Source organism: Chenopodium quinoa, unplaced genomic scaffold (assembly GCF_001683475.1).
Source record: "Chenopodium quinoa cultivar QQ74 unplaced genomic scaffold, ASM168347v1, whole genome shotgun sequence".
Lineage (NCBI taxonomy): Eukaryota > Viridiplantae > Streptophyta > Magnoliopsida > Caryophyllales > Amaranthaceae > Chenopodium > Chenopodium quinoa.
The window spans coordinates 4,563,435-4,628,611 of NW_018745170.1; the positions used below are offsets into that span (position 1 = coordinate 4,563,435).

The window sequence follows — 65,177 nt, forward strand, 5'->3', positions numbered from 1 at the left end:
CGTTAAAAACCCATTTTTGGGAAATCGAAATCCGACCCGACCCAATTTTTTCTAACCCGAAACTGAACTGAACCGAATTTGTGTGAACCGTTACTTACCCGACCCGTTATCAAGCTAAACCGTTACAACCCGAACCGATTACATCTGAACCCGATAGTAACCCGACCCATTTTAAACCGAAAACCGTTTAAACCCGGCAAAAATGCGATAAACCTGAACCGGTCTAACCCGTAACTTGCTGTGATTGAACCATTTATAACCCATAACCCGTTGTGACCGAACCGTTTCCACCCCTTAACCCGTTGAGACCGAACTGTTTACGACCCGTAACCCGTTGAGATCGAACCGTTTACGACCGGTAACCTGCTATGACTGAGTCGTTTACAACTTGTAACCCAATATGTTTATGATTTGATCCTTTTCAACCCACTACTTGATAAACCTAACTTATTTATGACTTAACTTTATTATAACATGACCTGTTCCTACCCATTATCTGACTAACTCGATTCGATAATGATCTGACTTGATTTTAACCCAATATGATTTGGACTGAAACCTACTTTAAATTGTGTAAACCCGTTTTCGAATCAACCAAGTTCAATCCAAACCGATTATGACCTGAACCGATAATGACCGAACCCGATTTCACCCGATCGTTTTGAACCGAAACCCATTTACAAACCGACACAGTTTAACCCAAACTGATTGTGACCCAAACCGATTACAACCCGACCCGATTAGGACTCGAACCGTTTTAAACCGAAACCCACTTTAAACTGACTAAACCCGTTTTCAAACTGGTCCGGTTTAACCCAAACTAATTATGACCCGAACCAACTACAACCCGACCCGATTAGAACTCGACCCGATTAGAAACCAAAATAAATATAAAAAAAAAAAAACCAAACCGAACTGACCCGATGATTTTTAAAACCAACCCGCTAATAATTTCAACCCGTCATAATCCGAAACTGATAAATCCAACCTAAACCCGAACTGTTTACCCGAATTGACACCCCTATAAATTAGTGCTCCAAGTTTAAGACTGAGGAACCACCCCACCAGCTGCAATAGTTTAAATTAGACAAAAAGTTAAAGACTAAAAAATTATAGAACTTCTCCCTCTAATTAGTGATACATCCTTTTGGTACCAATAATTATGGGTTAGGATAATCCCTCTATAATTTATATAGGGCTGAGTATAAAATATCAATTGATAATAAGTAGAGTAATACACCAAAGTTTCATTGTTTGTCTGACACATTAGATGTGTACATTGGCACACTACCGCAAATGGTTTCTAACAACTTTAGGCACTAACCAGTATAATATTATACAAATAGCAGCTTAAGTTTGTCAAATGAGGATTAGTTGAACTTTGACTAAACCAATTATACGTACTCTACTTACGACTCTCAAGGTTTATTAGTATCACACCCCATACTTACATTTTGGAAGGTTGGGGGTCGATGGTGGTGGAGGTGGTGGTGGTTAGGTGACCGGTAGTCCACAATCGGTGATCCGGTGAAGGGGTGGGGGTTGATAGTTGATGGCTATTTATTTTACATGATAAAGAAAAATATAAAAATTATTTGGTGTTAAATGTTATTCTAATTTTATCATCCAAATATAGGTTTGAAATTTTTTTCTACAACTACCCTAAAGATAGGTCATTTGTGAACAACTACCCCTTTTTTTTTTTTTTTTTTTTAGAACTACCCGCAAATTTGAAAACGTTTGGATAGCACTACCCAATAACGTTTTCCGTACAATTAAGACGTTACTGAGGCACACTTTTTTCACTTTTCCCACCTAATTAACTCCCCCCAACTACATTCTCTCCTCCTCTCTCCTCCCTAGTTAATTTTCCCTCCATTCTCACTCAAAAAATTCGAGAGAAGATAAACAAGCAATTGAACGTCAATTCTCAGTAATCCAGGTAATGTTTCACACTTTTCTTTTAATTCATTGTTTGTTGTATTTGTTTACAAGTTTTAATTGAATGCAATTAACATAATTAGGATTTAAATTAGTGATTCAGATTAGGGTTTATGGGTTCAAATAAATTTGGAGGTTTTGATTTCTAGGGTTTGGGGGTTCAATTGAGTTCAGGGTTTTGGTTATTGTGGCTTTGATATTGAATTCAATTGCAATTTAATTACTAATTGGTCAGTGTAATTGGTAGGATGTCTAATTCTTCATCCCACTCTGCTTTGCAATATCATCCAAACAAGTGTAATTGTGGCATTCCACCAGAATTGGAGACATCATGGACTACAACAAACATTAGAAGAAGATTCTTGGCTTGTAAATTCTATGATACTACATCTGGTAGAAGAGGATGCAAAGTTTTCAAATGGATTGATGAAGAAATACTTAAGTGGAAGAGGGTTGTTACTTGATGAAGAAAATTTTTCAAATGGATTGATGCAAGTTTTCATTGATGAAGAAAATTAATTAGGGAGGAGAGAGGAGAGAGGAGAAGAGAAGGTAATTGGGGGGAGTTAATTAGGTGGGAAAAGTGAAAAGTGGGCCATGGACATTTTAATTGGACGGAAAACATTAATGGGTAGTGCTACCCAAACGTTTCATAACTTGCGGGTAATTCTACACAAATAAAAAAAACGGGTAGTTGTTCACAAATGACCCTATCTTTAGGGTAGTTTTAGAAAAACATGAAAATTTTGTCTAGAACTACCCTAAAGATAGGGTCGTTTGTGAACAACTACCCGTATTTTTTTATTTGTTTATAACTACCGGCATGTTTGAAAACGTTTGAGTAGCACTACCCAGTAACGTTTTCCGTCCAATTAAGACGTTACTGGGGCCCACTTTTTTCACTTTTCCAACCTAATTAACTCCCCCCAACTACCTTCTCTCCTCCTCTCTACTCCCTAATTAATTTTTCCTCCATTCTCACTCAAAAAATTCGAGAGAAGATGATCAAGCAATTGAACCCAAATTCTCAGTAATTCAGGTAATGTTTCACACTTTTCTTTTAATTCATTGTTTGTTGTATTTGTTTACAAGTTTTAATTGAATGCAATTAACATAATTAGGGTTTAAATTAGTGATTCGGATTGGGGTTTATGGGTTCAAATAAATTTGGGGGTTTTGATTTCTAGGGTTTGGGGGTTCAATTGAGTTCAGGGTTTCGGTTATTTTGGCTTTGAGCTGAGATTGAATTCAATTGCATTTTAATTACTAATTGGTCATTGTACTTGGTAGGATGTCTAATTCTTCATACCACTCTGTTTTGCAATATCATCCAAACAAGTGCAATTGTGGCATTCCACCAAAATCGGAGACATCATGGACTACAACAAACCTTGGGAGAAGATTCTTATTGGCTTGTAAATTTTATGATGCTGCATCTGGTAGAAGAGGATGCAAATTTTTCAAATGGATTGATGAAAAAATACTTGAGTGGCAGAAGGTTGTTACTTGATGAAGAAAATTTCAAATGGATTGATGCAAGTTTTAATCGATGAAGAAAATTAATTAGGGATGAGAGAGGAGAAAAGAAGGTAATTGGGAGGAGTTAATTAGGTGGGAAAAGTGAAAAAGTGGGCCACGGTAACATCTTAATTGGACGGAAAACGTTAATGGGTAGTGATATCTAAACATTTCATAACTTGCGGGTAGTTCTACACAAATAAAATAAAATAAAATAAAAAAAAATAAAAAAAAAGGGTAGTTATTTATAAATGACCTTATCTTTAGGGTTATTTTAGACAAAATTTCCTGTATATATTAGTTAAACTGTCTAAGTGATTTTATTGATAATTGTATCAACTGGGTACGTACAGAAAAATAGTGGTTTAGTCAATTATATCCAAATCTATAAGTCATATTTTAATGAACACTATATAATAACTAAATTGAGTACAGTTAACACTGTGATGACAGCTAATTAGTGATATTAGTCAAATGCCTAGCTACTATAGTCATACCACGTATACTATTAGTCGTTGTTTAATGGAACATTTGAAGGACTCCATAATTGGATGCAGAACATGCTTCTTGGTACATTTTGCATCTTTTGATAGTTATGCACAAGTTTAATTTATACTCCCTCTATCTCTAAAATTTTGTCTCGGACTATTTTAAGTTTAGTTTACATAAGTACCATTAATTGACAATGAAAGAGGTAGAGAGAGCCAATGAGGTTATAAGTAAGAAAATTTTCCAAAACGGCCGCATGATATGAGACAATTTGAAAATGATATTTATTTTAGTATACATGGGACAATCTTCTAGAGATGATGGAAATATTCTCATTGATAAACATCTTGTGACGTATTGTAATAATTATGAGCTAAAAAAAATTGGTGTCAAAGACAAGATCAGATTTGTGGCTCTTGGTCACATCTAATTAGTTCGTAATTTCTTTAGTAGTCAAATTATTGTAATTATTATTTTGATTTTTTTTAGATAAAGAGAAGGCATGCACCTGACCTGTTGGACTAAAATCTCGCACCATCAACTCAATCACAATCGACTCTGATTAATTAGCAAGGAAGACTCTTTAACAGGTAGAAATAAAAGGTAAGAGAATCATCATCCCCAATTCCCCCAAAGTACTACATTTGCTCTATAATGATCTTAATACTTTTCATTTTGTTATATTAATAAAAATATCTTAACATTTAGCTTTTACTTTAAACTACTATACTATAAATTGTATAATCAATGTCTGGATTTTAACCATCTGCTTAAATTTGATTAAGTTAGTAATTCGGTACGATATCAACAGATATCGTGACAAGAAGATCACGAGTTTACATCTCATCCACCCTTTCGTAGTGTGAAACAAACCTCCCATCTAGGTTGAAAGGTGGTCTTCAATAATTCTAATGGAGGGATAAAAGTTAGGCAAAATTGTCCGAAATAATCCCACATCTGGGGCGTCCGCCCAAAATAATCCCACCTTTGGGTTATTTTTAAATAATCCGACCTTTAATGCCAATCCGCTTTAAATAGTCCTAGGTGACCAATAACCTATTAAATAGGTAAAAAAAAAAAAAAATTGGAGTTTAAAATACACGTGTCACAACGTGATTCATCAAAAATTTAAAATTATATTAATTATTGAATTTAGCAAAATAAAAAATTAAAATTTTAAAAAATAAAATAAAAACCGGCAACCCCCAGCCCCAGCCACCCCTAATACAGCCCCAACCCCATCACTTGAAGCTGCTGCTAACTGGCGGCCGAAATTGTTGAAATCGAGATGGGGAAAGGGGATGGAGTTCGAAATCGGGGCGGGGGAAGGAGAAGGAGGCCGGAATCAAGACGGGGGAAGGGGAGAGTGCTGTAATCAGCACCGAGAAGGGGGAAGGGGTCGGAATTTGGATGGGGGAAGGGGTCTGGAATCGCACTCTCTAGCATGGTTGGTGAGTGGGAGGGGAGGGTGTTGGTGCGACGCTCCAGCGCTGGTGGCTAGGCAGGGAGTCGGGCAAGTGGGGTTGTGCGGCCATGGAAGGTGGTTGGGCTGGTGGGGGTAGTTATTTTAATTAATTAATAAATAACTTTTTTTATTTTATTCTTTAAAAAAAATTGATTTATAATTTTTTTTTAGCAATCAGATGCCGACACGTGTCATGTAACTTGTTATAACAAGGACCATTTAAAGCGGATTGAGTATAAAGGTCGGGTTATTTAAAAATAACCCAAAGGTAAAATTATTTTAGGCAGATACCTCTAAGATGAGATTATTTCGTACAGTTTTTCCTAAAAGTTACATGGGTTGTTGGCCATGCACGTTGGCACAAGCCGGCACATGGTTTCGCAAAATTTACGGAGAATAGTAAAGCGAATCCACCAATATAATAAAATTATGAAAATAGTATGTAGCTTTGTGTCTGTCCAAATTGGATTAGTTGAATTTTGAGTCAACTATATATACATTATTCTACACATAACTCACGCGGTTTATTGACATCACACTCCATATAACTAACATTAGCCCATCCAAAAACAAACAAAACTTAACAAAACAAAGATTTAACGAGTAACAACTATCTTTAATTTTCATCCAAAAAACACAAGAGTATCAACTATATTGTACCCTTCATTTGATGGCGTCTAATGAAGCAAAAGCAAACGCTACTAGCAGCAGCAACAACAACGACAATGAAGTGGTGTACGGGGCTGATGAACTCCTCGAGGCGGCCTTAGAAGGCCGAGCAGATGAAGCTGTGGAAATCCTCACCAAAGATCCGACCCTAATCCAAATTGGGGATGCTGTTGGAGATACAGCATTCCATGTCGCGGCACGAGCCGGACATGAGACTACTATATCGAAGATGATGGAGTTTCTTGACATGAACAACCATGTTAAGATATTGAGGGATGCATTATGCGAAGGGAATGCAGAAGGTGACACGCCCTTGCATTTGGCTCTCAAGAACGGCCATTTAGATGCCGCGACTCTTCTAGCTAGGAATGAGCCGAGTGTCATATACCAATTCAATAATGATGAAAAGACGCCGTTTGATCTAGCGCAACAAGCTGGGTATCAAGATTTGTGTATCCGAATGGAGCGTGTGGGGCGACACAAGCAACTCTTTCTACCTTCTGATATACAATTGGGTCTTGTAAGAATGGGGCTTTCGGATGATGATGATGATGATGATGAAGAAGAAGAAGAAGAAGAGTGGATTAGACTCTTTAAGGCAGCTGCGAGAGGTAAACTAAGCGTGATCGCACAGATCATGGAAGACGACGCTTATCAAGACATAATACGGTACAAGGATAACACGGATTGCACTGCGTTACATATGGCTGCTTATCATGGTCAAACCAAGGCACTAAAGATGATTGATGAATTAATGCAAAGCGAAAATAGTTTTAAGAAATTGTTGCTTGGGGTTGACCGTTACGGTAACACCCCTTTGTACTATGCTGTCGATGGTAACAAAGAGAACACCGCGATTTACATGGTTAAGGTAGCACCAAGGGCCACATACAAAGCCAACAACCAAGGGGAATCGCCGCTGTGCCTTGCTATAGAGAAGGGTTACTTGGATCTGGTTAGGGCCATGACCGGAATGGGTTTAGATCGATCCATCAGAAAGCATCTTCTCAGTCATGCCAAGAACGTTTCTATTGCACATATTGCCCTTGAGAAGAGGAACCTGGGTGAGTTTCAAAAGACCGTTAGCTTTACTAGTTTTTCCTTCGTTTTTTTAAGTGTTAATGATTTTATGGCAATTATTTATTCATATTTATCACTTACAAATCCACTTTGTGGGGTCCAATTTTATTTAATAAATCCCTTACGCTCTATCCCTCTCCTCTAGCAAAAAAGTACCCATATACATGGTTTCTATTTTCACTTTTCCAGCAAAATGGAGGAAGGGAATATGATCTAATACCATCTCACTAGCCTTATTTCTACTTACTATTTCAATTTCTATTGTTTTGCTTGGGGATTGAATTTTTATAGGCATTTTGTTTTTCATTGGAAATAAAATCGTACTTCAAATTTCAATTCCTAAGAAAATGCTAAACTTTTTATATTGTGGATTTTTCAACTACCTAGTTGTTTAAAATATGTACCTTCAACTTTATTTAATTTGTAACAACTAACAACTCTACGTCCGTGTGTACATTTAGCTGTGTTGAAGGCAATCATGGAGGGCCTTCCTGAGCTCATCGACTCACCAAACAATAAAGGATGGAAGCCTCTTTCATATGGAGCGTACAACGGTTGTTACGATGAAATCTGCTACATTGTACAAGAGTTTCCAGAATATGTAATGATAAAAGACAACGATGGTACATATCCTATTCACAAAGCAATTACTGGAGGACATGTTAATGTAGTCGAGAAGCTTATATTGAGTTGCCCTAATGTACTAAATTGTTTTGATAAAAAGCGTAACCTACTTGAATTTGCAACTTATTATAGAAAAACACATGTTGTCTCTTACTTAGGAGGGCTAAATTATTTTAGATGAAATTGAATTTATTATGTGAATCATTCATAGAGATTGTGAAAGTTAAGAATAGATTTATTTTCCCCTACAATAGCGTTATTTTCATACGTAGGACATGTCTTTTTTATTCCCTTTTGTATGTATTCCTTTGGTTAAGATTGTAGGTTTTCATCTTAAAGAAACAATGAATAAATCAGTATAATTTATATTCCGTACGTACAATTAAGCTATGTAATTTTTTTTGTTAATTTTGTCTCTGATCTCTGTTTTAATGTTCTCCCTAGTCTCTGTAAACTCTCTCGCTCTCTTTCTCTTCCCTTGTCGATGACAAATTAGACAGCGAATATCTTATACAACAAAGAGTTACATTCTTGCAATCATTTAACTGCTGCTTTAATTGGATTTTAGGGATTAAAACTTTTATGGTAGATGTGACTTATTAATCGATAATAGAACTTTCTAGTTGTTTTGTTTCAAATTGAACGTTTATTTATTTTTATTTTTTTAGGAAATTAAATTGAACGTTTATAATACCAACTTGTACTAAGATGAAGCTACTCTGAATCAAATTGGTCCTTGTACCAAGAGGTCAAAAAATTTACTATAATAGTGCTCTCCAATTTACTTTTTGGGTACCAAAATGAAGAATCAACTACTACTATGGTGTATACTTGTAACAAAATGAAGCTATTATTAAGTAAGGGCTCCCTTCAACAAAATTATTATTTTGTTTTTGACAGAAGATCAAAATTATTATATTAATAATGAGTTTATCTTATCTAAACTTATTAGCCCTTATGTTATCTAAAGTTATCAACTATAATCTTATTTGTATTTTATCCTATTTGAACTTATTAGCTCTTATATTATCCTATCTGAACTTATTAGCTCTTATATTATCCTATCTGAACTTATTAGCTATAATATCCTCTTATTTTAATTTATTTTATTTGAACTTATTAGCTAGGCATCATATCTTACCTTATATGAATCTGTTTCTTCAATATTCTTTCAACCAAAGCATGAGCTGAATGGAATCAACAAGCTAAACTATCGTAACGAAGATTTTAGTCAATAATCTTTATTTAACACTCACAAACCAATGTTGTTTAGGAGTCTATTTAAACTCATTTGTTACATAAAATATGAAACAATATTGAAATTGATCGCCTTCCTTTTTGACAATGATGTGCATTTCCTGGAAAGACATGTAGATGCCTCATATTTGGTGAAGTGGGCCTATAAATTTTGGTGGTACAAGGAATAACAGTATAACACTAATAAGCAAGTATTGCTATAAATAATTGGCGTATAAAAATTGTCTAGGGAAAAGTAAGTCTATATGTGGAGTAACCAAGTAAGGTGGAATCCCCTTTTTTAAACTCAAGAGTAGCTTATATAGTTCCTGAATATGTGAATTAATTCTCACTCTCTTAAAAGCTTAGAAAAAGGGAAAACATAGAACTAAAAATTAAAAAAAAAACATTGAAAATGAGTTCTCCCAATTGTAATAATATTGGTGTAGTTCAAGGAGTTTCCTCCATGAATAACACCATTCAATCCCTGAGTTCAATATACTGCAACAATCTCTCCCCCACTCGCACAGACGACAGCAACGACAGCGACAGCGACAGCAACAACAGCGACGACAGCAGCCAGTCAGCAAGCCGCAAAGATGTCGCACCAGATTTTACTCCAATTGATGCAACCATGTACAAGCTAATCGTCGAGGGAAAACTCGATGATATGTTAAAATCACAAGTTAGCTTGGAAAAGCTGAAATGTAAGGAATACGAAAACTCTGTGCTGCACATTGCAGCAGGATCAGGTCAGTCTCAGTTAATCACCGAACTTCTGCCATTAACCAAAGACATTATAAGGGAAACTAACAACATGGGTGATCTTGCGTTTCATACTGCGGCGAAAGCAGCACAGTTGGGATCACTCAAAGCACTGATAAAGTGGGATAAGTATGGTCAAATACTTATCCCACTTTATATAGTCTTGCACTCTCACCAGTACCATTCTAAAACTTTAGTCAAATACTCGTTATATGCTCCCACCATTTTACAATTATCTTTCTATTTAGGTAAGTTAACTAAGTGTGCCCAAATCAAATAAGATATAAACTACTCATTGATAGCTACTCATTACCTTGACAACTATTTGGTTATTTGCTAGTTAAAATCTACCTGCTATCGCGAGTTTTGTCAAAAAGGGCTTAAGTAGAGAGGAAAGAAAGTTGGATAGTGATGATAATTTTCAGAGTGGATTGTTATTGTTTAAAGCGAAAAGGATTAAAAAAAAAGACATAAGAGTGGCAAACACTTTTGACCATGTTAACTTTCTTGTAGATTTATTTAATTCCTAATACTGCTGTTATCTACTGATTATTTGGTCAAAAAAATCAGCATGACTCCACTCAATATTCTTAAAAGTAAAACAAGCTACTTTTTCTTTTTAAATACACTCGAGTAATTAGTTTTTTATCCGCAATATAACTCCTGAATTTGAATTTATACAGATATTTTGAAGTTGATACTAGACAATCACAATGAACTAATAAAATTAGTGGAAGATGATGGTCAATCACCACTATCTTATGCAGCATTTAAAGGTCACATTGAAGGTGTTCAATACTTGCTCAACAAATTCCCTAAATTTGCATATGAATGTGACAAAGAAGCCTCCTTTCCAATTCACAAGGCAGCATGTAGTGGTAATGTAGAGGTCATTCAGAAGTTACACATGACCAAAAACTTGCTCAATAAAAAAGGTCAAAGTATTCTTCATTTGGCTGCTAAATATGGAAAGTCCAAACTAGTATTGTATCTCATCAAAATGCCCGAATTGGCTAGACTCATCAACCTTAAAGACGAAGATGGTAATACTCCTTTGCATTTGGCTACCAGAGGCCTCCATCCGAGGGCAGTCTATATTTTGACAAGGGAAAATAGATGCAACACTAAGTTGCAGAACAAGAAAGGGTTAACAGCTCTTGATATTTTTGAGGTCCATGTCGATTCATTTCCCACGTTTGAAGCGGTATGTTATCGATTAACCATTTTTTATATTACTAACATACAGTACGTAGTAGTCATTATTAAAATTACTTCCTTTTTTTCTCTTTACTATTTAGGTAGTCACGTGTACGTGATTTATTCTTGTGTACATTTGATCTTAACATATATGGAGTTAACTTTAACACATCCGAAATATGAAATTAAATCATTACAATAATCGGTATTAACATTAACTTTATCCGGAACTGGTGTGATTATGGAGCTTAGAGTGAACTAACAAACTAATTACTTTGTATCTATTATATTGGGTTGTGATTTTCTAAACAGTCTGATTTGTTGGGCCTAGTTATGTTTTGGATCAACCAAGTACTTTTTTGCCTGGCCTAGCTTATGTTATAATACATCCTATGCATGTTGGACATGGAAAATCAAACTAATTGATAGTGAACCACGTTAGTTTGCATTTTTGTTTAATTTGTTAATGCTGTTATCTTTCTTGTATCCATTTTAACAACACAATTCATTGCACTATAAAATTGCAGAGACTTACTTGGATGGCCTTGAGATATGTGGATGCACCTCGAAGCTCACAATCAATAAGAAAAGGCTGCTACAAGCAACTACAAAGAGTTAGAAAGCAAAAGAACAAAGCAAATAGCGTGAAAGAGTTGGATGGTTTCAAAAAAAGAGTTGACACACACATGCTAGTAGCCACACTAGTAGCTACTGTTACGTTTGCAGCTGGATTCACCCTTCCGGGAGGTTACAACCAGTCCGACAATGACCCGAACATAGGCATGGCTGTCTTGCCGGACAGATGGCCGTTCAAAGCATTTATATTATGCAACACAGCGGCATTATACAGTGCCGTTTTATGTGTGGTGATTCTCATTTGGGCACACTTAGGTGACCTTAAGCTAATCCTGGTATCCCTCAAGTTTGCACTACCCTTGTTGGGTTTCGCATTGGTAATGATGTCATTGGCCTTCATGATGGGTATATTCGTCGTGTTGAGGACAGTACCTTGGCTATCCTATGTGGTTTTATGCATGGGATGTACCTTCTTGTTCGGCGTACTTCTTTTCTTTATTCCACTCTACAACCCATCAAGCATTAAGAATTCTGTGGTGCGGTTTTTCTTTTCCGGCACCTTTCTATTGTTGCTGCTAGTGTGTGAAAAAAGCTCTATTACATATGCCTAGGACGTCGATTTCATGTAAGTAGCACGCAGCTTTCATCCATCAAATTTGAAGACGGATATATAACCTTTTGGTGGAATGTGTGCAGATACTGTAAACTGATCTTTTGTCCATGATATAGTGTTGTAACTCATTCAATTTCTCTCTTTTGAAGATTGAAAAGCTAGAATAACACTGAATCGCCGGTCAAATTTGTGTTGTAGAATTGTAGCTAGAATGACTAATTAATTGCGTAGAATGAGTTAGGAGCTTTTAGGTTGTAGCTCTTCATGATTTCATGTGTAACTTTCAGTGTATCAAATTCTGTACAAGAGTGTACATAACCACATATCAGAAGTTCCAAACAAAACAAAATTTTTAATTTTCATTTGTCATTAATGGTCAGTTGGTCACATATCCCATCATATGATATTTATTTTTTTTTAAAAAAAAAACCATACATTTCTAAATGTAGTTATAATTCATGATTAAATGTCGCTATATATGTTATATATCACTATTGAAAAGATAAGACAGAAATTCATCCTTTTGTATGATCATGTCTTTATCTTTGTTACTCCATAATGAGTTTGGACGACATAACAAATTGTTTAAATTAGAGAAAGTACGCTATAGAAATTTTTTCAGTGATATGTACATTATCGAAAGCAGTAATATGTGCAACATATTTATCATTGCTTGGAGTGGTAGCCCAGTGGTTGGCATTTCCATCTCTTGTGCCCATAATGCGGGTTTGATGATCACCAAGGGCGGGTTGTTTGTGTGGGGGGGATGGGGAGTGGGTGGTAGCATTTCTTCCAATGCTCAAAAATCGGTGGCATCCTTCCTCCAAAGAGTGCGTGTTGGTCTCCCCAAGAGACGGCAGCATCAGAAGTTTCAGTACTGGCACTGATAATGTGGAAGACAATGACAGTGTGCAGCGGCAGCAGCAGCAATGGTGGCAGCATGCAATAGCACCAGCAGCACAGCATTTTCAAGTTCTGTTAGGGCATCACATTTTACAGGAAATGTGCACCTTCAGCTTCCAAAATAGGCCTTGCTCTACGTGCAACTCCACAAATCCAGAGTAAGTTACATATTTCAAAGCACACTAGACAGGTCACTGTTATCTGTTACATCCAGCAGATTTTGCAGCATCTAGAAAATATACATTAAGAGACATTTAAGAGCAAATTAATAAGAGATTCAGAGGTAAAGATTACAGTTTCTTACTACAAGGGATAACTAAAGAGTAAACCCAGTCCACTATTATGATTTTATCAAAGTTCTGAACCTAGGCATCAATATTTTTTGCAGCTGCAGATATTGAAATCCAAATAATTTCTTGGGTACATAAGGCTAAACATGATAGTTACAGTTTCATTTGACTAGAATTAAAACACAAAAGAAATTGATCTTGAGGGATTATGGGTAGAAATCTTGATCCTGATGCAGCTTTTAAATTTTCTAACGCGTCAAAGATGTCATAGGTAGTTATAGCTGAAATAACAGACATAAATGTTCAATAAGATGGGAGATGTCACAACTTAGGGCCTGTTCATTCATCTTATTTTTTCCTATTGCAAAAAATAAGTTTAGATACATTCACAACAAATTAAGTTCAGGGAAAAAAAATTCAGAAAAACACAAAGTCAATGGTAGGAAATTTGACTCTCACCAGAAAATGGAGCTAAGATGTTTATAATACTTTCGTTAATTTCAAGTTTCGAAAAAAAATAAATTCCAATGTTGCTCACAAACCCTACAAAAAACCTGGTACTACAAAACAAATTTGCCTAATATTTCTCAATGTTACTCTGTAGTAAACAGCGCAAGCTCCTAATTACAGAAACATCATATTACATTCAACAAGAAATGCACACTTTCAAGATACACACCGACCAGAAGTAAGAAAGAAAAAAGTCCCCTGTAGACCAGCCTATAACACAAGCTAGCAATCAAGCATACTATCCAGCAGCCCTGCAAGCAACACACAACCCTCTACAACCCCCTACACGTGCTGCCCAAAATGGCATGGACCGATTACTTTTATTTGACCATCAAGGAATCCTATCAAAAGTCGGGATTGCTGGACAAGCATTCAGAGATGTTCATTCGCTGGAAGTTGTCACTAGTAAGTTTATCAAGTCATTGCTCTACTTGGAGATATTAGGAAGTAAATACTAGAATACTGCATGAATTAAATCAGGCATACTATTATTTTAGCATGACATTTATTAAACAAGTGCACAATAAAGCAGGAAAATATTTAAGGCCAATTTTTATAAATGATTTAATGTTTTCATGGGTGCCAAAGGAGATATAGTGAACTGTTCAGCTCAGCAAAACAGAATGCTGACCTATTTAATTTTATGGCATTCTTGGGACACTGGGACAGTCTGGCATCACCACTAGTGCCAGAATCTCTCTAGAGCCAGCTTCCAAAACGGTAAGCATTTCATAGTTTATCTGGCCATTAAATCATAGAGGTCCCTGTAGTCTGAAAAAAATTCCACTCACAGGTGAAATGGATTAGAGTGCTATACTCAGACTTCAATTTATTTACCAAAGAGGAAAGAAACAAGAACAGCCAATACCATCAGATAATTCATTTAATTACTTCCTCCATTTTTTATTAGATGCATTATTTTTTAAAATTGCGGACTCCTAGATAATTTTTGGAGTAGAGAGAGATAGAGAGCAAAAATAAAGAGGGTCATGTGATATGAGAGAGATAGAGAGAATTTATTGACTAAAAGGGAAAGTGATGCATCTAAATTGAAACCTCCATATACCGAAAGTGATGCATCTAATAAAAAACGGAGGAAGTATAATAAAGGCTTCGTTATATTAAGCAGGGCAGGTCTTGCTTATGACTGGAGATCTACCTTAAGTCCCAGAGAACCCCTGCAGACTAGGCAATTTAGCTCTGAAGGAAAGACTCTATACTGCCTTGAAATAGAACATGTGCTGTCTAAATTAAATGATACTTCTGAACCAAATCCAATCAGAAAAATCATATAAAGATTTCCTAAACAGAGTTAATCTATCAGAAATAAAGCACACTAAACTACACAACAACACCAACAAGGCCACAACACATCTCAATCCACTCATGACCTAAAGACAACCAGAGAACATCCGGAGCTCCTTCTTCGCAGTGCCAGAGTCGAGATAGAAGATGGTGTGGGGGTGAGATGAAAGATAGGGAATAGGGTGAAGATGTGTGAGGAGAGATAGAGAAAGGGATGAAAAAATGAGAGAGGCATGGACAATAGATAAAAAGAAAGAGACAGAAAGAAGAGGGAGATAGGGGTGAATTAAAAGAATTAAAAAAAAAAAATAGATTCAAAGGCATTGGTTAGTTTAATACCAGAGTATTTGAGTGTTATTGTTTTGTAAAAAAATAAAAAATAAAAAATAAAAACTTGCAGTTTCAAATGCACCGTTAAAGAATCAGTGCATTTATCACAAGACATTTGACATTTTTTTTCTACTATTGCAACCTCAGTGTGAATGGGGAATGAAAGGGCGATTAATATGAATTTATCATCAGCAAAATGCCAGCATAAACAATCAAAGTATCAAACTCACTGATGATAAATAACCAGAAATACCATATAAAAACATTCAAATGTCACAGTTGGAAATTTTGTCAAAAACCACCTTTTAAATTCCAGTTTTTGCGGAAACCACCATTGAAAAAATATATGGTAATTAACCACCTTCTAAAAAATTTATGTTGTTAAGTAACATCTATGGCCGAAAAACAAATGTTGACCTAAAATCTATCATTGACTGTTCACATGACCTTAAATGACGCTCCCTCTTTCTATCTCCTCTCAAAACTACTCACCAGAATAAATGGAGTGCAAGTGCAAGTGTGCAACCAACCACCACCGCCATCACACAATTCACGTAGAACAGCAACATTACATATTAGAAGATAAAACTATAAGAATACATATATGACATGCACTCATGCAGTGCATTAACATGTGGAAAGGTTTGGCATTGAGGCACGAGACTGAGGGAATGATGACCACCAGGGTACCACAAGGCTGAAGGCTCTTAAGTCGCATAGGGCATGAGTCGCCTATTAAATTGCACCAAGCTTTTATTTTTAATAGAAAATTCTCATTAAAAGAAATTCATTTTCCGTAATATGTCTGATATAGAGATATAGTATTATGATACACAACTATGAAAAGTTCAGTCAATCATAGAATTTATCAAAACGGAATTTCATTTGTTTGTAAAATACTCCATATTCCATATTTTTTAGGTAGGACTACATTTTACAAAAGAAATGTATGCATCGCTCCTAAGCATATGCCTTCACCTCCAGGACCCTATTGCCCGAGGCACTACTGAAAACCCGTGCAAAAGTGTTAAGACACTACAATCATTATATTTTTAATCATCCGATGGCTTAATAAGTGTTCAGCCACAATGGTTTCTGACCAAATCAAAATTCACATGCTTAAACTGGATTTAATGTTGCATAAAAACACACAGTTGACAAAAAACAGCTACACACCTGCAAGACAAACTGCTATCTGTAGTGTGGATACTGACAGATGTAAGAGTTTCACATTGGGCAGGAAGTCACTTAAAAAACGCTTCCGTTATTATGAGCACCAAGATCCAAACACAAACTTATATGCAAATAAGTGAAGGAAAAACAATATGTTTGCAGTTTCTGCAGTAAGTACCTCAGGTGGGTTCTGATTCAGTCAAATCTAAATCCATCTATCCCATGGAAGTAATTAGGTCATGAGAACCCATCATAGAACCAGATGTCAATGAGCTTCTTTTGATATGGACTTTCTTCTCTTAAGGAGCCCCTCAATCAGAGTGAAATAAGTTGTCTTATTTACAGCTACTCCTTTATGGCTAGCCTCTTGATATATGTCCATTGCTTCCCTGTACCGACCTTCCATGCACAGTTCATTTATCCTTTTTGAAAAGTCTTCAGCACATGAGATTGGCTCTGCCGTCACCACATCAGTCTCAACTGATACGACCTTTTCAAGCTGTGAGCATTGATCCTGCAACTTTCCAGATTGAAGCATTGTTTCCCTAAATTTTTCTGCTTCTATTGTTCTCCCTGCACTGGCAAGAGCATTGAAAATGGCATTGTAGGTGTACTTATCTGGTCCTACATTATTTTCCATCATGTCCTCCACAAGGTTTAAAGCATCTTCAAGTCTTCCATCCTTACACAGACTTGTTATCAATGTATTGTAGGTAACTGCATCAACTTCTTTGCCTTTTGAAACCCAAGTATGGAAAAGCTTGATAGCTTTTTCAAGCATCCCATCAGAGCAAAGACCACGCAGAAGAATATTACATGTGTACACATTAGGCTTAAATGCATTCTCCACCATTTTGTTGTGAAACTGAAATGCTTTCTCTACTTTACCCTCCCAGCAGTAACCATGGATGATGGTGTTGTATGTAGTCTCATCTGGGAACAATCCACTCTCCATAAGTTCATTCAACTTTCCGATTGCTTGGTCAGTTTTTCCTGACTTGCAGAACCCAGCAATTAAAGAATTATAAGTGGCAACACTTGGGATGACCCCTTTCTCTTTCATCTCCTCCCAAACCTTTAAAGCCCTCTCCTCCTTTTCATCCTTAAAGTACCCTGTAATCAGAGTACCATAACTCACTTCATCAAGCACATAACCCCGCCTAATGGCACTATTGAGTAGCTCATGCGCCTCATCAAGCCTCTTGTCCTCACAAAGAGTGTGAAGAAACATATTCAATGTAAATATATCCATCTTCAAGCCTTTCCTACCCATCTGACTCATCACCTTAAAAGCTTCTCCAAAGTTCCCCATCTTGCAATATGCATTAATTATAGTATTATAAGTCACACAATCTGGTGAAACTCCACTCTCTTCCATCTCTTTAAGCGCATTCGTTGCCTCTCCAATCTTCTTTTGATCACAAAACCACTTGATAATTATGTTATAAGTAACCACATTCTTCCCCACTCCCTTATCCCTCATTTCATCCAACAACGCAAAAGCCTCGTTAGTATCCCTAAACTTGAGACACCCATTTATCAAAGTATTATATGTAACAACATCCGGCGTCAACTTCAACTTCTCCATCTCATCTCTCTTCCTCAAACCCTCGTCAATCTTCCCATCACTACACAACCCATTAATCAACATATTATAAGTCCAAACATCAGGCAACAAATTATTATGTGTCATCAAATCGATAACCTGTGCCGCCTCCTTCAACCACCCCATCTTACAATACCCATTAATCAAAATATTATAAGTATTCTTATTAGGAATCAACCCTTTATCCTTCATATCAGACAACAATTCTCTAACATCATTCAACCTACCTTTCTTACACAATGCATCCAAAATAGTATTATAAGTAACATTATCAGGAATACAATCAAAATCAGACATAATCCTTAAAACTTCCATAGCATCCTTAAATCGAAATTCCGAACAATACCCATTAATCAAAATATTAAAAGTAACAACATTTGGGGCAACCCGAATTCGAGCCATATCATCAAACAAATCTCTACAACTTGAAATAGAATGAGAAGATGGGTATTTTACCAATGAATTGAGCAAAGTATTGCAAGTGAGGAGCTTAGGCTTGAGCTTGAGACGCTTCATCTTCTTGAAGATTTGAAGGGCAAAATGGGGTTTTCCTGACTGACAGTAGGCGGAGATTGCGGTGTCGAAAAGGGCTTTGGTGGGCGGAGGATGGTGGGAAGAAGGGTGAAGGAGATGGTGGTGAAGAGTGTGTTGAGAATCGGAGGCGATGAAAGTGAGTAAATGGGATTTTGCATCGCTGAATTTGTTGTTTTTGAAGAATAATGGGAGGAGATTGAGGAGGGAGGTGAGAGATGATTTTGGTGCTGGGATTTGGGTTGCCGCCATTGTTGGGAGCTTCAGTGTTTTTTTTTGTTTTTTTTTTTTTTTTGGGTGAAATTAGAAGAGGGTTTGAAATGATAGTGCAAAAAGGTAAAGACGGGACCTAAAATCGAATTTTATGGATTGCAAGTTTTGATTTGGTACCTTTTTTTTTTTTTTTTTACCGAGCTGCCTCCATTTAGATTTTATTCTATTTTGAGCAAATGTCTATGTCGTTTTATTTTGAAATAGTTAAAAAGTCAATTTATTTTTGACAGTTTTTCCTACTTATTTTTGCATTATTTTGCCCCAAACTCTTAGCTATTTCTAGCAACTAGCCTTTGCCTCAAACCTCTCTTTTTGCCCCAAACCTCTGTCCCTTTTGTGAGTGCATGTTATAGTTGCTACCTGTTAGCATCGTAATGATTCATTGTTGTTATTGCTTGTGCAGCTGAGCATGGGCCGGGCCAGGCCAGCCTGCGGGCGGCACGGTAGCGGCTCGACATGGCACGAGTCCGCTAGCGCCACGGCACGGCACAAAGAACGAGGGGTGGGCCGTGAGCCGTGCCGTGAACAAAAAAAATAAAATTCGGCGCGAACCTGACACAAGCCCATAGGCGGCAAGAACTTTTGGCCCGCCAGCACGACCCATAATAGTAAAAATAATTAAAAAAAACTATAAATAATAAAAATAAGAATAATAAAAATAAAAATAATAAAAATAAAAATAATAAAAAGAACCATAATAATATAAAGAACTATAAATAATAAAAATAAAAATAATAAAAATATTAAAATTAATTAATAATAAAATTATTTAATTAATAATAAAAATAATGGGCCTGGCCTACAGCCCGGCCCGCCTAGCACGTGGGCCGTGCCGTGGGCTGGGGTGTGCCATTTGGTGGCCCGCCCCGACATAGCCTGCCATCATCTAGGCCCGGCCCGGCACGGCACGACCCACCTCTTGGCACGGCGAGACACGACCCGCGGCAGCCCGGCACGGCACAATGCCCAACTCTACGTTGTGCTGCTAGTGATTAAAGCTAGCAAAAGATGACTCGTTTCGATAACCTAAACTAAAATAAATAGGTTTTGATTGAGATTTTCTTCCTATTTATGCTATTTGGTCAAACTGAATCCAATCTGAGATTTATTGTTTGATTGAGATCTCGTCTTAACTTGTTTTCCCATCTAACTCAATAATTTTATACGGATTGTGATTATTGGCTTTTATTTTCAAATTTGGGCTAAGCCTAATGACATGTTAGTGAAAATCAAGCGGTGTAGTGAAGCATTTCAGAGTTGTAGTAGGAGGGGGTTTGGGAGCTTGAACAAGAAAATTAAGTTGGCTCAGTAAAAATTAGCTAACATAGATGGTTGTGAGCCAACTTACAAAAATGTGTAGGAGAGGAAGAATGTATGTAAGGAGACTAATGTTTTATTGGGGTTAGAAGAAACAATGTGAAGACAACGATTTTGAGAGTATCAAATTTGAAATAGGGTGATCAAAACACAATTTTTTTTTTTTTTTTAAATGAAGGCCTCTGGTAGACGAAGAAGAAACGCTATTCATGGGATACGGAAGGAGATTGGTGAGTGGAATAATGAGCATGATGAAATTCAGCAGCTACAATTAAGTATTTCATGGGGCTTTTTACATCAATGAACCCAGATTCAATTGATGCAACCTTGGGGGGTAATGGAGAAATTTGGTTTCGAACCTTTTGGATTAATTTGGTGATGAGGTGTGTCTCTTTTGTCTCACATGCGGTTGTGATAAATGGGGAGGCGTCGGAGCAATTTAAGTCTGGGAGGGGTCTTGTTTTAGGGTTTGTTGGGATTCCCTCGGGATACAGATTTTCAATAACATTTGGACGGCCATTGACACCTGCAAAACAACGAATATTTCGTAATCGGAATATTTGCCTGCGACGATTAAGTTAGTAACGGGAAAACGGAGGGTTTTAGAGAGAAAAAGTGGAGAGAAGTTAGAGCAATCAACAATTAATAATGCCTTGAATGCAATGTCTCAATCCACCCCTCCCATCATAAATGATTGGGGTATTTATAGGGGTGGAATGTGTGCCCTCCTAGGGTTATGACCTAGAATGGTGGACGCTGATTAGCTGCGCAATCAGGTGTGGACACTTGTCATTTGGGGGCGCCGTTTTGACGTCTCTCTCGGTTATTGGGCATGATGTGATAGTTGTCTTTTTACCCTTCTGAAGTGTCTTATGACTGCCACGTGTCATATTCTTATTGGGACACGTGTTGCCCATTTATTGGGCCACGTGTCACTTTAGGATTAGACCATGTGGCGGGGTATTTTTACCCTCAACATTTTCCCCTCAGAGGGGGTGACACGACCATCACATGCCGCCTCCTTTGAAATGGCATTCGTACACTTTTCTTCAAATACTTGGTAGGCCATTTTTAATCATAAGGCTAGGCGAACTCTGAGTCCGTCCGGTTTTAGAAAGCACATTTATTAGGACTGGTCGCCTTCAGGCGTCCGCTCCATTTCCAATAGGGTACCCACTTAAGTCTAGTCGGACTTGGCATGCCGCCTATTATCAAGCGGGAACCCTATCTCCCCCTTTTTTCGAGCTTAGCGGTTAAGATTGGTGAGGTGGTCGTTTCTTTTGATGAACCGTCTTAATAACTTTTCGCATTCTTCGCCATTATTGAAGGAGTGGCCTAATAACCATTAGAGCTTCTTCGTTAGATATTTTGAAAAGGAGACGTTTGTTCTTCTTGCGGGAAAAGTGGTTTTACCATTTTACCCCCATAAATTTACCTATATATAGGACTTGTTTGACTTCATGAAAACACTTTGTATTTTTGTGTTTTCTTGAGAAAGTCAGAGTTTTTAGAGAGAGAAAGTGAATTTCTTCATCCGTCTTCAAGAGCTCCGCCGTGCGTTTGAGTTTTCCGTGCGTTTCTTTGAGTTTTCCAATCAACCCTTTATATTGGTGATTTGACCATCAAAATCTTCAAACTTTTATAGTTTTCAATCTTTCAGCTCGGACAAAGGTAACCATCTGTTTTTCCTTTCTTTTACTTTTCATATACTTGTTTAATTTTTAAACACGAGCTGGCAAATGATAGGCTCTAGTCGTATCACCTAATCAAAAGTAATTCCTAAAACCACTAACAAAAATAGATAGGGAAGTAGGGTCGAATCACAGAAAAACAATGTTCTTTTATTCCTAATAAATTTTTATAATCTAAATTATCAAGTAACAAGTATGATTTGTATCAGTTAATCTAAGAGAAATAAGTAAACTAAGAGAATATCAATAAAATAAAAGCTTAGGGCATAGGTTCACTAATAATAATATTCCGAAATGAAGGATACCAATCAATTATCAATGCATAAATTAACCAGATTATAAAGGGCTTTCGGTACGTATTATAACCACAGAATTAACCTGCGGTATTAAATCGCATCTCTTGAATCTTGACTTAACCATGTATAAATCAATCTGCCTATTGAACTAAGCCTTAATACCAATTCTCATCTATCAAATCTCGAATCAATATATTGCATAACTCATACAATTAAACCAACACTAATCTAATTGCATAGCATTATATCAATCAATAGGAAATTAATTCAACACACCAACAATCAATAATAATAAATCTTCCCTTCATATTGTTTACGGATCCCCAAGAATCCTAGAAATAAACTACTCACGCATAATTAAATCTAAAACTAATTAATTAAGCAATTAAACAAAGCATAATAAAAACAATAATATAAATAAACACGAAAACAAAATAATAATAATAATAATAATAATAATAATAATAATAATAAGTATAATAATAATAATAATAATAATAATAAGGGAAATTTGATTTAATAATCCCACATTTGGCCGGTTCGCTGCTAATAATCCCACCTTTTGATTAGTATCTAATAATCCCACCTTTAGGGGGAATTCTCATCTAATGGTCCCTAACCTGTTGGTGACCGGTGTAATGGGTTAATATGCCACGTGTCACTTTGTGATTCGTCGAAATATTTTTTTATATTTCTTTTAAAAAAAAATTAAAAAAGTAATTTTTTTCCCTTTTCCTTCTTCCTTATCGTTTTGAAAACAAAAATAAAAAAATTATTTTTTTTTTCTTACCTCCTGGTGGCGAAGGAATTTTTTTTTTTAAAAAAAAATATATTTTTTTATATTTCTTTTAAAAAATATATATATATTTTTTATATTTCTTGTAAAAAAAAATTTAAAAATTAATTTTTTTTCCCTTTCCTTCTTCCTTATCGTTTTGAAAACAAAAATAAAAAAATTAATTTTTTTCCTTACCACCTGGTGGCCAAGGATTTTTTTTTTTTTTTTTTTTAAATATTTTTTATATTTCTTTTAAAAAAAAATTAAAAAGAAATTTTTTTTCCTTTCCTTCTTCCTTATCGTTTTGAAAACAAAAATAAAAAAATTAATTTTTTTCCTTACCACCTGGTGGCCAAGGATTTTTTTTTTTCTTTTTAAAATATTTTTATATTTCTTTTAAAAAAAAATTTAAAAAGCAATTTTTTTCCCCTTTCCTTCTTCCTTATCGTTTTGAAAACCAAAATAAAAAAATAATATTTTTTCTTACCTCATGGTGGCCAAAAAAAAAAAAAACTTACCCAAACAACAAGTTACTGGTCATAAGGGACCATTAGAAGAGAATACCCCCCAAAGGTGGGATTATTAGCGGCAAACCGGTTAAAGGTGGGATTATTAGAATCAAATTTTCCTAATAATAATAATAATAAATTAATAATAATAATAATAATAATAATAAATAAATAAATAAATAAATAAAACTTAAATGAAAAGTCTAAAAGGAAACAGGACTAAAACTAAAACTAAAACTAATAAGCTAAAAACTACCTCCTTCAACCTACTTAACTCCCTCCTTTTATATAAGAAAAGTCAATGGGCTACAAATTCCACTAGCAATAGAACTAATCTAAATCCTTTATATAATTTAAGAGTTGTTTTTCAATATACAACCACAACACTCCAAACCCCAAATTCTCAAAATCTATGCACTCCTTATTTTTTTTTTTTTTTTTAAATAACCTTTAAATAACTTCCACTTCTAAAAAAAAACCCTTCTCTATAACTTCCACTTCTACTATTTTTCTTTCTAAATATTCATCCTACATATAATCGTATGTATATTCCGTGCGTGTATCCAATTCTCAAATCTTTTATATAATTTAAGAGTCAGTTAACCACATCTTTTCAAAAACCCAATTCTCAAACAAAGCCGTTTCTGAGATTTCGGGGGCCCAAGGGCGAAAGTACAAATCGGGGCCCTACTATATGTTGTTGTTTTTTTTTTTTTTATACATTAATTAATATGAACAGATAATCTTTGTTACAAAAAAAATGTTTTGAACAAATAATCTAGTTTCTACTATAGGTAATTAAAAATTATACTCCCTTAGTTTCATAATGTTAGTCCCATATACTATTTTGGGCGTTTCAAAAAGATCTACTCATATTGAATATGTTCCATTTTTAACTTATTTTTTGGAATTAATTGGTTGTGGATTGATGACATAGCTCCGAGTAAGGAAATTATGCAATTATGACTTATGCTTTCTAAAAAAAAAAATCAAAAAACTTAAATGAGGTAAGCTAATTATAAATTATTTTGTACTTTAATGTTAGATTCCAAATATTCTTCTTTTCTTATTTTATGTGATTGATTCCATATGGGACTATCATATAGAAACAGAGGGAGTAATAAATTAAACTCAATGTAAAAGTAATACTTCTATATACTACTACAACTATATGGTTTGTACGTAAAAAAAGAATGTATAAAAGAAGAGTTATGATCGATTCTCTCTTACAAATGAAATTGATCATTTTTCATAATCTATACTTGTTTTGGGGTTTTCTGATGTCCTGCGGGAGAGCTACAATTCCGAGACTGGAACCGGACGCCTGTACCTGCAAAATAACGGAGACTCCTGAGAGCTCCGCCTCCAACGGTCAAGTTAGTACCTGATTAAGGAGTAATTAATACAGAAATTAAAGTAATAAGGTCTCTCTAGGTGAGAGTATTTAATGTAGGTAATCTGCTTTGCTAGCGAGATCAGCCGGTTATTAGTGTGTTCCGTAATGTTTCTCCTCCGTTCCGTTAATTATTCCGTCCCTTGATTAATGAGGATTAATCGAGTATTTATAGCCTTGGGAAGCGTGCAACTCTCTAGGTTTAAGGTAAACCTAGGGCCGATCGGGCTTCTAGACTGAAATGGGCCTTGATGGCCGGTTGTCCCATTTGGCATGGGTGGACACGTGGCGTGTCTTAAGTGGTCCGTGGAGGACGCGTGGCGGAACCTGGTTGGTCCACTTGTCAAACGGCGCTTGGTGGATAAAAATCCCCTAATCATTTGCCCCTCACAGGTGGCACGCGACTGGTCACGTGTCGCCTGTGACAGGTGTCGCACGGTGACAGGCGACGGCCCGTTACAGGTGTCACCTTGCAGACGGCCGGGAGATCCTCCCGCCCAAATTTGAATTCGGAAGCGACCCTTCGCCTTCTCATTTTGCCTATAAAAGGAAGTGCTGACTTCGGTCATTTTCACATTTGAGAATTTTTGCGAGAACATTCGGACCCCTGAACTTGATCTGACATTTTCGGACTTTTTCTGCCTACCGCCTGTTCTGACAAGCCGACTGACCCGAACTTTCAGGACTTCATCAACTGTCATCCGTTCAGGTAACTCAGTTCTCTTACTCTTAATTTTCTTTTTATTTTTTGAAATGGCACCATGGAAGCACACGACACGCCCTAAGTTAGTGATCAGCCGGTCACCGGGGACGGCTGAATCTAGGACTAGGAGTGCCGCCTGCCCTTTTCTGGACCCATCTTTGCCCTTTATACAAAGTCCGACTGAATCTGTGTCTATGCAGAACGTGATGGCCAGAACAAAAAAGACTGCTAGAATATCAAACTCAGACGGCTCCTCCCAAAGGGTACTCCTTAGCGAAACATCTGACCAGGCGCCAGATGTGGAACGAGGCGACTGTCAAGCTGACAGTTCTGAGAGAGGGACCAAGGTGTTCCCTTCTCATCTAACCGTGGACATGTCTAATTTACCTTCTGCTCCTTCTAAGGGAGAGGAGGCGGGCCCCTCTAGGAGAGGGGAGGCGTCGTCCTCTTCGGACTCGTCAGGGGACGAGTCCGATTCCAGCTCTTCTGACCATAGTTCTTCTGACCATAGTTCTTCTGACTCAGAAGAAAAACATAACCGCCTACAAGAGGCGAGAAGTTCCCATGCAGTGGAGAAGGGGGATAATTGGGCAGAGCCGTCCGCCTCTTACAGAGAGGAAAACACCCCCTACTACTGCAGGGTGCCCCGGGGCCGGATCGCAACCATGCGAGACAACGTGGCGAGCTTTATTGCTAACCACAAAATGGGCCCGGAGTATTTACTGTTTGTGCCGGATCCAGAAGATACTGTCGTCTGGCCGGCTGGTACCAGCTATGGTGACGGCTGTTTTGGCTGCTATGTGGCGGCCATCAAAGCTGGTCTGCGCTTCCCATTACATCCGGCTGTTCAGCGGATTTTAGATGGGTATGATCTGGGGTTATGGCAGTTAGCCCCCAACTCTTGGGTAAACGTACTCGGCTATGTGGCCGGGTGCGAACTGAACGGGGTGGAGCCAAGTTTTGAGGCTTTCGCCCACATGAACTATCTCAGCCGGACCCCTAAGTCGGGAGGTACCGGCTGGTATCAACTAACAAGCCACAGGGGTTACCTCATGACGAGAGGTAAGGCAAACAAATGGAAGGATTGGCGGAACACCTTCCTTATTATCGAGAGTTCAGACACGGAGCTGAACAAACGTTTTAACAAGTGGAACAGGGATCCGCCTCTTCTTGCAGGCGGCCGCAGCATGCCGCCTGTTCCCCCAAAGGCTAAAAGAGAGATCCTAGACAAAGGACTCTTCAAAGTAGAGACTAGGGTGAACTCTACTTCAGGGGTACGAGAGCAAGTACCCCTACACTGCGTCCCGAGCTTCAAGTGGCTCTATGATGAGTACTTCTTGGCCGCCTGTGGCCTCGGCAGTCGGTGCTCTAGAGGTAGCCGGCCTGACGAATACTCTGTTTTTTCACGCCTTGTTTACTTGGGATTTTTACTAACTTTGCTGTTTATTTCTTTCAGCCGACGCCATGAGTAAAATAACAGCATCTAAGACTGCGGCGGCCATGCTGCGGGTTTCGCTAATGAAGCAGTCGTACGCCGACTCCCCCAGCAAGGAGGCACCCTTGGTAAGCTTTGAAAACTCTTCCCCTTTAAGTTGTATTATGCATATACTAACTCTTTTTGTTTTCAGTCTGGCACTCCAAGGGCTTCTTCCTCGCAACAGCCGGACCCCAAGGCCCGGAGAACGACTGTTGCATGCTCTCCTGGGTCTTCCAGGAAAACAGTGGCGGCTGAGAAGCAGCCGGCCACTTCTTCAAAAACCCAGGCGGGGCCGCCTAGATGTATGGACACTTGCTTGTAAAAACTCACTCTTGCTTCCTTCTTGATTAGGTCTAACTTGTTTTTCCTTCTGCTTAATGCAGCCGGCCCCCAGGGACTTGACTTGGTTGAGGTAGCCAAGTCAATGGTTAAAGTAGTTCCTCCCTCTGACAGGGAGGCGGTCAAGGGTGCCGGCACCCTTGACCTCGATGGAATTTCGGGGATCCTAGCTGAGGTATACCCTTTTGAAGTTCCAGGACGCCTGTTAACCCTTTTGATTGGAAATTGACGCCTGTTTTTCTTTGTACTTAGGCCCTGCTCCGAGTCAACAGCCTTCGCAAGCCGATTGATCGGAAAAACAAAGAGGTAAAGGCCGCAAAGGCTATGGCCGCCTCCAGCTGTGATAAAGCAATGTTTCAAATTGCCCAAAATGAAGTACTGACCATTGATCTTCTTTATTATCAGGCGCAGGCGACCGCCGCTGTTCGGGCTCAGCTAGAGGCGGCCCAAAAGAAGGTTGACGAGCTGGAGGGGACCGTCACCAAATTTAAAGCCGAGCTGAAACCCCTTCGCCAGAAAATGCACTCTTACGAAGCCATGGAGAAATCTTTGGCTAACGTAAAAGAACGCCTGGTGAACCAGGAGAAGAGTCTTACCCAAGAGCTCTCGGACAAGGCCGAGCAAGAAAAACAAGAGCTCGTCCGGGAGATGGTGGAAGACTCCGCCCAAATCCAACGCATGACCTGGGAACGACTGTTCCCCAGTGCCGACTTTGCCTCATGGGAAAGAACGTACCGCCAGTGTTCGGAAATATATAATCAACAGATCCTGGCGGCTGCTGAAGAAGAGGCGATGGACGTTGCGTTGGAGGAGGAAGAGCCGGTTGTGGCGCTTGTGCCACTTGGGGGAAAGGCATCAAAAGATGATGCAGCGAAGGCCGAGTCCAGCAAGAAGAGTGCTGACCAGGCGGCTGCTGCTGATACTGAACTGCCCCCTTCTTAAGCTTTAAGTATATTTTTTCTTTTCACGGCCTGCGTGCCGTTTGCTTTGTAATTACCCGGCCAGGGGGCCGGGGTTTTGAATATTTTGCTGGTCTTTTATGGCCGGCTCATTTTAATCAAATTTTTTTGTTTTTGTTCAAATTTGTCTAAGTATTTGAAATTTGCTCACTAGACAGACTGTTGTGTATGGCCGAACGTTAAGACAGGTACAAATAGTAAGTATGCCGCCTATGCCCCTGGACGACTGGTTGTCTGTTTCCAGGATAGATGATCAGTCGGCCATTTAATCAATCGGTATTCGAACTCTTTATTCAATTTGACCAAGTAAATAGAATTACCAAGTAGCCAAGGAATTTAAGTAGGAAAACAAGCGGCGGGTACCGGTTGTTTCCCTTTATTGCCAATGTTGGCCTCTAATTTGTTATTTGTTAACCTAGCAAGAGTATTGGTTGAGAGCCTTTGTTTATTAAAAACAAGTGGACGACTCGTACCTTTTAGGCTCAGTACTAAGTTTGAGTGACTATTAAGTTAACATAGGAGTTACTTAGTCTTCGTCACAATCTTGATTGAGTAGTAAAGGTATCAGGCGGCGTAGGCCGGCTAGACCCCTTGATTCACCAATGTTTGTTGGCTATTTACTCAATAGGTTATCCAGTAGGAATAGGGGTTCGAGTGCCCTTGTTTGTATAAAACAGGCGGACGACTCAAACTTTTTAGGTTCCATACCAAATTTGAAGGAGTGACTATGAGTTAACTTTGGAGTTACTCAGTCTCCGTCACTTTTGTTTGAGAAGTAGAGGTACCAGGCGGCGTAGACCGGCTAGACCCCTTGATTCGCCAATGTTTGTTGGCTATTAACTCAATAGGTACCCCCTGCATTTATCCCAAGTAATACAGGCGGTCATCTGACTCAGATGTCAACTGCTACCACTGGTTTGGTTAGTGATAGAGTTATCCTTGTCTCAAAAACGGCTACGTGGTTGCCCTTTGGGACAGTCGTATAGGTGCCGTGTAATTAGTTTATAGAACAATGTTCCACCCAAAAGGGAGCTGCTCTCTGCGACGAATTTCATCCGAATGGATGCCGCCGGACGCCTGCTATAATGTTGGGACAGGTCGGATTAGTTTTTAAAAGTTAGATCAGTTGACTAGGCGCCTGGTCTGATCATTCGGCCAGTGGCCTTGGTATGTTCTTGGTGAACGTATGTGCTAAGTAAAAGAAGGGTAGCCGCCTGTTAGTTACAGGATCGGCCAGGCCCTAAACTTTTTAGCTAAGTATTGTGAGTAAAATACTCGAGGGAGAGTAGCCGACTGTAATGGAACAGACGGCATGCCCCTGTAAAGATAAAGAGTGAAACTCAATGGAGAGTAGCCGACTGTAAAGGTACAGACGGCATGCCCCTCGTAATACAAAATTGAATAGTAAGTGCCAACTTATTAAGTAGCTCTTTACTTTACATCATTCAAAAGAAATATTTCTTAAGGTTATCTACATTCCAAGTTCGAGGCAACGGTTGTCCGTCTGGTGTTTCCAGACGGTAGGTACCGTCCCTGACTTCCGCATAGATTCGGTAGGGTCCTTCCCAGTTGGGAGTTAGTTTGCCAGACTCGTTAGCCCTACCAACTGCTTCCATTTTTCTAAGTACAAAGTCCCCTACTTTGAGTGGACGCCTGTGCACTTTTTTGTTGTATGATCTAGTCATTCTCAGGCGGTAGATTTCATGGCGCAAAACAGCATTGCCCCTCTTTTCAGGAAGTGAGTCTAATGCCAGGCGCATAGCTTCCCAGTTTGCCTCTTCGTCATATAGCATTACTCGAAGAGTCGGCTCGTAGTGTTCTATTGGAAGAACAGCTTCTGCACCATAAGTTAGGAGGAATGGAGTTTCTCCAGTCGCCCCTTTTTCAGTCGTCCTAATGGCCCAAAGAACATGTGGTAGTTCATCTGCCCATAGGCCGCCTGCTCGTTCAATTTTTTTCTTGAGACCGTCTGAGATGATTTTATTAAAGGCTTCTACCTGGCCGTTTGCTTGTGGACGGCCGACAGATGCAAAGTAATGTCCAATTCCTTGGTCTCCCAACCAGCTTTTGAGAACAGGCGTCTCAAATTGGGGACCATTATCAAAAACCATAGACATGGGAACCCCGAACCGAGTGATGACGTTTTTCCAAATGAATGAAATTACATCTTTCGTCTTGATTCCCTTTACAGCCTCCGCCTCTACCCATTTAGTGAAGTAGTCAACGGCAACAAGTATATACCTTCTGCCGCCTGTAGCAGGCGTATATGGACCCAGAATGTCCATGCCCCACTTAGCAAACGGTAGTGGGCTGTGAATGGTAGTGAGGTCAGTAGCCGGACGGTGAATTAATTTGCCAAACCTTTGGCACTTGTCACATTTTTTCACCATCTCCATTGCATCTGCTTCCAAAGTAGGCCAAAAGTAGCCCTGCCGCCTTGCCCTTTGAGCAAGCATCCTACCACCTATATGGGAAGCACAGAAACCAGAGTGAAGATCATCTAGTATCTCTCGTCCCTTTTCAGGAGTAACACACTTTAAGAAGGGTTGAAGGTGCCCCCTCTTGTGCAGTTCCCCCTGTATCATTTCAAAACAGGAGGCTCGTTTTTTCAGTGATGCCGCCTGTTGAGGATCATCCGGCAGTGTACCGTTTGTCAGATATGCCCTGATTGAATCCATCCAGGTTGAGCTTCTGTCTAGAATTCCAATAGGATTTTCCTCGATGCTTCTCTTCTCCATTACTTCCCAAAACACAGTTCGAGGAGTATCGGAGGAGGCGGATGATGCTAATTTCGAGAGTGCATCTGCCTGGTTGTTTTCTGATCTCGGTACTTGGATCAGATGGAAATCCTCAAGGGAGCCGACTGCTTGTCGGACCGCCTGTAAATATTTGATCATGGCCGGATGTGTTGCTTCGTATTCGCCATTGTACTGACTCACTATCAGTTGTGAATCAGAACAGACGTCTATTTTCCTTGCCCCGGCCGCCTTACACATGCGGATCCCGGCTAGTAAAGCTTCATATTCTGCCTCATTGTTTGAAGCCTGGAAACTGAAGCGTAGAGCATACTCGAACCTGTCGCCCTCTGGAGATTGACATACGACGCCTGCTCCACAACCGTTTGAAGTAGAGCTTCCGTCCACATATACCTTCCAGACTTGGTCTGGAACTTGAGAGTCAGGAGGACGAGTCATCTCTACAATAAAGTCAGCAAAGGCTTGCCCCTTCACTGCTTTTCTAGGCTCGAAAGTAACTTCGAGACTCTGCATTTCTATGGCCCATTTGATCATTCGTCCGGAGGACTCCATGGTGGTAAGGGGCCGTTTGATCGGTTGGTCGGTATACACGACGACTGCATGTGCCAGAAAGTAGGGCTTCAATTTTTTAACAGCCATGAAGAGTGCAAGACCAAATTTCTCCACTAGGGGATACCTCAACTCGGCATTTTTCAGTACGTGACTGACAAAGTAGACCGGAAGTTGACAGCCGTCCCTTTCAGCAAGGAGCACCGCGCTTAACGCATGATCAGAGACGGCCAGGTACATGTAGAGATTTTCTTTGGGCAAAGGGCTGACCAGCCTTGGCAAGGAATGCAAGTGAACCTTTAATTTCTGGAAGGCGGCCTCAGCATCCGGCCCCCATTCAAACCTTGCCTTTTTCTTAATTGCCTGGAAAAAGTATAGGCATTTGTCGCCTGATCGGCTTAGAAATCTTCCCAAGGCCGCCAGACAACCTGTTAACTTCTGAACCTCTCGGACGGTACGAGGCGACTGCATGTCAATGACCGCCTGTACCTTCTCAGGGTTCGCCTCTATTCCTCTCTGGTTGATAAGGAATCCGAGAAATTTCCCAGACTCAACTCCAAATACACATTTCTTGGGATTGAGCATGACATGGTGCCGCCTGAGTGTGGCGAAAGTTTCTCGGAGGTCCGTCAGATGATCTTTCTGAAGTTTAGTCTTAACAATCATATCATCAATGTATGCCTCGACGTTTCTCCCAATCTGATCAAAGAACACTGTGTTTATCATTCGTTGGAATGTAGCCGGGGCATTCTTAAGACCAAACGGCATGACCGTATAACAGTATAATCCCTGATCAGTGACGAAGGCCGTCTTCTCCTGATCTTTCTTCCACAAAGGAATTTGATGAAAACCAGAATAGGCGTCCATAAAACTCATCAAGGCATGGCCGGCTGTTGAGTCGACCAGGTTATCAATTTTGGGCAGAGGGTAACTGTCTTTGGGACACGCCTTGTTCAAGTCTGTGTAGTCTACACACATTCGCCAGGTGCCATTCGGCTTTTTAACAAGTACCACATTTGCAACCCAATCTGGGAAGTAACATTGCCGAATGAACCCTGCATCAAGTAATTTTTTGACTTCGGCGGCGGCCGCCTGACCTCTTTCTTCACCATGGTTCCGCTTCTTTTGCCGTACCGGCTTCTTTTTCGGATCCACAGCGAGTTTGTGTACTGCCAGATCAGGACTAATGCCTGGCATTTCATGGACTTCAAATGCAAAGATGTCCTTGTATTCTTTCAACAGGTTGTGAAAGTCATCACCAAGGTTTCTCAGAGCAGTCGTCCCAACTTTGACTGTTCGGTCAGGGCGGGAGTCGTCTAATATCAGGTCCGTATGCTCACCAGCCGGCTGAGGGCGGAACTCATCCGGCCGGTCCTCTGCCAATGATTGCTATTTTCTTGCCTTTCTGGCGGACTCTGTCTGGGACGCCTTTCTTTTTCTGTCGCCTGTTTCTTGAACAGGCGCACTTTCCTTGACATTGTCAAGGTCTGTTTTTTCTCCACTTGACCCAGTGGCCTTAGCAGTGGGTTTGACATCCGAGAGATAGCACTCTCGGGCCATCCTCTGATCTCCCCTTAGGGAGCCGACTGTTCCATTGTCCCTTTCAAACTTAAGCAGCATAAGTGACGGGATTATAACAGCCTTGGCACTATTCAGGGTTGGGCGACCCAGAATCATGTTGTAGGCAGAGAGTTCCTCTACAACTAGGAATCGGACTACCATGTGTCGTCCTTCCCCTTTTTCGCCCAGGCGGACGGGTAGATCAACTCGTCCCAGTGGGTGGACGACTCCTCCTCCAAACCCTATTAAAGGGTGGGAGGCCGGATGTATGCAGTCCGTCTGATATTTCAGTTTTGACAGACATTTGCTGCTGATGAGATCTGAAGAGCTCCCAGTATCTATGAGGATTCGACCAACTCTCTGGTTGGCCACTTTACATTCAATAACGAGAGGGTCGTCATGCGGCCCCCTTATTCCTCCTAGATCCTCTTCAGTGATGACAATCTCAGGAAATGTATATTTGGACGGTCGTTCTTGGTGAACGGAATTTACATCTAACCGCCTTATATTATCTTTGTTGCCCCTAATAGTGAGGCCGCCTCCTGAGAAGCCGCCTGCAATGGTGTAGACGACTGCATCATCTGTATCGGAACTGTCGGCCTGTTGATTCTTTTTGGCCGACTGCTTTTTTGAGGAAGTATTCCCCGTAGATTTCTCGACATAAGTGTCAAGATCACCTTGATCAGCCAAGCGGTCTAGGTACCGCATGAGACTAATGCAGTCGTTGGTGTGATGACCAATGTCATCATGATAAGCACAGATTTTGTCTTGGTTCCGGTTGCTCGCAGAACCCTTCATGGGGAGCGGTTTCTCAATTGAGAGCCGTCCCTTTATTTCTTTTAGGATAAACTGGTTATCCTTGTTAAACACATACTTTGGGGAGTATGGTTTGAATTCCTTTTTCTTCTTGGCCGGCTGTTTAGAGGAATCAGCCGCCCAGACCCCTTTTCTTTTTTCATCTTTGTTGGACGACTGTTTCTGTCGTCCTTCTCTATTGTCGAACCTCTTCCCGTCCGACTGTTTCATTGTACACAGATCAGTCGCCTGTATATAGGCTTCTGCTTCAATCAAGGCCTCTTGAAGAGTCGCCACCCTTTTTCGAACTAAATCAAATTTGAAGGTAGACCCGTCTTTGAGACCTCTAAAAAAGTCAGTATAAGCTACCTCATCCGGTAACCCTTGAATCTGTATTCTCATCAGGTTGAACCGCCTGATGTAGGAACGAAGCCCCTCCTTTTCACCCTGCTGAATTGTTCCCAAATCAAGGGTCGTTTTCTTCGCAGGGATGTTCATTGCAAAGTTGGAGGCAAATAAGTAAGCAAGCGTCCTGAAACTGTTTACACAACCAGTCGGCAGGTTGCCGAACCATTGCTGTGCAATTCCCTTGAGAGTTGCTGGGAAACACTTGCACCAAGTGGGATCATCCAACCCTTGAAGGTACATCAGGTTGGTGAATGCCATCAGATGGTCTTCCGGGTTAGTAGTGCCATCATAGGCGCCTACTAAAACATTTTTTACTTTGGCTGGCTGAGCGGCTTCAGTAATTTCCTTGGAGAAGGCCGACGGCTGTTCACCAAGTCTAAGCAGCCGTAGCTGCCAGTCCATAGGTTGGACGTTTTTTGCTGCAGGTCCACCAAATGGAGGTGGCTGCATAAAATATTGTTGTTGCGGCACAAATGGCAAATTTGGTACCGCCTGCGCACTATGAAAGCCAGACTGACGGGAGGTGCCGCCTGACTGACTCTCATGGTACGACTGAGTTGGCCTCATCGAGGCATTTCGCAAACTGTCCTGAAAATTTGAAGTAGAAGCCGACTCTGATAATCGGTCACTCTTCTTCTGCTCTAGCAGGTGCCGAGCATCTGTGAACGTTTGCTTTGACCCATCCGCCTGAATATGACGAACCGGTTTCCTATTTCCCGTAGGATAACGGAGTTTTGTGAAATCAAGAGCAGACGGCTCCCGCTTCTTAGATTTAGGATGGGGAGTCGCCTCTCGCCCTTGAACTGGCTTCCTCTTCAGTGAAGTGGAAGGTTTTTTGGCCGCCTGCTCTTTGACTGAAGCAGGCGGTTTTTTGTTGATCAACTCTTGGATCTCTCCCTTGAATCCCCTCATGAAGGTCATGAGTTCGTTCCTTGTGATGGGAGCAGACCCATCAGTCGGCTGTTGCCGAGCAAGCGGTGCGCCTGCTGGCTCGCTTCCTGTTTGAAGATACTCCCGTTCCCTTATTTCAGTATGACGGGTACGGCGGGCCCTTAGGGTCCCGTCTGGAGCTGTATGAGTTTCAACTTCAAATTCACTTTCGGTATCATGGTCCGACTGAACTTGAGGGTCGTCTAGGGGACGCCTCTCTTCTGGGGTCGGTACAGACTTGGATGCCATCTCTGAAGTACTCTCCCCACAGACGGCGCCAAATGTTTTGGGGTTTTCTGATGTCCTGCGGGAGAGCTACAATTCCGAGACTGGAACCGGACGCCTGTACCTGCAAAATAACGGAGACTCCTGAGAGCTCCGCCTCCAACGGTCAAGTTAGTACCTGATTAAGGAGTAATTAATACAGAAATTAAAGTAATAAGGTCTCTCTAGGTGAGAGTATTTAATGTAGGTAATCTGCTTTGCTAGCGAGATCAGCCGGTTATTAGTGTGTTCCGTAATGTTTCTCCTCCGTTCCGTTAATTATTCCGTCCCTTGATTAATGAGGATTAATCGAGTATTTATAGCCTTGGGAAGCGTGCAACTCTCTAGGTTTAAGGTAAACCTAGGGCCGATCGGGCTTCTAGACTGAAATGGGCCTTGATGGCCGGTTGTCCCATTTGGCATGGGTGGACACGTGGCGTGTCTTAAGTGGTCCGTGGAGGACGCGTGGCGGAACCTGGTTGGTCCACTTGTCAAACGGCGCTTGGTGGATAAAAATCCCCTAATCAATACTCATACATAATATTTTATTTTATTTTATTTTTTTAGGAAAATAACCAAAGATATTTTATTATAATAACAAGAATTTAGGCTGCAGTGGTTTATATATATACTACGTATATGGTATTTTTTAAAAAAAAGAAAGGGAAAAAAAAAAAAAGGAAGCATACCGGAGCTAAGGGTAGTCAAACCGCTGACTTATGATTACATTAAGTACTCATAAATTTATCCCAACCACCAAGCTATAGAGATACTCATGTTGATAAATGGATCTCTAAATTTAATACTTCGTATAACTGTACTATTGGACTTGAAGCTAGAAATGAGGCCCTCTCTTTCCGTGGGCCCTGGGCGTGTGCCCCGGCTGCCCGGCTCAATGACGGGCTTGTTATCAAATCTTATGCTTTTTATTTTAGTTTATTTATTTCTTATAACCTCCAATTAAATAACTTTCATTTCTCCGTTTTTTATTTATTTTTGCTTATAACTTCCACATTTCCTATTGTTTTTCGTTCTAAAAATATACATGCTACGTATATACCGTGCGTTAGCACGAATACATTGATCAACACAACCCAAATAGCAAGAAAGAACACTGATCTCGCCGGAGGACATCTCGCCCGATCGGGAATTGGGTCGCCTGTTTGATCTGTCTATTTTATAAAATGATTTTCCCTCGTCCTTTGGTCATATTTAAGAGTATTTTTTGCTTTACGAAGCTTTTTTTATTATTATTAATGTGCGTTTTCCAGTGTTTTCGTAGATTTGATACTTTTTTATAGTCGGGCCTGCTTCCTTCACGCCCAGCAACTCTGATTTCGGACCTTTTCTACTTGGGCCGCCTATAACTTAACCTTTGTCTTATAATCCGTGGCCTCATTACTTGGTCTGTAATTTCCTTCTTCTTAATTAATCTTGGACTTGCAACAAAATTAGTACTCCAAACGCACCGAGCCTTAATCACCGAACCTAATATTATTAGCTCGAGCTTAAGCTTCAAATATACGGTCATAAAATACGATCCAAACTCTAATATCTTCGTATTGGTCTAATAAGATCGAGAATTTCCATAATTCTGCAAATTCCTACAATAATACCAACTCTACAAAAACATTAAAAAAACGTATATTAGTAATAAAAATAGCTCCGTAGAGCTCAAATAAGCACAAAAATGACCATGGGATGGGGGATAAAAAATACTTATAAAATAAACTCATCAGCAAATAAATCGGATTCATCCGTCTCTACTCATAAGGTCGGTTGTTTGCCAGGGTCTAAGGAGTCTTGAGTGGTTGGGGCCGATTCCTCTTCAATTTGGAGCAGCTCCAATTTTAGTTCGTTTCAACTCACCCTCACCAATTCTTCTCTAAGGCCAGAGGGCCATTTGATTAATCCACTCGTTCTGATGCATCCGTGGGACCCAGACGAAGTAGAGGTGAGCAGCGACGCTGGCTCACAAGTGGAAGTGACCGCCTCATCTTCCTCCTTAATGGCCCCAAAGGATTATCCTTTTTCCCTCAAGGGTTGTTGGTATGACCCAGAGATCGGTTACCTGTTAAATAGGTTAAACCAAATATGTGTAGATTTTAATTTTTACATTTTTTTTATATTGATGGTTTCAAAGGACAAGTGAGGTGGATGGGTTTTTAGTGATTTTGAAGGACGAGAGGTGGGGTGGGTTGGGTGCAAGGTGGTTTTGGGGAAGGGAGGGGGTGGGTGGGGTTTATGATGGACCTGATCAAGTATGGCCCGGCCCGTTGGCCCGACCCGATATGAAGCTCACAGCTCACAGTTCCTTTTCAGATCGATTCGAAACAGTCGAGTTTAACGGTTCGGGTTAAAAACTTACAGCTCTATATGAAAGTATACATTTGATCAACAGTGTGAACCATACCTTGAATTATTGTACGACTCAACTAGAAAAAGATCCCAATAAATGAACTTTGTGTACCATACCTTGAATTATTGTACGACTCAACTAGACTTAACTAGAAAAAGATCCTAATGCAGGGTTGTCAAAGCTGACACGATACGAATTCGACACGAAATAAGTAGGTTTAGGTCAAGAATCCTCGACATGTTTAAGTAATTATGTCGATATGAACCTGACACGAATTTAAACGAGTTAGATTTGGGTTGAACTTTTCAACCCGAAACTGACACACATAACCAGATTATATTAATGAGTTGAACGTCAATCTGAATCCGACATGCTTAACTTGTCTATTGAAATAGTCAAAATAATCGAATTTTTTTTTATGTCAATCTTACTAACCCTTCTAACTACATCATTTGGTAGTATAAATACTTTAGTAAAAACTTTTAGCGGGCAATTTTTTTGATTTGGGCGGACAAATTTTACTACTTTTTCATTTGAAAGTCTTTTATAGTCTTGACTTATCCTTACCACCCTCAATTCTTACACAACGTTTTTTTTTCACTTGACTTATCCTTCTACTGTTTTTTTTTTTTTTTTTTTTTTTTTTTTTTTTTTTTTTTTTAATAAAATATGTCATTTTTAATTTAAAATATGAATATTAATAAGTTTATTAAGTACTAAACTATATAATGTCTTAAATGAATTAATAAAGTAAGTGGTAAAAGGTTGCCCGAGTAACCCATTTAATAAGCGGATTAGGTTTGGAATAATCAAGGGTTTCAACCCATTTAATAAATGGGTTAGCTTTGGGTCAAGGATTTATCAACCCGTTTAATATTAACACAAACATGAATCTGACATGACATGATCCGTTAGACATTTCTAACTAAATGCACTTTCCTAACTGAACTCATCTAGAAAAAGATCTTAATAAATGATCGATCGATCATTACTTCAGACAAATTTTATCAACCATCTTTAGAAAATTTCATATACATTTTCGAAAACGCATTGAATCTTTGTAAAGTTGTAACGCCACAAATCTGATCTGAACCTTACTTTAAAGAAAATAAAAAAATAAGTTTTTTTTTTGCGTGAAATATTGAATTTGTATTGTATTCCTACAGAATCTAATACGTAGTACTCCGTATGTCATATCATATCATATTATATCACATTATTAGTGTAACAACTTTGATTGGATAAGCTTGGAGCCTTAGATAACAAACTAACCAACCAAATGGCAGCAAAAAAAAAAAAAAAAAAAAAAAAATAGAGATGGATAAGCTTGGAGCCTTGGATAACAAACTAACCAACCAAATGGCAGCAAAAAAAATAGAGAGGTGATAAAAATAAATATATAAATCACAAGAAGGAAATGGACGGGATTATAATGCTTTTAGAGGGAAAAAAAAAAGTGTCACTTTAGTATCTCCCTAGTCCCTTCGTTTTATTTTGTTAGGCCCTGTTCACCTCACCTTAAAAAAATAATATTAAGTAAAAATAATTTCAGTTCAGTAAAAATCAATTTTAATCAGTAAAATTAATTTAAGTTCAGTAAAAATAATTTCATTTCAGCAAAAATAATTTCAGTTCAGTAAAAATAATTTCAGCAAAATTAATTTAAGTTCATGTAATTTGATGCTTTATTTACTAGGCTTTTTTATGTAAATTATTTTTTCCATATATTGCAAAATATTGTTGTACAAGATTTTTTAATACTTCACATATATTTTTTTATGCATCACTTTTGTCTATACTTTTATCACATATTTTATAGTTATAAAATATAATATCTTTTTTTTTTGTCAAGTATAAAATATTATGTCTTATTGATAATATTGTAGTCGGTGATATTTGGTAAATACAAGTACTATATTTTATAAAAGGGTAACAAAATTCATCGTAATAGCATACCTAATCAATTACAATAAATTCAATAAGATATTGAAAAATGATATTCATATATGATTATATATGCATGATCTATACAATACTACCAATATGTCGTTATATTTTTTTTTTTTTTTTGCTTAAATATCACATGCCTTGATATGATCAATCAATCTACCAATATTTGCTATAATTATTTGTAAATTACATGCAGTTAACCAACATATACGTAGTAAAAAATTGACCAACAATTCAAACCAAAAATTTAATTAACAATATTTTTTTCATGCATGTCATAAATTGTGCTAAAGTCTTTGGGTTTGAGATCGTTAACTCCAACTCGCTGCTTTAGAAACTATTTTAACGATCAACTATATATTTTAATAGTCTCATATAATCATATATATATATATATATATATATATATATATATATATATATATATATATATATATATATATATGCCGGAATTTCACAATGGGCCTCCACCTCGAGGAATGCTGGAACATTACAATTATCGCCATTCTTCATTGCGTACTACAATTGAAAGGTGTTTTGGCAACGTTAAGGGGCAATGGAAAATTTTGAAAAACATGCCACAAATGTCTCAAACATATCAATTATCAATCATCTTATCAACGTTTACTCTTCATAATTTTATCCGATTGTACACTTTAGGGATACCAATTTCAGAAAGATGTGCAAATGTTGAGCCTAGAGCGGAATACTCCATATTTGTTGAAGGTAGGAAAGCTCAGGTGGATATAGTACAAAATCAGATAGCATAACATATTTGGCAATCAGTTAGGGACATCGAGGAAGAAGATCATCATATGGACATTGAATAATAAATTTAAATAGTCATATGCAATAAGAAGCAATCCTTGTAATAATTTATGATTATAATAAAGTTATGATTTTATTCTTATTATTATTAGTTTTATTGTTTTGGTATGTTTGGCGGTAAAGTTAGGCAACGAAAGGCAGTATCCCTAAACCTAATATCATATACAAGTATATCAAATACATATTCCCATAATATATAGGCCAACCATTTTTATATACGATATTATGTAAATTTATATGGTTGGCATAATATATTATCGTTATATATGCCAACTATATAAATTACAAAAATAGATTATTTTACCTAATACATCTATATATATATAAATATTAAATCAGTAAAAATAATATCTAAATCAGTAAAAATAAGTTCAGTTCAGTAAAAATAGTTTCAGTTCGGTAAAATAAGTTCAGTTCAGTAAAAATAATTTCAGTTCAGTAAAAATAAGTTTAGTTCAGTAAAAATAATTTCAGTAAAAATAAGTTTTAATCAGTAAAAATAATTTCAGTTCAGTAAAAATAATTTCAGTTCAGCAAAATTAAGGTGAAGTGAACGGGGCCTTAGTCCCCTTTGAAATTAATCACTGAAATAAGAAAAGGAGAATTTGATTGCAGCTTTGTAATTAGTGTTTTATCTTTTTCTGCTTTATTTGTTTTATTTACGCGAATTGGTTGTAATTAAATCGCCTATAGTAAATCTTAATTGGAAGAATTTGTCATGTCAACAATCCACTAGCATATATATTAAACCAATCAGCATTATTTAACTCTTTAAATACTCAATTAGATTAATTATTCATAGATTAGGAAAATTATTCACCCTATAATAATGTTGGAATATATTCCATATAAGTACTTCATATATCTTTTTGTTTTTTTGAAACGCCTATAATAATAATGGGACTAACAAAGTGAAATGGTGGAAGTATAGAAGATTTACGGAAATCTGTGACCTTATAATTTTACAAAGATTTCGATCTAATTTATGACCTTACAATTTTACAAAGATATCTTTAGAAAATTTGTCTCAAGTAATGATTAAATGATCATTTTCCCATTGATGGCCCTTAACTTTTCAAAATTCCAACGGTAGAAAAAAAAATAAAACTTTCTCATTCGTGACCCTACCTATTTTTATTTCCCCAAATGTAGCATTAATGAGCTAATTCCGTTAAATATCTGTTAATATCTAACTAAGGTTAGCTTTGGTTAACATAAATAAAGTACATTTAGAATTAGAACTACCTAACTTTAACTTTATTAAATGCTTTTTATGCTATTTGGCTGTGTACTAATGTTATGCTTCTTATGAAATAATGGGTAACGTGAGCTAATATTAATCTTCTAGCATTGACACCAACATAAGCAACAACAATTGAATTAACCCAAAACCATGTTTAATAATGTCATTAAATGGCTAAACGTGAGCAACCACCAAAGTTGGTTAACTAGTTTAAAGTGCTTCTCCTGTATCACAAAAAGACACTACTATTCACCTGAAGTTTATTCTACCACATACTTATTGAAAAAAAAAAAAAAAAAAAAAGAAGGCACTATCATACAACTTTTGTCACCAAGGCTGAGATAAAGACATAGCAGCATGTGTTTTTTTTCTATTAGTAACAGGTTGGGTTGATGAAATATTGGTTGAGGATCTAGTTCTTTTCCCAAAACTTCTGAAGTAGCTGCTTTGTTTTTGCTTTGCTTCTTAGAATTCTTCACATCAGTTACCTTTGTTTTTTTGTATATCCCCCCTTACAAGTCAGGGCATTATGTCCAGGCTTCTTACAAACGCTGCATGTGACTGTCTTGCTTCTTTGTCCTTTTCAATCTTCTTATTCATTTCTTCTCCTATTCCTGCAAGGTCTCCCTACTCCTCTTTTCATTTTTGGTGGCTCAATGATGGCAAATCTATCTCAGGCCATTGTTCAGTGTCGGGAATAGATTTTATGCCATGAGCATATGCTAACTTGTACAACTTGACAGAATACCACTCATGTACAAATTTGAGTGGGTCCATCCCAGCATACAAAATAGCCCTCATCCCATGTTTGCAAGGTATCCCACTAATTTACCACAGACCACATAAGCATGTATGGTATTCAAACTCACTTTCAATGCTGATTTGCCATCAAGTATCTCAAATTCTCCATCTTGTGAGAGTAATGCCTTGCATGTTCTGGATTCCTGGCATAGAGTTTGCACTCTCTTGATGATATTTGGACATACATCTTCTCTATCCCATTCTTCACAATTTTGCCTTCTTGTTGCAAGTCTCACCATAGTTACTCTTTTTATACCTTTCAAAACTAATGACAGCATTAATAACATCATGTAATGAATGCAATTTACAGAAAATTACAATGTTTGTGATCATCATACCTTCAAGTAAAGTAAGCACTGGTCTACACCTATCAATGCCTAGTGTAGCATTAAAACTTTCCACAAAGTTTGTTTTGTTAGTATCACACTTCACTTTAGGATCAAACTTGTGCTTGGTCCACCTCTCTTGATCTCCTAACTTTGAAAGCCATATTAAAGCCGCTGGATTAGTCTTCTGCAATCCTTCCTTGACTTTTTATAAAGGTAAACAAAGAGGTTGCACCACATGCTTTCCAAAATAGACTATGCATAAGTGGCCCTTTGAAAACTCTGCCAATTTGCACACAAGTGCTAAACAATATCTTCTTCCAGCTTGAGGCCAAAGTTCAGTTAATGCTGCATCAATGCCCTGTGTCAAGGTATAAACAAAGTTGGTTAGAAAGTGATCATGAATAAAACATCATAATTAGTTAAGGCTATTAGATACCTTTTGCCTATCAGAGATTATACATCAGTCATCTCCTCTTCCACTATCTTTTAGTGCATTCTTGAGATGCCAAGCAAAGAACTTCCAGCTTGCAACAATTGCCCATGCAAATGGAAAAAGCTCATTATTGCCATCTAAGACAACTGCTGACAGCATTATTCCACCATAATTTCCCTTCAGGTGGCACCCATCTACTCCCACCTAGCCTCTACAGCCAAGAAACAATCCATCAATTGCTCCCTTAAATGCTATAAATATGCTGGTAAATTCTAAGGGCTTCTCAGGATGAGTAAGTGGATTCCATGCACAGAAGGCAGATGAACCAGGGTTGGTGATCATGATCACTTCACAATACTTAGGGAGATGACAGTATGACACATCAAATCCTCCATGTATTTCAATCAAAGCTTGACTCCTCATTCTGTAAAGAGTACTTTTAGTCATATGAACACTGTATCTTTGCCATAATAGGTTATTTAATGACTTGGCTGGGATGTCGTTGTTTGCTCTAATGTCCTCTAACAACACCCTTGCTGCCCACTTTGCACTCACCATAGTGTTCCCTAGTCACTAAGCCAAAACATGTATGTTCTGCATTTTTTATAGTTTTAATAGCCCATGTGACTCCATCTGGCAGCCTGGATGCATGTAACCTCCATGAACAGTTCTCTGCACCACATTGGACGGTGTATCTAGAGTTATTGGTTTTGTCCACAATGATTGAAAATCCACATTGGATGCAATAATCTCCCACCGCGTCTCTTAATTGAGCCTTATCCATAAACAATTGCCATGGTTTCAAAATAATTTTTCCAAACTCCATAGTGTTGTACACTTCACCATTTGCATACAACTTATTCATGTAGTTCTCAGTATCCTCTCCATCAATAGTGTTCTCCCACATTGGCTCATCATAAGGATCATAGTTATCATGAATCATGGGCATGTACTCATCTTCAGAGCTATTCTCTTCATCTACACTTTCATCTGTATCATCTCCATTGTCACTGTCATAATCTTGGAGATAATCATCACCCTCTGCTTCATCATCCATGTTCTCTAACTCGACATCAGTACTCAAACTGATTGAGAGATTTCTTCTCCTGGGAGCCAATTCCTTTTCAATGTTATCAGCAGGGGTGACTTGTTTTTTGCTAATAAACACCCCCCTTCTTTTTTGAATGGTAATTGGCATCATTTTGTGAAGATTCTTTGAAGGTTTAGGAAAATTTAGTGAAGCAGGAACCTCTTTTCTCAACAATTCAGGTGTTGGGAGGATTGGATGAGATGATGTAGCTATGACATTTGGGTTTGGTTGATGCCTAGGGGATCTTCTTATAGTTGGTTGGCTTGAGAACATGTCAAGGGTAGGAGTTACAACTGTTTCAGTTGGTTGAATTTGTCCTCCCCTGCCTCTACCCCTACATGTCCCTCCATCCCTTCCCATTCCTCTTCCCCTTCCCCTAATAGGTGGTTAACTGTGTGAAATGGGAGATATTTCAATGTTATCCCACATGTTTGACTTCATCGGACTGTAATGAAGGATGTCAGGTGGGCTAAGAGGTGGGCTGATGGGTGGGTTTAGCCTTATACTCCTCCTAGGTGTCGATTTCTGCAATGCATTAGAGGATTCTCCCACTCTTGATTGAGACAACCCCAACTTCCTAGCTGCCACTACAAGGTCACTAGGCTCAACTACCCCTCCAACCCATATATAGATGCAATTTGTCCCATGTAACTTATTAAACATTTCCATTAGATCCTTGTCATTGTTCACTGCCCAGTTTTTCATCTGAAAGGCGTAGCTAAAGGTGGGACAATTAGGCTTAGGTATTTGTGCAGCCATAGCACCATTCCAGTACTCAACAATAAGGTCAAGTAGCATAACCTTGTCAACATCATCCACAATTACATCAATGTCTTTACCCCTGTATTGGAACTTTAAGATAACATTCCCACTCATACAGTCATACTAACTGCAATAATCAAATAAAATGACTAGTTTAAGAACCATACTAAGTATCAAAAATAACTTTAAATTACTACGGAAACAAAATTCACCGTACCATAAAACACAACCAATACTCAGAAGCATCACTTAATACAAGCAAAAAAAATTTAAAAAAAAAAAAAAAAAAAAAGTGAAAATATGATTGTTTACTCCAACAACCAATTGCAAAAATAGCTAATATCAATATGAAAAATAAAGGCAGCCATAAAACAAGGAACAAAGCATAATATTTAGAGTATATCATGTATGTAGGGTATTCTCTCGTGATCTTTAATTGGTACGGAGTAATGAATATGGCTTTACTTGACATGCTCATCATAATGAGCTAGCAGACATATAATTTTCCAAAGATTCTACTTGTATTCAAGCGAAACAACATATATTAGCAAGGACTAGTATTATCAAATTAAAATTCTCAATTAAAAATCTATCTATCTCATCCAATTTACGAAATTTTATCAATGGAAGGGTGAAATTATGGGTTGCATACCTGATTGTAGTATTAACGAACTTTGCTCTAAAAAGCCTCAAATTCAAATCACGCAACCCTATAATGACTTCGAATTTTGCCCAAAATCTCAAAAAAATCAACTCCACATCATGTAGAAAATTCGAATTATGCAATAATTTAGAGTTTAATTGTTGTTTATTGGTTTACAAAGCATAATTTAGATAATGGGCTTGGTGGCATGGGAGGGTTTGATCGTGTCTTTGTGAGGAAGATGGAGAGTTTAATGAGGGGACATGAAGATGCTGGGGTAACGGGATTTTTTTCCAAAGTAAGTTTAATTACAAAATTATTTTGTAAAGTAGACTCGTGGTCAAATTATTTATCAAACTAAGCTTTTAGAGTAAAATGCTGTATTTATACTCTAGTTTTTTAAAAAAAAATTCAATGTGTAAAACGTTGTATGGGACAGCGTTTTACATGTTGACTTTTTTTTTTCTTTTTTTTTTTTAAATTTTCGTAATTTCTGATTTTTAAAATTTTAAAAAAAAAAGTTCAAATACACTAAAAACGCTAACCCAGGTAGCGGTTTATGTACTGAATGTTGGGAAAAAATTCAGAGACAGCGTTTTATGTATAAATTTATTTTTTACATAAATTTCTGCTGGACTGCAGCAGTCAACAGCTTCCTCACTCCAAATTCAGCCCCCAACCCACCACCCCCAGCCTTCATTCAGCCACCACCCTCCAACCCCACCCCCACCACCAACCCCAACCTCCCCACCACCATTGACCACCACCAACCACCACCTCCCGCCACTTTTGCCCACCCTTAGGCACTTCAAAACACTCCAACCACCCCCAACAACACTACAACCACCATGAACCACCACATTAACCACGACCGGCCATCGCTTCTACCCCGTTTCTCAATATGGAGCCCAAATGTTTTGTGTTTGATAAATATCGGCCTAGAATGATCTATTTTGACTGACATAAGTCCGATTTGGACAAATAAGGAAATTAAACTTCAACCCGCACACAGATTTATTCAAAAAACATTTATTATATTAATAATGTAAGTGTTATATACATTAGACTAGAAAATTCGATTACAGCAAATAAATCAGATAATACTATCCTGACTCATTTATTCGGGATAACGGTTCTCTATCCTGTTTTTCGTCCCTCCATCTAACACGACACCGCCTGTAATGAATAATGGTGGTAAATGGGTCTGGGGGCGGTGGCGGAGTCTGTTGGCTGGACGATGGGTCCTCCGGGGTAGGGGTGGGCGCATAATTGTGGATGATGTAATCCTCTGCGACTTTGGGTGACGTAGGATCACCTCCACCGCTACTCTGGCCGAATTCGAACCGTGAATGGACGGAGTGGCCTTCATGACCGTCCCGCGGTTGGACGAGATAGCCGTGACCATATCTCTGCAAGGTAGCCACGCCCATATCTCGCACTCGCTCGACCTGGGCTCTGGTGGGTCCATCTGCTAGGGCGTCTGATACTGCATCAACCACCGCCACCATATCCACCGCCTGCAGTTATCATCGATCAGTCAGTTGTATGATATAGAAATTTAAAAATTGATGAAAATAAGTAAATTAAATAAACTCATATATCCGCTAATGACGTCAAAGGCTGGATGGTAATGTGTGGATCGTGGCGTGTAGCTGGGGTTGATGAAACGCCGTGTAATCCGCCTGTACCAGACCATGTATGGATCGTAAGGATCCATAACGCCCTGGAACGGATCACCGGCGACGACGAACTCCAACTGTCGCTGCCATAGGTCAATACATGCTCCAGTGACCAGTTTGTCTCCCCCTTTCCCCGATGGTCAATGCCGTGCAGGTGGATACTAGTGTCACACTACTGGGGGATAGGCTGGCGTAGTCTAAACTGTCGCATGACTCGGTCGGGTAGGTGACTCTCCACAACCTCGAAGCACATCAGGGGGGTCCTGGCACGCCACTTTGCTTGATGATCCAGTAGATGTGCAGGCATGTCATCTACTAAGTCAGCTACATACGGATCCCATATATGTCATCTGCAATAACACATCAAAAGTAATATCGTAAATAGGTTAGTGCACAGACATTATACATATTAAATAAATGTTTACAAATTCCTTTTAAGTTACCACATGATCCTCGGTGAGTCGGTCAAGGGCGTCTCGGTAGTACGGAAGACCCCTCACCGTATGTGCATGTGTTAGTCTAGGGACCACCCACCTAATACCAAATTTTTTTGTAGTTTGTCTACTAGCAAAATAAAACCGTATGAGGTCTAAAATAATGACAACTATTACAAACCTGCAACCATACGCCTCGTCAGGTGTAGGGAGCGGTGGAGTAACGTACGCCTGGTACTGCTGGTCCCGATCTTGCTGCCCCTAATGATGTACAGCAGACCTACCTGGTCTGCCTACATGGATGTGCTCCCAAGCCCATAACTGTAATACAAAAATACAAAACTAGGTTAATTATAAACTACGTAAGTAATTGCCAAACTAGATTGTCGATAATTAGGTGGGTTACCTGAAGCATAATCAAAGGACCTCCGATCTCGCCAGAACCACGGTGGGATGTTCTACACAGCTGGCAATACAACGTCTCCAAATAGGCACTACCCCAGCTGTAGCCACGGATATGATCACAGTCGTGGTCTAACAACTGTAGGTAAATAAGTTGCAGATGGCTCCCGTTCTTGTTGCCGAACAACACGCTTGAGATGAGCAGGAACAAGTATGCTCGAGCGTGTCTCTGAACCGTGGCGTCATCAGCATCCATAGGCAGCACACGGAAAGTCTCGCGTATCCAGCCGGTCCTCAACCCAGAGCCCCTGATATCGTTGAGACCTGGCTGAACCCCTAGAACCCGAGCTACCAAACCACCGGGATCGACTAACACGAGTCCTGTCACCGCGGTCCTGTGTATAGGAAGGCGCGTGAGTATCGCCAAGTCCTGCAACGTAACGGTTTTCTCCCCAACAGGTAGATGGAAGGAGTGCGTCTCCTGTCTCCATCTCTCCGTGAACGCAGTGACAAGCGCTCAATCGATCTCTCTGAATGCCATCCGATGAATACCACCCAAGCCAGCTAACTCGACGTACGGAATAGCGCGTGGATCAACAACCCAGTCACCCATAACCCTGGTAGTGTAGTGCCGGCAAACCAGCATCCTCGCTATATCAACCTGATAAATAACCGTACGACCATAAATAATATTAGATACTGTATCAATTTAACATGCGTACAAGTACATGAACTGACGAATGAAATATTACCGACTGATCCCATATGTCAACGCTCCGATGTTTGTCCAGTAGTGTCAGGACAGAAGGGTCAATAGGTCCGGGTGTCCTATCTTATCCGTCCATGATATTTGTTCATTAACAACGTTATATACCAATTATCAACACAATTCCTGGATTAGCAATTAAACACGAGCAGCAATTAGGGATTGAGGAATTAAAGGCAACGACAAATGGAAAATTTCAAATGTCAAACTTTAAAATAGAAATGTTCCAAGTGTTACAAATGTTACAAACGTTACAAATTCAGATACAAAATCAATCTAGTATTCTACTACATTAATTTACTAATACAAACTTAGGTCCCGGTCGGTCTAGATGGACACGTTCTCTGGTTGTGACCCTGCTGGTGACAGTGGCTGCATTTGCTCGAGGGGCGGTTAGTCTCATCCATTTCATTGCGAATGCGCTTTGAATTTGGCCGACCTTTTCCTCGTACCATGCTGCCGTCCGGAATGAGTTTAGGGCCGATGTACTCTGTCCAGGTCGTCTCACAGGGGATAGACCAGAACTGTGGTGCATAGGTGTTCGTATAGGCCTCCGATTGCAGTACAGGGTCCACCCATGGCCGCTATAATAGTGAATACGTCGCACAAACTGCTAGAACATGAGAACATGGGAGGTGAAATATCCGTGGTTTGTTGCATGTACACGTTCTCAAATGAAAGTTAACAGTATGTTTATGACCTCCTTTTCTACCAAGTCGCTCTCCCTTTTCTATTGTAACTTGATATATATGCAATCGACAGTTATACGCATCCACTCTGTGATATCTTGCTTTTGCGGTGTTCTTCTCCAGAATAGCAGTGACCTTGGGGGGGTATGCAAGTCCCTGTTCAGACCTAGCCTCAGAAGATTCCCTTCTTAAAGTGAAGTACCTGTTAACTCTTTGGAAAGTTAACTCAACAAGGGACATGATCGGCAGAAACCGAGCTCCCTTCAACACGTTGTTAAATGTTTCAAAGAAGTTTGTAGTACATATCCCAAATCTGCGATCAGCGTCGTGAAACAAAGACCACATAGGAAATGGCACTTGGACAATATACTCTAGGGACTTGGTACATGCCTGATCGATCGAACACAAATCAGCTTGCAGTTTTCTTTCTTGCCTTTGGTACGCAGCGGCCTTGAACGTATCTCTCGTGTTGTTGCTTCGCACGTGAGTTTTCAAGTTGGAAGCCATGTGGCGAACACAAAACCTATGATAGGCTCGCGGCTCGTTGAATCCAACGTTAGGATCATTCATTGCTGCAATGATCCCCGCATGTCGATCAGATATAACACAGAGGCCATCTCGTTGCGTGACATGAACCCGAATGCAGCCTAGAAGCCAAGACCAGCTGAAAGTGTTTTCCCCTTCGACCAATGCAAATGCTAGCGGAAATACTTGGAAGCTTGCATCCACACTTGTAGCAACCAACAATGTTCCTTTATACTTCCTGTACAAGTACGTCCCATTGACACAGATAACAGGCATACAATGTTTAAAACCATCGATTCAAGGACCGAAGGCCCAAAGCACTCGTTCAAAAACTTCCATGTTGCTTTAGTAAATACCATCCACCAGAGCTTTGTGTTTCCATACAACAACGGTTCCTGGGTTTGACTGTTGGAGTGCTTGTATGAAGTGCGAAAGTCTGCCGTAAGAACTCTCCCAATCCCCAAATATTTCAGCTATAAATTTCTCCTTGGCATACCATCTCTTCGATACAGAACTTCGAAATGAAATTGCTTGGAGATGAGATCCTTTATGAATTCAACTTTCAAGGACGGATCTTTCTGCACAAAGGACTTCACATACTCAAATATTATGGACGAATCCAAGTGTGGGTGATTAGTAAATTGTACTTCGGTGTCACAGTTCTCCTGGTGCGGGCCTTTATATGTGACTAGGGTAAAGCCACGCGAGTGCTCACTTGTTTTAATACCCCGTAGCGACCAACCACATTTCTTCTTGCACCGCAGATGAAGGACATTCTCATTCGTGGTCACTGTGGTGTAGAATTGATTCCTCTGTATAGAATATATCTTCACCATTTCTTGAAGCATTTTCTTACTTTCAAAATACATGCCCTTCTCAAATTCTCCCCCGGGAAGAACAAACGACGTATGGCTACCCGATTCGGCCCAGTACTGGTCAACTTCATAGTTCTCGTTTATCTGACTGAACCAAGGTATGAGAGTTCTAACCATGGCCTCACCAACTTTCATGTGTGCAGGTTCAACATCCATGTTCTCAAGTCCATCTTTCTCTTCTCCGCTTTTGGCCTCATCATTTGTTTCCGCATACACATCATACACATACAATTCGTTATTCACAATATTTTCAAGATTTTCAAGATGATGTAGCATAGGTTGAGACGGTGATGCTTGAACATCATCTTGCATAGGTGAATAACTATGCAATTGCATCGGTGAAGGTGTGACGGTGTTTGATGTCGAAGGACCAGGTTGGCTGAACATTGTCACATATGCCCCCCCATGTACAGGTGAAGCGATATGAGAACTAAACGGCATGTGAAATTGATCGTCGTGCAGCATTCTACTGAAAGATCCCATCCCATATTCATTTGATGGAATGTCGTGTGAGGGCACTTGGAAGGACTCTGTGTTGGGTACATATAGGCACCATTTCTACATATATCTCAGTGGGAACACCCTTCATTGCAACAACGCTCCTCAAAGCTTTCAAATGTTTATCCGTAGAAACAGGTAACATTTGAACCCCATTGACGGTCTCAAACCTCATTTTAATGTTTAGTTGAACATTCATTGGGTATGAACCAATACTACTATAAACCTCGTTCATCAAATCATTGAAAGTCATGTCTGGTTCAAGTGTTAGTGGTTCCATATTTCCTCCACTATACTCGACATTTGGTCCAGCAAACAGAATTTCACCTCCCCACCGGCATAACAAAACTACATTTTGTGCAGCCATATTCTACATAACAACCAAAACACATTTTACTTAAAGGCACTAAATCATCTCTGAATCACCATAATTAAACAACAATGTAGACATACTTTTCAAATTACAACAACTTAGAAGCACTAAATCACCATTATTAAACAATAATGTAGGTTATCACAATCACTCAAAAACTAACAATTATCAACATTATCAACAATTATCAACACTAACAATTCAACATTATCAACACTAACAATTCAACATTATCAACATTATACCCACAATTCAAAAACAATATCAACCAAAAACCAAAGAGAGAGGGGGCAAGTACCAAATTTGACAAGAAGTGAGGCTAGGGCGTCAGGGCTGTCGGCGGGCGGTCGTTGGAGGGAGACGACGGTCGGGGTGGCGGTCAAAAGGAAAGGGGGCTGCTTTGAGTGAGAGAGAGATTGAGTGAGAGAAATGAAGTAAGGGAATTTGACAGAGAGAGAAGCTCGCCCCGATTTGTATCACCGATAGAAACGCTGTCTGAGGTAGCATTTCATTAAAAAATCAAATACACTATAAATGCTGCCCCAGTCAGTGTTTTTAGTGTATTTGAATTTATTTATTTATTTTTTATTTTTTTTTATAAATTTTAAAAATTAGAAATTATGAAAATTATATAAAAAAAAAAAGTCAACATGTAAAACGCTGTCTGGAACAGCGTTTTACACATTGATTTTTTTTAAAAAAAAAATACCAGAGTATAAAACGCTGTCCGAGACAACATTTTACCCTGAAAGCTTAGTGTGGTAAATAGTTTGGCCACAAGTCTACTTTAAAAAATAGTTTGGTAATTAAGATTACTTTGAAAAAAAATCCGGGGTAACGCTTAGCCGTGTAAGGTGCTTGACCAGCACACCAATTTTATGAATATTAAATGCTCTCGGCAGGCCCCTATCTTGTATTGGTGTGTATTTTGTATGTATGAACTTGTATGCTCCAAATTTATACATCATTGGCGCACTTTTCAAGATGGTTACAACAAGTTGGTCCGTTATTTTGCAAATGGGGTGATTTAATTCATCCAGAGACAGAGATGAGAATCTAGAGCTCTTCATTCAATCTCCATCTTGTTAAGCTAAGCTACCCCATCTTCATTCCCCATCTTCTTTCTCATTCAATTCCCATCTTCTTCAGCCCCCCCCCCATCTTATTGTCTCCTAATTGGGGTAAAAGCACATCAATTGTGAGCGGATTTAAGAAATTGTGGTGGAGCAACGACGACTGGGTCTTTCGACATCTACGCAATGGAGCTAACTGAGAGTGATTGATGCTAGAACTAAATTGGTGGGAATTAGGTAGGTTCACTAACTCTATTGTTGGGATTAAATTTGATTCTTCGATTGGTGCATATTTGGAATTGGGGTTTGGTCGAAAGTAATGACATTTACAATTGCTATTTTGGATTTGTAACATTTATTTGTTTAGCTAGCTAAGTGACACAAATGACAATATTATTTATAACAAATGACTATTATTTTCACAAATGACAATGTAAGACAATATTGGTTACCTAAAATTATAGGTTAGCTAATTAGCATTAATTGTGCAATTTATATTTTATCTAAATTGACAATATAAGACATACAAATGCCTTTAAAGTTGAAAATTAAAATAGGAAGACTTTAATAGTGGAATTATGGATTGTGATGCATATGAGTTAAAAACATACATGGCTTGTTATGATGCATGTGATAGATTAATTGTTAAAGATTAACTGTTAAGGATGTGAAATTGAATGATTTAAAAGATGTGAAATTGCATAACATGTTTTTAAATGATGTGGAAAAAAAATTATTTAAGGTTAAGGCAGTGATGTTAAGTTCAGAGGTTGCAGAAGATATTTGTGTATCATTGTCTCATAGTAAGGAAGGTGGTGTAATGGATTTGATAAACTTGGAGGAAGGGGAAAAGGAAGGGGCTGGTGATATTGGTGAATTATGTCCATATGAAGGTGGAGAGGGGATGGATGGTGATGGAGGTAATATGGTGAATCTGAACATAGTTAAAATAGATCCTCCTGAAGTGGGAATGACATTTGATACATGGGCAGAAGCTGATATGTACTATAATGCTTTTGGCAAGCAGGAAGGGTTTAGTGTGGTTCTTGGCCAGAGTGCATACAAGACTATGAAAGATGGTCGCAAGGTTAAACGCGCTGTTACATGGAAAAAGATTACATATGGAGTTAGAAGGGGAGCCTGTTGCAACAAAGAAGTCGAAAAAATGTGGTTGCGAAGCTGGGACGTATGCGGGTTTAAAGGATCATGGTAAGTGGAAGATAGTAAGAGTGGAGTTGAAAGCATGAACCCCATAAGGTATTACCTTCAAAATCAATGTTGGCAATAAAATATAGGTTGGAGGAGTTGGAAAATATGCGGTATGTGAGGTGTAAATTGCATTTTGGAGACGATTTAGGGCTGCCTGCTGCTATAATGCACAAGTGCTGGCTAGTAAAAGTAATGGGGTTGAGAATACGCCCTTACTAAGAAGGATGTGAATAATTTGATGTCAAGGGAGAAGAAACTGAAATTAAAGGATGGGGACAGCAATGATGATGAGTTATTTCCAAATGATGCAAAAGAACAATAAGAATTTCTACCACATACAACGGTTGGATGCCAATGGGGTATTGCAAGATGTGTTTTGGGTGGATGCACGTAGCAGAGCTGCATATAAGGATTTCGGTGATGTAGTGATTTTGATACGACTATTTTGATGAATAAGTACGACTTGCCCTTCGCAAATATTGTTGGAGTAAACCACAATGGCCAAACAATATTACTTGGCTGCGCTCTCATATCCCATGAGGATACTAAAACCTTTATGTATGTATTTTATTATGCTTTATATACCTCTCTATTATAATTATTTTTTCAGATGTTATATATGACAAGATTTTGCATTTTATTTACTTATAGTATATATATGTCAACAGGTGGTTGTTCTCTACTTGGCTAGATGTTGTTGTTAGTAAACCTCCCGTTGCTATCTTGACAAATCAAGATCCTGCTATGCGCAAAGCTTTGAAAGCATTGATGCCACAAACAAGACATAGATGGTGCTTGTGGCACATCACAGAGAAATTTGGGAGCAAGCTAGGCAAGTGTAGAGAGTATGCCGAGTTCAAGGATAAGTTGAAAAATATTATTTATGATAGTTTATTTTTAAAGGAGTTTGAATTGAGGTGGAAGGAGTTTATAGTGAAGTATAAACTTAAGAGAAACCTCTAGCGAGCTGGTTTGTATTTAGAAAGAGAAATGTGGATTCCAGCTGTGATGAAACATTTATTTTGGGTTAGAATGAGGACGACCCAAAGGTCAGAAAGCATTCAAAATTTTTTTGATGAATTATTTGATAAAAACACAAAACTCTGTGATTTTGCGGAGAAGTATGTTGTTGCAATGGAATAACGTATCCAGTCGGAAAGGTTGGCAGATGCTAATTCGGCTGTTTACCTTCGTGGATTAGTCACTGATTTTAGGATTGAGAAGATCTTCAGGAATTTATACATAGATGCAAAGTTTGTGGAGGTCTAAAAGGAGTGTAAACGAATGATGTACTGTAATGGCAACAGCATGAGAGAGATATCAAAAGGTTATGTTAAACAATTGATAGTTGACAGAGTTTATGTTTGGAGTGATTTTGATAAGAAGGAAAAGCCGATTAACAAGTTCTGTACTTACCGTGTTCTATTTTTCAGTGACAACAAAAGTGTTAAATGTGAATGCAAGTTATTTGAATGTTGTGGGATTTTATGCAGGCATTGCATCAAGGTTTTAGAGATTCAACAAATATTTGATGTGCCTAGTATTTATTTATTGTATAGGTGGCGTAAAGATATTTTCCGAAAGCATACTAGGGTTAAAGTTGCGTTCCATGATCTAACAACAACTGCTGACATAGTTTGCTATGACAAGATAATGGTTATCTTTGAACCTATTTCAAATCTAGCAAGTGACAATGACGAAACAATGATGATGGTTATTGAGGGTCTGAAAGAACTTGAGATGAAAGTGAAGGAGAAAACTACTCCTGCCCTTCCTATGAGTAGTGTTGGGAAGACGGGGTTTAAATCCACTCCTCCTAGTGTGAATAGGAGGACTGTAACATTCCAAACTCTGTCATCAGTTGCTAAGAGCGCGATCCAAGGTGTTGTTGTTGCTGGGGAACGAGTTGAGCAATTTGAACGTCATGATATTGTTGTTGGGTCAATTAAGGATCCTCCTAGCAAGAGGGGTGCAGGTATAGTTTGTTATACTTGACGACATTTGAGGAGGTGACAAGACAGAAGGATTTGCGTAAGAAAAAATATGAAGAAAAGAAGGCTCGTGAAGAAAGAGCGAAACAAAAGGCAATTGACAAACAAAAGGGCGATGAGTGCATTGCTAATTCAATTGAAAATAGGTTAATACAGGTATACTTGTTAATTATATAATTGAAAACCTTTTTATTCTTGTATACTTGTTAAATATATCAATTACAATTACTTAACTGTACACTTTATTCTGACCTGGGTTACTGAAGACACTGTTGGCAATGAATCTTACTTAAGGAGGGTGAAATGTATTTGGTAAGCTACGTTTATATATATTGTACAATGCAAAATAACAAATGTCTAAGGCTTTCCTTATATGTTGTAGGCTTCTTTGCAAAAACTTGTAACTGAGGATCAGTTCGTTGTTCATGATGAGTTCATTGAAAGAAATTATTCAAATAACAAAGACATTATGTCTGTAGAAGACGAGTTCATATAAAGAAATGGTGTGCGGTGGGGCTGATAACTAGGAATGCCTACTATTAGTATATAGTGGTTGCTGAACTTGGGAAATAATAGTCTGACATCTTTGGTTATTATCTCACTACTTAGTAAAAACCAGAATTAGTAATGTGTATTTGCTGAACTTGGGAAAGCTAAGTTTATCTTTGGTTGCAGTCATTGTGATGTTAATGATGTGTATTAGTTAAAAGTTATTCTTATATTCTCAACATTTAAGAAAATATTGTCATTGTTTTTGGGTTTATTAATTATCACGTTTGATGTCATACTTTAAACCATTAATGTCTTTATTTTATATCTATTGTCATTTGCAAAATCCAAATAACTATTTACAGATTTGTATTGTGTTTGTTGTATTATGTCTTTTGTCCTTTGTCGTATTATGTCTTTTGTCGTATTATGTCTTTTGTCTGTTTTGTGTTTTGTCCCTATTTTGTCTTTTGTCCTATTCAGTCTATTGTCCATATTTTGTCCTATTCATATCATCATTATGACTAATTAATGTCACGTGTGTTTGTCCGTTAGCGGTTTATGACTAGTGTTGACAACTTTTCAAATGTTGTCGTTAAATATTGTCATTGTAATAATATATTTTGTCTTTTTTAAAACTTACATTGTCATATTGTATTTTGTTAAATAAAATACAATGTGAAAAATGTGGTATAATGTTGTTCTTACTTAAAACAAATTCAACTAAGGTTCTGAACCCTTTATTTTAATTCATAAAAGTGAATTAGAACCATATAAATCAAAAGGATAATGCATCACATGTAATTAATGGTCCATTTAGTTTGTTACTTCTAGTTTAGTTGTTTCATTCTAATATCTATAGAAGTACTTAGTAAGAAATATTAATAGGGTGAGCAAAATTAAAACCATTTACTATTAATACAAAATTAAATAGAATGAGTACCTTTATAAATATTAATATAATTAAATTAATATATTTTAATTCACTTATTAGCTTATAATTATAAATATGAATGTTACTATGACCTTAAAAGTCAATTTGTAATACATATAAAAAATATTATCAGTACTATATTATGTATTGTTATTTGGTTATAGTGCATTGTCAATACTATAGGTTTTACTATTACTTAATTTTTGTACCTTCAATCTGTTATCTTTACATGCAACTGTACGGTTTAGAGGGTTTAGGGTTAAAGGGGTTAAGGTTTTAGGGTTTAGGGTTTAGGAATCTTTATTCATAATGTATATATTTTTTCCTTACAATTATATTTTTATGGTACAATATATATTGTCATTTTAATACCTTATTCAGTGTTTTTACTAAGTTAAGTTATCATTTATTAGCCATTGTGATTTGTCTTCTGCCCTGTTTCTTGTTTTATGCCCAATTTATTTTGTCATATTCTGCCATTTGACTTATTTATGTCACGTGCATTTGTCCGTTAGTGGTTCATTTGTCCGTTTGTGGTTTATTTGTCCGTTAGTGGATTTTGACAAATCTTGACAAGTTTTCAAATGTTGGCCTCATTCATTATCATTTTTGTAACTTATTCTATTATTAGCAAATATCATATTGTCATAAATACTGTCAAGTGAGAAGTGAAACATGTAGGATAAAATTATTGTTACTTAAAACAAATACAACTAAGAAGATGGATAAACCTTTATTTTAATTCATAAAAGTGAATTAGAACCATATAAAACTTTTGTTCTTTATTAAAAATAAAAAAGACAATGTATCACATTTACTTAATGGTCCATTTAGTTTGTTACTTTTAGTTTTAGTTGTGTCATTGTAATATCTATATATATGTTACTATGAAGTAATCATTTTAACTACATCTCTAGAGTGAGCAAAATGAGAACCTTTTAATGTAAAATATTAATACAAAAGTATATACAATGAGTACCTTTACAACTATTAATATTAAATGAATATTACTATCACCTTAAGAGTCACTCAAAAATAGATATAACTAGTTATCATTACAATATTTTTACTATTATTTTCTTATGTTCCATTGTCATTACCATATGTTCTACTGTTCTTTGATTTTGTACCTTCGATCCTTTATCTTTACAGCTTATAGGGTTTAGAGTTTAGAAGGTTTAGGGTTTAGGGTTAAGGGTTTAAGATTTAGAGTTTAGAGGGTTTAGGGTTTAGGAATATTTTATTCAATCTTTATTCATAATGTATATACTTGATCCATTAAATACTTATAAGTTATATTATCAATATAATAAGTTACATTGTCATTTGCTAAGTTATATTGTCATTTTAATATTGTTATGTCATTTCAATAAGGTATATTATGATTTATAAGTCATTCAGATGTGTATACTTTTTCCTAAAAAAACTTATTAGATATATTATCACTTTAAAAGGTTATATTGTCATTTTAAAAATCTGTCTATCATTTGAAGAATTAACATTGTCATTTTAATAACTTAATCACTATAGGGGAATTGGTTGGATAGCTACACATATTTTGTTTAATGTAAAAATTAAAAATTAAATTGTCAATTTATTGACAAAATTTGTCCTATAGCCAAACCAAAAAATAACATATGATGTAAATTCAGCGACACATAATTATGTTTAGCCGAACCCAAAAATTACATATATAGCCTAACCCCAAATGACATATATAGCCAAATAGGCCTATTAAAAAATGGCCTATTGTACATAAAGTTAATGTCCCAAGAATGGCCTACTGTTTCATCAACGTACATCAAGTAATTTTCCAAAAAATGGCCTAACTATTTTGTAGTTGAAAGACTACCCTACAATACATATGGGTCTATCGATTTTCGCACATTATCCATGGCTTCAATAAAATCAATCATGACATCTTCACACAGCAACCATGACCTCTCCATTCGAATGTCATCAACCTATGGATTACCGATAGTTAGCTCCATTTGAAACCAAAAGATTAATTCATAAAAAATGTAAAAGGTTTATTTATGCATGTTTACTAACTGTAGGCAAAGCGGCTTGGCACCTCTCCGCATTACGCTTGATAGCATGGAGCATGTGGATTCCACAACTATGGCTGCATTAACACAACCACATATGGAGGTCACTGTGAGGAGGGTGTGCCCGTCGTAGGGGATCCTTTTCCTCTATGCACATGGCCCTTTAAAAGCCTAGGACTTTACACTTAAATAAGGTGTGTTAGGATTTGAATTCCTGACTGTTTGGGAGACCTTGAATTAGAGTTGATTCTAACATTACACTTTTTTGTAAGAAACTAATAAGGAGTCGCCAATGAGTTTTAGGAAAACTTATAAACCTCGTTCATTCCTTTTTCCCAAGTAGGGTTCAAGGGATATTTAGCATGAATCATAAGTTTACCCATGCCCAAATTGGTCTACTTATACCAGAAATGAGTTCGGGAGCGAGTGTACTAAAATAACGTTCCTTTTAGGGAAGAATCGCTATTCTAGCCCAAGTGCGGCCTCTACTAGCTCTTCCTTTTTCACAATTTCATCACCAAACAATATGTGCAACATGATACCTAAAACTAAGTTAGTTGATTTTATTTACAAGCATTGATCACATAAAGATTACATTGCAATGAAATTCGTTATTCTTTTTAATCAAATTCGTGAAAAGAACAAAATAAACAATATTCACCTTGTCTTAAGTGATAAAACAACAATTAATTATTCAATTCTAATATTTAATTAACGCAAGTTACTACGTGAAATTAATTAATTAAAAGTTTGTTTGAAGTGATCAAACAACACTAATTAATCAGTTAAGTTATTTAAACAATAAAAGAAAGGTGATTGAACTAAGTGATCAGGAAACTAACCGTTCTTCTTTGCATGCTTAGATCTCTGTCTTAGATGTTTATGGATCTTCTTTCTTCTTCGTACCTCCAAGGACTTCAAATGGATGGATTAGGGTTGAAGATTATTTAGGAAGAAAGGATAAAAGTAGTATGATAGTAAGAGAACTTGAGAGATTAGGGATTTAAGAATGCTAGGGTTTAGAATTCTAATTTTCTGTTGTGATTAGGGTTAAACGAAGACCCCTATTTATAGGCGTAGGAATCTAGGTTTAGGGTTATAGAGCCGCGGCGTCAGGTGGCGCGCGCAAATCTAGAGTCCCACTGAGTGCCACGCGCAGCTCTATGACTTGCGCGCGCCAGGCGCGCGTAACTTACAGAGTTGCGCTCGGTGCGGTTTGCCTTATATGAAAATGCATTTTTAAAACTTCCATAACTTTTGATTGCAAAGTTGGATTAAGGCAAATAAGATATCACTGGAAAGCTCTGACTGTCTACTTTCCAATTCCGTTAAATTTAGGTTAAAATATTTTATGGATCAAAAGATATGGCCGTTTGAGTGCAAGAGTGTCGGTTTTAGGGCCCGGTTTAGTATTTTGATGATAACTTCTTTGTTTTAACTCAGAATTGGGCTTATAATATACCGTTGGAAAGATATTTCAAAGGGCTATCCAGCTGTATAGGCCCTTAACAGATATTTGATGGTTAAATTCTCTGGTTGGCTCGATTTTCAACAATGTAAGAATGTAGATCCATTTGATCCAATCATTGCATTTGACGCATTTGAGTCCGTTATTAATCAAGTTTAAACATGTATGAGCATGTTTTAGGCCTAATTAGTAATCGGAAAAGGCTCTAAGATAACTTGGTCTCAAATACGGGTTTTAACTTACTTCATAATGCATTTCGGAGTCCATAAACACTTCAACTTTGATCTAGCATGAAGAACGGATTTTTATAACATCATCGCTTCCTGTCGAGACAGGAGGCCAAAAAGTAGGTGTCTACAGTCACCCACAATGAAAGAACTCAAGAACATATGGAGGTCCACTTAGAATGAAAGGAAATTATCACAACAATAAGTATTACATGAAATACCAATCAAAAGAGGAAACATACCCATCACTCTGTCGTGTCATCGATAGAGATGTCATAGGCCGCTTTGTAATTGTCTTAGTTGGCCATCCTTTGTCCAAGCTGTGGAACACTTGACTATCGCTTCAGCCTACCCATATAACAGACGAAATCAATTAGTTTTGAGCACAATTAAGTGCTGAAACTGGAGGCCAAAAGTGAAATACCATTTTAAATTTCTAGGGTTTACAATGCAATTCTACACAACAAGAATTACTTAACTATGGTGGACAAATCCTAGAATGTGTATAAATTCCAACGAAATTTACAACACCAAATACTTAACGTAGTATTACAAACCAAGCACTGAATTAACAAAGTAAAACGGAAATTACAACAAAATAATACTAATATGAAAGATTCTTTACTTGCCTCACTCCAAGCCGAAAACCACCAAGAACATGAGAAAACCAATGACCACGTGAGTCTTCTATACCGGATACTTGACTAAGGCGTGTATACACTTTCCTAAAGTGATAATTTCCCCCACCTCGGTGCTTGGGTTGAAACCGAAAACTCATTTTGAGATATAATAGACAACACCACACTCTAAGCACAAAGAAGCGTGATAAGATGATAAAATTCTCAATCAATAAACTTTAATGATGGAGGATTAAAGAAGAGTTTGCAAAGTTCTTCAATAATAATGTAGAGAGGGAAGAATTTCAGAAAGGAAGGAGTTTTTTCTGTGTCTCCAAATAACAAAGCATCGATACGATATAAAGGGAATAACCGCAAAACCGAAGACGAGCGAGGAGGCGCGGGCGCGCCACCACAGTTGCGCGGGCGCGCCACCCCCTGGGCCCGGGCGAGCCACTTTCTAGCGCGAACGCTCCTCTTCGTTCTTCCAAAAAATCTAATTTTCCAGAAACCTGACGCGATTTTGTCGCGCCCTAGGCACGGGTCGCGCCAAACTGTGGCGCGGGCGCGCCTCCAAAATCTGACAGATTTTCCAGAAACTTAGCGCGATTTTGTCGCGCTTTTGGAGCGGGTCGCGCTTGCTTTTCACGAGCACGCTAACAAGTGGAGCGAGCTCTCCACCACAACACTCTAAATAAATCAACAATCCTCCCCCATTTAGAGTGTTCCTTTAAATCCTTCTCTACTTCCATTAATTAAGCTTCATCTCATGCATCAATGTCAATGTCCCTATGGATTGAATTGACACTCAGTATAACACACTTAACGATGATCATATCCTATGATTTCCATATGCCTTGAATCACACGGATATCTCTAATCATTTGAAGGTGAAATACACACAAGATAACTCGAATTTAACATCACTTGACACTTATTTACAGCCATGTGTCCGTATCTTTCATAGGTTCATCAAAGTCATTATGTCCATCTAGACTTCTTGAAGTGGCTAAACTTCAAACTTATATAGGTAGGTTATCATATACGTAAGTGTGTCCTTGCGACAAGACACTTTCATTTAGAGCTTCTCAACTCTAAATCTTTGAGAACTTTGAATTGACGCTACCTTACTAATGAGTGACATTTATGTTACCCTTAGGGGTAGTGTATTGGTCTCTTTTCTCCTGTTTTTCTTAGGTTTTCTACCTCTTTTCTCCTCTTATGGCTTCCTTTTCTTTTATGGATGAAAAGTATGCTTATTTGCGCTTGTTTTGATAATCTTAATGCATAATTTTATCATCCCCATGCTCTCGTGATCTTTGCTATCTTTTGCAGGTTCCATGACGGTCCTAAGCACGGTAGGAGGCCCCTTGGCCAAGTATGGAGGCATGGACAAAGACAAGAGGAGCAAAAGGGAAGAAGAGGAAGCAAGAAGAGGAAGTTCAAGAGGAGGTGTGGCCGAACCTCTAAGAGGTTCGGTCGAACCTAGGTGTGGTCAAACTTTTGAAAAGTTCGACCGAACCTCCAAGGCAGTTTCAACCAAGTTTTCAGCATGTTTACAGGAGGGGTCGAACCAGGAAAGTTCGACCAAACATGGATCAGGGAGGTTCGACCGAACCTACCTTGAGTTCGGCCGAACCTACCCTGAGTCCGACCGAACCTACCCAGAGTTCGACCGGACCTTTTCCCGTTTCAGCTGACTTTTTGCGGAGCTTCCTAAGCAATTTTGTAAGGGGTATAAATAGTTTTTTTTGCTCATTAAAGAAACAGATATTTTTCAGTTTAGAATAGTTTTTAGGTTAGTTTTAGGTTTTTAGAGAGAGAAACTCTCAATTTTTGGAGAGGGAAAGTGAGGAGCACAATGGTTTTCATGGATTTTGGATAATCAAAGGAGGAATTTGATGATTTGGAGATCTCCATTTTATATCAATGAGCATTTCTTACTCTCTTCTCTCTTTATGCTTTATTAATTGCTTTGTTAATCATGTTTGAGTAGATTTCCTTCTACTAGGTGTTGAGTGAAGCTTTGTTATGGTTAATTGAGTTATTTGAGATAAATTTGATGATAATTGTGTGATTAAATTGATTGAATTGATGATGGCATGTTGTTTGTTTTAGATTGGATTGATCTCCCAAGATAGCAAACTTAATTGCATGTTAGTTCTAGTTTGACAAGGGATTGTGAATTAGAATTTATATATTTGATTGCATTTTGGGTAAATTTCTTCTATGCACCTAGTCAATGAGGGATCTAGGCTAGGAATTTGAGAGATTGCTCTTGATGGTAATTAATTCCCATTTTAATTCTTTCTTTGCATGATTGATTATCAACTCGATTCCCATTAACTTGTTAATTGTTCAAAGTGGATCTTTTCCCCTAGTAGACTTTATCATACCTTGTTCTTTATATGTGTTTTAGTGTAGTTGTAGTGTCCACTATCCATAAATCGACTTCGGCATAGCTTAGGCATTAGATTAAGAACAATCTAGCATTACCGTTCCTTGTGGTTCGACTCCGAACTTACCACTAGACTTGTTTAGGGGTTAGTTTTAGGATTTATAAATTTATTTGATTGAGTGTGGAATGTGCGACCGTTCTAACGCCTGTCACTTACCGTCACAAG

The 65,177-nt window shown here is 38.2% G+C and overlaps 4 protein-coding genes across 8 annotated transcripts; 2 read left to right on the top strand and 2 right to left on the bottom strand.

The window, feature by feature from the left end:
* Nucleotides 1–5,855: 5,855 nt before the first annotated feature.
* LOC110710384 (ankyrin-3-like) lies at nucleotides 5,856–8,157 on the top strand. Its single transcript, XM_021888674.1, has 2 exons — nucleotides 5,856–7,146; nucleotides 7,624–8,157. Exons 1-2 carry the CDS (start codon nucleotides 6,084–6,086, stop codon nucleotides 7,965–7,967), a joined length of 1,407 nt encoding a protein of 468 aa, XP_021744366.1. The 5' UTR covers nucleotides 5,856–6,083; the 3' UTR covers nucleotides 7,968–8,157.
* A 962-nt stretch (nucleotides 8,158–9,119) lies between these two features.
* Nucleotides 9,120–12,529, top strand: LOC110710403 (protein ACCELERATED CELL DEATH 6-like). Its single transcript, XM_021888697.1, has 3 exons — nucleotides 9,120–9,774; nucleotides 10,471–10,991; nucleotides 11,512–12,529. Exons 1-3 carry the CDS (start codon nucleotides 9,438–9,440, stop codon nucleotides 12,169–12,171), a joined length of 1,518 nt encoding a protein of 505 aa, XP_021744389.1. The 5' UTR covers nucleotides 9,120–9,437; the 3' UTR covers nucleotides 12,172–12,529.
* A 99-nt stretch (nucleotides 12,530–12,628) lies between these two features.
* LOC110710147 (pentatricopeptide repeat-containing protein At2g16880-like) lies at nucleotides 12,629–19,151 on the bottom strand. Of its 3 annotated transcripts, none has more exons than XM_021888402.1 (3): nucleotides 16,863–19,151; nucleotides 14,508–14,647; nucleotides 12,629–13,305 (listed from the first exon to the last, which is right to left on the bottom strand). In XM_021888402.1, exon 1 carries the CDS (start codon nucleotides 19,071–19,073, stop codon nucleotides 16,950–16,952), a length of 2,124 nt encoding a protein of 707 aa, XP_021744094.1. In that variant the 5' UTR covers nucleotides 19,074–19,151; the 3' UTR covers nucleotides 12,629–13,305; nucleotides 14,508–14,647; nucleotides 16,863–16,949. The 3 variants fall into 3 exon arrangements, with proteins under 3 accessions (XP_021744094.1, XP_021744097.1, XP_021744096.1); XM_021888404.1 differs by lacking the exon at nucleotides 12,629–13,305 and adding an exon at nucleotides 13,312–14,338; XM_021888405.1 differs by lacking the exon at nucleotides 14,508–14,647.
* A 23,166-nt stretch (nucleotides 19,152–42,317) lies between these two features.
* On the bottom strand, nucleotides 42,318–46,663 carry LOC110710294. Of its 3 annotated transcripts, none has more exons than XM_021888570.1 (4): nucleotides 46,266–46,663; nucleotides 43,765–45,740; nucleotides 43,338–43,686; nucleotides 42,318–43,255 (listed from the first exon to the last, which is right to left on the bottom strand). In XM_021888570.1, exon 2 carries the CDS (start codon nucleotides 45,209–45,211, stop codon nucleotides 44,273–44,275), a length of 939 nt encoding a protein of 312 aa, XP_021744262.1. In that variant the 5' UTR covers nucleotides 45,212–45,740; nucleotides 46,266–46,663; the 3' UTR covers nucleotides 42,318–43,255; nucleotides 43,338–43,686; nucleotides 43,765–44,272. The 3 variants fall into 3 exon arrangements, with proteins under 3 accessions (XP_021744262.1, XP_021744263.1, XP_021744264.1); XM_021888571.1 differs by having other exon boundaries at nucleotides 42,318–43,264; XM_021888572.1 differs by lacking the exon at nucleotides 46,266–46,663 and having other exon boundaries at nucleotides 43,765–46,224.
* Between the last annotated feature and the right edge of the window lie 18,514 nt (nucleotides 46,664–65,177).

Bases quoted from the DNA above. Each gene is read 5' to 3' on its own strand.
- LOC110710384 (XM_021888674.1), top strand. From the start codon at position 6,084: ATGGCGTCTAATGAAGCAAAAGCAAACGCTACTAGCAGCAGCAACAAC. The intron at 7,147-7,623 runs GTGAGTTTCAAA...GTGTACATTTAG, and splicing joins CCTTGAGAAGAGGAACCTGG to CTGTGTTGAAGGCAATCATG.
- LOC110710403 (XM_021888697.1), top strand. From the start codon at position 9,438: ATGAGTTCTCCCAATTGTAATAATATTGGTGTAGTTCAAGGAGTTTCC. The intron at 9,775-10,470 runs GTCAGTCTCAGT...GAATTTATACAG, and splicing joins GCACATTGCAGCAGGATCAG to ATATTTTGAAGTTGATACTA. The intron at 10,992-11,511 runs GTATGTTATCGA...ATAAAATTGCAG, and splicing joins CATTTCCCACGTTTGAAGCG to AGACTTACTTGGATGGCCTT.
- LOC110710294 (XM_021888570.1), bottom strand. From the start codon at position 45,211: ATGGGAAGGGATGGAGGGACATGTAGGGGTAGAGGCAGGGGAGGACAA.
- LOC110710147 (XM_021888405.1), bottom strand. From the start codon at position 19,073: ATGGCGGCAACCCAAATCCCAGCACCAAAATCATCTCTCACCTCCCTC.